The sequence below is a fragment of the Lytechinus variegatus genome, chromosome 7 (assembly GCF_018143015.1).
Source record: "Lytechinus variegatus isolate NC3 chromosome 7, Lvar_3.0, whole genome shotgun sequence".
Taxonomy (NCBI): Eukaryota; Metazoa; Echinodermata; class Echinoidea; order Temnopleuroida; family Toxopneustidae; genus Lytechinus; species Lytechinus variegatus.
Genome location: NC_054746.1, coordinates 43690696 through 43762784, shown reverse-complemented (window position 1 = coordinate 43762784; position 72089 = coordinate 43690696). Strand labels below are relative to the sequence as shown.

At 34.1% G+C, this 72089-nt stretch overlaps 2 protein-coding genes across 2 annotated transcripts in view; both read left to right on the top strand.

The window, feature by feature from the left end:
- Positions 1-24297, top strand: part of LOC121419395 (protein unc-79 homolog) — a 52666-nt gene extending 28369 nt beyond the window's left edge. The window contains exons 26-52 of the mRNA XM_041613849.1: positions 132-289; positions 729-910; positions 1512-1713; positions 3096-3305; positions 3866-3955; positions 8116-8231; positions 8640-8693; positions 8934-9059; positions 9619-9801; positions 11103-11265; positions 11961-12352; positions 12981-13175; positions 13479-13882; positions 14352-14492; positions 14791-14829; positions 15276-15391; positions 15749-15834; positions 16234-16401; positions 17271-17450; positions 17871-18053; positions 18547-18636; positions 18914-19092; positions 19559-19808; positions 20677-20817; positions 21193-21270; positions 23372-23416; positions 23818-24297. Coding sequence (XP_041469783.1) covers positions 132-289; positions 729-910; positions 1512-1713; positions 3096-3305; positions 3866-3955; positions 8116-8231; positions 8640-8693; positions 8934-9059; positions 9619-9801; positions 11103-11265; positions 11961-12352; positions 12981-13175; positions 13479-13882; positions 14352-14492; positions 14791-14829; positions 15276-15391; positions 15749-15834; positions 16234-16401; positions 17271-17450; positions 17871-18053; positions 18547-18636; positions 18914-19092; positions 19559-19808; positions 20677-20817; positions 21193-21270; positions 23372-23416; positions 23818-24000 — 4354 coding nt within the window. The 3' untranslated portion in view covers positions 24001-24297. The remainder of the gene's footprint in view (positions 1-131; positions 290-728; positions 911-1511; positions 1714-3095; positions 3306-3865; positions 3956-8115; positions 8232-8639; positions 8694-8933; positions 9060-9618; positions 9802-11102; positions 11266-11960; positions 12353-12980; positions 13176-13478; positions 13883-14351; positions 14493-14790; positions 14830-15275; positions 15392-15748; positions 15835-16233; positions 16402-17270; positions 17451-17870; positions 18054-18546; positions 18637-18913; positions 19093-19558; positions 19809-20676; positions 20818-21192; positions 21271-23371; positions 23417-23817) is intronic.
- A 5381-nt stretch (positions 24298-29678) lies between these two features.
- Positions 29679-48167, top strand: LOC121419394 (DNA repair protein RAD51 homolog 2-like). Its single transcript, XM_041613848.1, has 8 exons — positions 29679-29782; positions 31463-31562; positions 32149-32262; positions 33257-33370; positions 33777-33913; positions 36270-36389; positions 37258-37441; positions 47217-48167. The coding sequence occupies exons 2-8, from the start codon at positions 31479-31481 to the stop codon at positions 47301-47303; spliced, it is 840 nt and encodes a 279-aa protein (XP_041469782.1). The 5' UTR covers positions 29679-29782; positions 31463-31478; the 3' UTR covers positions 47304-48167.
- The last annotated feature ends 23922 nt before the right edge of the window (positions 48168-72089 follow it).

Below are 72089 nucleotides of genomic sequence, written 5' to 3'. Positions count from 1 at the left end.
ATGCAGTGCCCCCCCCCCCCCCGATGCTTTGTCTCTGCCGGGTCACGGTCCGCTACTGATGATGATGATGATGATGAAAATGGTGATGATGATCGATGAGATGATTACATATCATATCAATTTGATTTCAGTTTCTGGAACCTGTTGGAAGGAGAGTTATCTCATGTTGTTGAGCTCTTAGTGCCTCTGATCCTCCATTGTTTTGCCCTTCCTTGTGGAGCTGATGTGATGTGGAGATTGGTTGATAATGAGGTGGAAAGTGAAAGCTGGCAGACTAGATTCAGAGCAGGTAAGTACCTCTATCATAACAAGGCAAGCATCTTTTCATCATTAATTTGTATGTTTCATTATTTTACAAATATTTCAAAGCCTCAATCAATCAATAAGATAAATTCGATGATATTTTATTTATGCTCACATATTGCCCTTGCTCTTTTCGAGTGCTTTCTTTTTAATGAATTAAAGGTTAGAAATGAACACTGGTTTGCCATTTAATATCACTTGTTTGTGTGTAGGTGTTATGACAGACATGAAGTTAACTAATTTTGTCTTGCTAATACCTTGAAATAACATAATGCTTTCCAAACGAAAGAAACTTGTAATTTGAATATTATTTGAGTGAAATCCTTCTGAAGAAAATCTTAGATTGTTTCATCCAAGCATGATTATTTGTCAGTTCTAATGTGTATGACATTGTTTTATTTATCTTCGCTCGTTTGTATTGACAGCTGAGAGAGTGACAGTGATGCTGAGATGTGTAGAGAAGAAATCTCTTGGAAACAACACTGTTATTATGGGATCTCTTGCACATGCCTTCAGTTCATTGGTGGTTGCTACAGAAGATATCTGTCCTGCTGTATCAGCTAGGGCTATACTGATGATTGAGAGTATTCCAATGAAAGTCATCAAGGTAACCATCATATAGGATTATATTCTGAACTCAGGTTTTATGTCATTTCTGGTCTGAAGTTGTGGATCGACTTTGAAATGCCAATTGTGACACAAATCTTTAACAGTAAAGGTTCAGTTAATCAGCTCATATGGCATCCATATCATTCATTACTGTCTGTGAATAAGAAGTAGAACAGTTTATGTTATCATTGAGGTATGGACAATAACACAGTAAGCATAAGAATGCATGCAATAGATTTGAAATTTTTGACTGTTTTAGTATCTCATAGTTTTAGTACTTTGGGATTTAACCAGCTGGTATTTAATGACTTTAAATTGTTTAAGCTGAGATGATAATTTACAAAGATATGCGAATGTGTTATCACAAATGCAGGAACTAGACCAATAGTTGTCGTTCATGGTAGACCTTTCCATAGAGGTGATTGATGGATGTGGTCATTGATAATAAATAAAGTGTGTAGTGGCAAAAGTGAATAGTTTGATAAGAGAAATTATGAAATCACTTTCCCTCACCAATCAATATTTCATTGTGAGATATATTTTTCCTTCATACACCACTTATTGATAAGCTCCTGTCTCTATATTCTAACTATGATCAGGTATTGGTAGGTTGTCTTGAGTTTCAATGGGACTCAGTCCTTGAGGATCGTGTCTTGATTCTATCCAAGCTACGTCTTCTACATCATTACATGCCAGTAGCTCCTGTACTCTCTTGGGAATTCTTTATGAATCGTCTCGATACTCTAGCTCTTGAAGCACAGGTGGACATGGAACAAAACAAGGAGTTTCCATTCCCTATGGGTAAGTTACTACTTAAGATTGCTACCTTTCAAACCCTTGACTACCTCTCTCATTTATTCACCCAGTCTTTTTCTACCCAATTCTCCTGTCATCTGCTTCTCCTGGGGAGCATTCCATCAATATTTTCATCCGACAAGTTGTCAGATCTGACATCTTTCCTTGATTCTGATTGGCTGAGAGGCTCTGTTCCTATGGTAACTGTCGGATAAACTGGTACTTGTCGGATAAAATGTCCGACAAGTCCTTTCATGAAACACCCCCTGCTTACTTACGCCTATCGCCCCTCCTGGGACATAGACCGTCAACCAAGTTCCTCCAGGCAGAGCAGTCCTGAGCCAGCGTCTCCAGTTCTTTCCATGTGCGGCCCATCCTCTTAACATCTGCCTCCATGTCTCTGCGCCATGAGTTACGAGGCCTTCCCCTCTTCCTTTTTCCTTGAGGATTCCAAGTCAATGCCTGTCTAGTAATATTAGGCATTGGTTTCCGTAGGGTGTGGCCAATCCACCGCCATCGTCTCTGCAAGAGCTCTGCCTCAATGGGTTGCTGGTGAGCAATCTCCCACAAGTCTTGATTACTAATTACCTCAGGCCAGAAAATTCTGAGGATACGCCTAAGACAAGTATTGATGAAGGTCTGTATTTTCCTAATAATGGCAACAGTAGTTCTCCATGTTTCTGCACCATATAGGAGGACCGGCTTGACAACTGTGTTGAAGATGCGTATTTTAATGTTCCTTGGTAGTTTTGTAGATCGCCATATGTTATTTAGCTGATGGAATGCACTCCTTGCTTTCCCTATCCTTATTCTTACATCTGCATCTGTCCCACCTTGTTTATCCACGTTACTTCCCAGATATGTAAAGCTTTCAACCTCTTCCAGTGATTTATCTTCCAACCTGATGGCAGATTGATTTGAGGAATTGATTCTTAAGATCTTGCTCTTTGTTTGGTTAACATTTAGTCCAAGGTGACCTGACTTATCTCTAATGATGTCAGTTTTATCTTTCATCTGCTTGTGAGTGTGTGAGAGCAAGGCGATGTCATCTGCAAAATCAAGATCATCCAGTTGCATTCCCCTGCAGTTTCCTCTTTTCTTTACTTATCTCTTAATACCCTTTATTGTTGTTGCCCTCTCTCTCACTTTCATTCCCTCCCCTCCCCTTTTTCTCTCCACTTTTCTTCTCCTCTTTCTGTTTTTCCTCTTTCTCTTTTTCCTCTAATTCATTTTTTCCTTCCTTTTTTGTGTTGTTTATATTGGTTTGCTTTTCACTCTCAAGTATACATTTTAATTTTGATCAGTTTCTTGTATTCAAACAAAATAATTTGTAGGACTAAAAAAAAAAAAATTAACTTACCTCATAATTTCTGACATCCATTTGCTAGACACGAGTCGTTCCAGTGCTGGCCTTGGTGACCGAACAGACATCTTCATGAACAAGCTGAACCGAGCTCGATTAGCTCGCTCCCAGTCTGAGCTTTCAGGAACCCTGAAGCCTCGACGTCTGTCTGCGGCCTTCAGTAAACAGGATAGCAAGGCTAGGAGCAAGTCTATGCCCACCGGTATCGGCTTTGCCCGCTTCAATTTCCCACCGTGTGAGTAAATAATGATAAAACACAATTGTGTATAATGCATCATACTTCACATCATTTAATGTCCCTCTGATTTATTTAATCAAAGAAAATAAATTGAAAATTTTTTACTATTTTATGTAGTAATGATCCGGTATGTATTCTTGATATAATTTGGCTAGAGAAGTGGCTGCGTTTGTCTACAAAAATGGAGTTATTCTTTCACATTTGAATATTTTGCATCCTTTAATAAGATAGAATGGGCATATACTAATGTTCCCAATGTAATGATGATTTGATACAAACATCTGTAGACCTAATTTAATTAAAAATAATAGTTTTATTTGTATAGTGCTTAATACACTTTATTTTGAAGTGTAGCTGTCATGTCCATGAAACCAACTCTTCCCTGCCCAACATTTTGCAATTCAAAACAAGGCACTACTTTTAATCCATATGTAGTCAGTCAGAAATAAAATAAAGGAATTTCCTTCAGGTAGATTTAAAAAAGAAAGGAATAAAAGGGACATAGTTCCATGACATTCTTACTAATTTTTTGCTTTCATCATTCTCTTTTCTCTTAGCTGATCGATCAACATACAGTAGGCCAGCTAACTGCAGAGGAGATAATTTTCTGATTGGAGATGGGTTGCTGGTTAATAGCTTATTCCATGGTGAGTTAGGTCTCATTCTAATATAGTGTAAACATTTTGTACATTATTATAAGATAATGAACTTGTTCAGGCTTTTTGATGAGAAGTACCATTAACTTTAGTTGAAGCAATCGTAATACAGCACTCAATTCTTCTAAGAATGAATCCTACCTGGTACACCTGCGTCTGGTGAAGTATGTGTGTAGCTGTGGTCGGACTTGAACCCCTGACTTTATGGTTCACACTTCAAGCCTTGTCCACAGATTCATAATGCCTATATACTTTTAAGCCATTGAGTCCTATGCCTAAGATGTATCAAACAGGGGTTTGTGGGAAATGTGTACCATACTGAAATCAAATCATGTTAAATAGGTTAGCCAAGGAGGAGATTAATTGTACACTTTTACACTTTGCCTGATATCATTAGTGTATATTACAAATATTTCATCGTACCAATATAAATCATATCATTACTTCATCCCCTTTAAAAGAAATCTAGAATACCCTTCTACTGTAGGCAAATTGATCTCTACTACTTATGTTTTGTAATGTAGTAGATGTCTTACAATATTATTAGGGGCACCCGGATGGCTCCTTCATTCGCCTGTCTCTTCATGACCAAGCTGGAACAGCAGATGTTAGATTCCGCCCCCTGTCGCCCATGGATTTGGTGGCGTTACATAGACGACATTTTCTTCATCTGGACCAGGGAGGAAGATAGCCTCCACACATTCATTGACCACATCAATTCCTTCCACAGGACCATCAAATTCACTTCTGATTTCACCACTACCCTGTACACTAAACCCACAGATACCCACCAGTACCTCCACTCATCCAGCTGCCACCCCCGTCACTGCAAGGCCAAGGCAGTCCAACTGGCAATCAACAAAGTTCGTTCTCTCCCTAGATCTGAAGTTCTCAAACCTAAAAGTAACAAGAAGACTACCGACAGAATACCGCTTGTGACCACCTTCCATCCCAATCTACCCCCTCTCCGCAAAATCCTGTGTGATAACCACCACATTTTACACACTTCTGATCGTCTCCAACAGGACGTTCCCGATACTCCCCTTCTAGCATACCGACGCCCACCGAATCTCAGGGACCTCATTGTTCGTGCTGAATTGCCCTCCCTCACTAACCATTCTCCCATACAGCATGGCACCTTCAAATGCACTGGCAACAGGTGTATTATATGTGAAATACACATTCACGAGGGCGACACTCTCACCAGCAACTCTACCAGCCTTTCTCACCGAACCAAGGGCAACATCACATGCACTACCACTAATGTTGTATATCTCATCACTTGCAGAGTTTGTAGGGTACAATACGTAGGGGAAACCAAGACCACACTCAAGAAACGATTCTACGGGCACAGATCAACCGTCAACACAGCAAAGCTGGACACTCCAGTTTGCCGCCATTTTAACCTTCCCAACCACTCTATCACTGACATGATGCTACAGGTCATCAAATCTTTAGGTACCCGCCCTGACTCAGTCCGTACTAGCAGAGAGAAGTTCTGGATGAGACGACTTCGCACCACAGTCGCGTAGCCAGGGGGGGCGGTGGGGGCGGTCGCCCCCCCCCCCAAAACGTCCCCAAAAAGAAAAAAAAAAGAAGGGAAAAAAGAGCGGAGAAAAGATAAAGGGAAGGGAGGAAAGGGGAGAAAGGTAGCTTTGTGTTTTTTTTTTTCTTAAAAGAGAAACTCCATCACTCTTGCTCTAAATTTATATATGAATTTTTTTCCGCGCTGCGCGCGGTTAAATGACAATATTGCAATTCTCCATTGTTTCCCCCACCCTTTCTCTAACCCTGTTTTTCCACCTCAGGTATATGTGTTTCTTACCGGTTAAAGTTCAAATGTATCCATTAGGGCATGGAATTAGAGTAAGGCTACGCCAAAGTATATGAAGTTATCTTTTTTTTTTTAATTGATCGTGCAACTTCTGGTCGGGTCGGCTCCGGGCGGGTAAAATTTTATATCAGTTTCCACCTCCATAAAGTCAACTTCTCCTGCTTTTCAGCTCATTACCAAACAACCATAATTCTGGGGCAAACAGGTTCCTAAAATTTGCGTCGTATTAAATAAAGAAGTACAATATATTTTTTTATCAAATTCTATTAAACTTCATGTCATTTCCCTTCACATTCATCTCCTGCCCTGTTTTGCGCCCTCAGTTTGAAATGTTGAATGACACTTAAGTTTCTTTATTATTCAAAATGAAGCACTTCAGGATAAGTCAAAGAAATTAGGAATCCTTCTTTTTTTAAATTAATTTCAATAAATCACAGAAGTTTCAACTTTCTGCGCACTATTTCCTCATAAAGAAGTTCAATAATCTTAGAAAATCATTTTAATTAGAGCCGATGGTGGTATTAGACGTATCTGCATTATTTTGATGAAACGTCCGCCCTTTGAAATTTCACAGTTTCATTGCTCTGCGCGGGGCTGAAAATCTTTCTCCCGGCATATATACACTTCTTCTCCTCTGTTTTGCGAGTTAAAGATATGCACTGTCGCTAAATTGTTTGTAATCAAATCTGATCTTTCCAAGGGAAGTATTCAATATATCTTTGAGAAGACCCTTTAGTCGGGACCCTTTTCATTGCAAAAAACTGATAAAACGCTTTAGCTTCCGCGCTTCGCGCGAGGGTATTATTATTTTAATTTCCTCCAATGTATTCCTTTTTTGTGCGTTCACAATCACTTTTTGAAAACAAATTAAGGTTCATGAAAACAATGTTCAAAATCACAATGAGTCAACTGAATTGGAGCTGAAATAGGCACTAGAGACAAGAGAGACGGCTCCTTTTCATTTTAATTTATGAAACACCAAAAGCTTCGCGCGGGAGGGGGAAACTCCCCCTCCCTGCACCCACCCCCTAGGGAGCGCGCTTCGCGCGCTCTTTAAGTGTTTGCACGCTTCGCGTGCATTTACCGCCCCCTCCAAAATGAAATCCTGGCTACGCGGTTGTCGCACCATCCAACCTCATGGCCTGAACATCCAAGAGGGGAACGACTGATCTATCCTTCTTATCCACTTTCCATTTGTACACACATATTTTTTCCCCCTAAGCTCTTTTAGATTAGTTACATCATAGTTTTGCCTCTACTTTCCTCCCATATCTCTTATAAGCTCAGCTCCAATTTTTCCTCTCTTATTCAGGTGATATAATTATTATAATATATATTTTTTTCTCTCCCTTCATCTCTTAGATTTACCACTTATTTATTTTGCTTATTTTCCTGTTTACTATGGTTTTTTTTCTTAATACACCCCTTTTCTCATACAGCATCAGTTTCTTTATTTGCTTTTACCCTTTTAGGCTATTTGCTTCCCTTCCATATATACAGGGTTTTTTGTTTTTTTTTCTGTATAGTCTTCTGTTTTTTCCCCTCACACCCAGCGGATTACAATATCAGTTACACCATTTGTATTTATATATTTTTCCTTTTTGGATATATTTATATAATTTTATACTTACAGATTTAATTTTACACTTACTTTCTTCTCTTAGTTTGTTTATTGCTCTATCATACATACTTATGTCTTTTGCACATTATCAGTTGTTCTCCATTCTTTCCCTTTTTCCCCCACTCTTATGCACCAGTTTATTATGCCTTTCTTTGTTACCTGTTTGACCCACCTCTCACTAATTCTCTTGTTATTCATCTCTTCCTCACACCCTCTATCACTGTTTTGTTCCAGATCCTGTTTGATGTTGCCTGCCTCATATCTTAATCCCTCTTGTCTTGAGGTCTTTCTTTGGCCTTACTTACACTAACTTCCCTTTGTGTCTGCATACTCCTTTTCTTTCATCCCATTCATTAACCTGATTGGTCATCTCTTCTCACTAATGCCTCTTTTGTCCCCTTGTTTCTAGAGTTGCTGTTGTATGTCTGTGGTCTATATTATGGTTGTTCCACTTTATATGTTTGTCATTTTGCCTCCGAAGAAGATTCTGCTAGGATCGAAAGCTTAGGTTCCTTTTGACTCTCTAATATTATTAGTCGTTAGAAATGAAAACTTTAGTAAAAAAAGTCTGTTTATTTTCACAATTTATATTAGAATAGAGTGATGTTTTCATTCCATGATTAATACAGGTAATAAATGATTTAAGTTTAACATCAAGCATGTTCATGATAATGTATTTGATTGTTTTTTATTTAGATGGTCACCTGAAAGGAATAAAAGAAGAGCTGAAAGAAGAGATACCAACCTTCAATATTGATCTGACTAATGCTGATAAACAGACTGTACATAAGCTCATTACACTCCTCATGATAGTGAGTATGAACATCATCTTGAAATAATAAAAAATCTACTAATGTATTATAGGAGTGTGAGAGTTCAGCTATTAAGCTGATTTCAGCTATTTGAGTTTTTAACTTTTAGTGTACTTTGTCTGTATAACAATATATGAGCTTGAACAATTTTAGCTTTTTTCATTTGCGCTTTTGTATGGTATTAACAGCTTATAAGTGTAGTCAATATAAGTGTAAGGAAAAAGAAAGATAATGATTTGGCCCTAAGGAGTAACTTTTGACATGAGTGCTTGGATTTAGAACTGAACTTCTCTTGAAAAAGCAATGGAAAACATCTGATAGTTTTCATTGCTATAGATTGGTGATATATAGAAGTAGATATAGTGGCTCATATTTTGATAAGACAATATTTGTATGTTATATCTTCAGTTCATGACAGGACCAACCAGTATGGATGACGATCAAGTTTCAGGAAGAGCTATGGTAAGTTGATGTCTAAATTAAAGCTTGATTTTGCTGTTCTCTGCTTTCCTTGGTCACCAGAAATAGATAAAACATTGTTTGCTTATGCATCTATAAAAAGTCAGAATATTATATGTGTACACTATCTTTCTATAGCTTTGCTTTGAAAGATATCTCCATATGTATGCAGTTTTGTTGTGAAGCTTAAGATTATCCCATTACCCTGATGACCAAAGTTAATTAATTTCTTTGACGTTGCAGAATACTGTATTACGTCACCTGACAGTGTTGCTAGGTTACAACCAAGTGAGTAAGACCTTCAACCTTCCACCCCATCAACTGAGAGAATCAGCAGTCTTCTATGCATTCATGGCAGGATTACCAAAGGTTAGTATTGACAAAAAAAAACAAGTGGAGAGGTGAATTGCCATTGATTGCAATTTCTCTCTCTCACCAAACTTTTTTTATGCTTAAATATCATATGATGCGATAAGTATGAAGGAAAAAAAACAGACAGAACAATATTTAAACAATGTCTCGCAAAACATACCAACATATCATAACAAATAGATGCATTTAAACTGGTAATTTATAAAGCTTACTTACAGTCACATGGCTACCATTTGTTCTATTCAGGAAAGAGCTAATGTAAGAAACAAACTAAATGCATCAGAAATTAAGCTTGACCAAGCTTGACCTACACAAATGTTCTCACCTTTTTTAATATTAGTACTGCGACAGATACTACCTCCAGTATTTGTACTGTCCTTGGTGTTTAGTGTTATAGATGGCTGTGTATGACACTTCCATACTTAATGTGCTTCTTCATTTAACCTTGATTGAAAATCAATTTTTTTATACCAAGGATAATTTCTGATGGAAAACAACTATCAAGTGCTGTCCAGGCTTCTTTCATCATTGATTATAATATTCTCTCAACTCTCAGATGTTGGATCACAATGTAAAGGTTGGAAACATGGTGTTACCTATGGTATTGAGTCTCCTACAGTACTGCCCTTCACCACAGAAATCATCTCAGGACTCACACCCTCCAGACTACACTCTATGGTTCCTAGAACCTCACTGCAGACACTCCTGGTTCATGTCTCTACTCATTGTACTCTATAAGGTAAGTCTTTAGAAGAACCCTTGAAACTCACACCCTATGATTCCTTGAACCTTACTACAGATACTCCTGGTTTATGTCTCTACTTATTGTACTCTACAAGGTAAGTCTTTTGAAGAAACCTTAAAACTCACACCCTATGGTTACTTGAACCTTACTGCAGACACACTTGCACACCAGTAGGGGAAGGCGGGGTAAGTTGTGACAGTTTTTGCTTTTTGCATGTTAGAATTGATATGATTAATAATCTTGTCAAAATAAGTACCTTGCCTTGAAATTTAATTCTTCTGAAATATTTTCCACCTATATATAAATTTCTATCCCCACACTGAAAGTCATCGTGACCTTTGAAAAAAAACGATGTCAAATGGCTCAACTTGCCCCATATATGGGGTAAGTTTGAGCCACCTTCTGGGGTAAGTTGAGCCACAAAAACTATGTACAAATGTATGAGGGGAGAACCAGCATGTCAATTTTTTGTTTAAAGTCTTTTCACTTGCTAATTCTCTATAAATACTAACATCCTTTAAAAGGAAAAGAGCAGTCATGTAAATTTGCTCCTTTCAGCCAGCATTTCAATCGATTTTTATGTTTTTTTTGTTTTTTTAAGATACATTACCATAGGAATTACCATGGCTCAACTTGCCCCATGCTGTTTGGCTCAACTTACCCCAGTCCGAACTTAGTGCGATAATTTTGTATCCACACATTTATTATGCATCCATCATATAAATGACTATGACAAGAATGAAGATCCATACCTGGACTAATAATGTTGTTATCATGTTTTTATTATATTCAAAGACGTGTGTGTTTATAAAGCACTTATCTATTTCACACTCTTTTTTACTTTTTTGGCTGAAATTCATGTTTTTCCCTCTAAAAAACTACTTTTTGTTTCAAAGTTGAAAACAATGTGGTGGGGTTAGGGGTTATGCTATGGGTCATCAATACATGACACCACCACAATGTCTTACTCATTCATTATTGGCCTGGGGCTGGTGGCTCAACTTGCCCCTATGCTCAACTTACCCCGCCTTCCCCTATATAATTTTGATTACAATAAAAGATTTCATTATTGTGATATCTTCAGATGATCTCTCTAGGCATGTTAAACTTATTTATTGGTATGGCATCAAAGTACTTAAGTAATCCTTGATCTGAAATGGCCATATAGCAAGTGTGAATTAACACCTCATTAAGTAATGAGGTGATCAAATAGTAGTATAACCTATTAATGATTCAAATCTTTAGAACTGGTATGAACTTATACCACCATTGGTTTTCCCTCCTTATTTTCCCAGTATTCCATAGACCAAGCTGAATTGAAGACCACACTGAAGGCTTTAGTGCGTATCACTATGAATGTATTAGAATCACAACGTCATATCTGTAAACCAAAGAGACCAGAGCCACCGCAACCAGAGGATATCTGGGGTGCTACCATGCCCAACAAAAACAAATCAGGTATCACATCACATGGAATGAAAGAATGAAGCATTGTCAGTGAAGTCACTCACCTTGGATTACCTGTGAACAAAATGTTGACGAATTCTTTGTGCAGCCACCAATAAAACTGTTAATACATTTCCCAATTTTTCTACACAGTTTGTAGTTCTCTGCATTACTAGGTGACTCTTTACATAAATCTGTAAAGAAAAATCTCAAAATTTTTAAAGAGAATTCATGTTAAGCAAAATATATATATTCGAACATACTTAGTAAACGTTTCTAGATTAAACTGATTTAGACTCATATGCTAGATTCATAAACTCCAGTGAAGACTTTGCACTGAGCATTATGAAATTTAAAGCTGATGGGTGATTTTGGGAAGATGTGGCCTCCCATGAAATCATGGTAATTTCATGAATTATTGAAAAACAATGAAACAACACCTGCATACATGTGTTTAAAATGTATTGTAAAGGAAAAGTGCATGAGTAAAACTGCATCTATCATGCTACATGCCAATCATCAATACAAAGTAAGTCAGTAGTGGTGACAGTGATTGAACAGGGAAATGACTAATGTAGGGACAACATTACTAAGTTTGTGTTTACATGACAGATTGCCTAAAAGATAGATCTGTGTAATGTTGTATGGATTCTTCCTGCATTTATATATGAGCAACTTTTGATATAAACTACCTTTCATATTTTTAGAGTCAAGCCTTCCTCGTGAGGATGATATCAGTGAGGAACTTGGTTCCATCTCATCAGTTGGTCCCAACACCCCTCTCCTTACCTCCACCACTACCACCACCACTGCTATCAAGACCACTGAACCAAGCAGCCCACCAGGTGACACGCCCTCCTCTCCTACCCCTAGGGTGGAGTTTATTACCCCTGGTCAAGTTATTACTACTATTAGTAGTGGAGGTGGAGGTGGTAGAGGAACAGGTGGTGGGGTGGCTGTTCCTAAGGAGGATCCACGTGTACCCCAGCATCAGGAACTGGAGCTAGAGCCTGAGATGCTCTTTGTGTCAGAAGATGAGGTTATTAATCTACCTGTCAACTCTTCAAGCAGGAACTTTGTTGCATCTACTATTCTTGAGGTAAGAACATCAAATTGTGTACTCAATCATGTTGAATACCTATTTCAATTTCAAACAACTGGGGTCTTGGAAGCCAAATGTATGTCTCAATATCAAGGTGAATTTGCAGATTTGATGAACATATCAACTGGTAGAACACATTTTTCAGGTCAAAGCATTTTTTGTTTTGCCTTTATTTGAATTTAAATAGTTATTGTTTCTTGTTATTTCAAGGAATATTTTTTTCCTCATTTTTGCTCTTCATATTGCTATGCTTATATGATAATATTTCTGTTTTATTTAATTTACAGGAGCAAGTAACAATGCATGATTAGTAATATTTTTTTTCAATGGAAATAAAACTTAAACAGCACCAAAATGTGACTGGAGATTACCAAAAAAAATGATTATTTTTGTTTGATTAAAGAGTATCCCTATTCCAGTCATTTGCCAGTAACATTCATATTCATATTCAATTCAACATTTATTTCCAAAGATATAAGCCTTAATACATGTATATAAGTTAAATACAATGGAGGTGGCAACTCAGTAAGCAGAGCTTGTGACAAATGTACCGTGACATATAGACAATAAAGATATCTTTATAGAACACTTCAGAAATATGTATTTATTTATTCATTTGATTTAGGTTGAAGAAGAAGAAGAGCCTGAACCAGAGCTTGAGGTAGTTGAAGACTTTGAAATGATTCAACCTCTTCAGACCTTAGATTCAGTGGTTGAACCTATCAAAGCTACTGCTACATTCGTAGCTGAGGAACCAATGAAAGCTACTCCTACCTTTGTAGCAGAGCAACCTGAGACTGTTACACATACAGCAGCTCAGGTATATACCTTCTAATAATCAATTGTTTCTGTTTTTTTGTTTCTGTTTTATGGTAACTCCCATAAGAACTGGGCAGGACAGCATTTTGCTGGTAAACACCAAGCTGGTATATAACCAATTACCTAGGAAACATTTTACGTCTAGTTAGCACTGTTATGCACAACATTTAAAACTATTCATACATGCAGAGATTTTCTGTGATTGGTACAAAGCTCTGACTAAATATGAATGTATAGAAATCTGAGAGTCCTTACAAGTTTTAAGATTTCAGTGTTTTTCTTATTCTTATATCTTAAATGACAGTTTGTGACTGAATTAGAGACAGCTACTGTGCAGAGCCTGACTGTTGAACCTCAGGTCATCCAAGCTGCTACTGTCCAGACAGCTACCGTAGCAGAGACCAAACCTAAGACAATCCAACCTAAGTTCCGTACCAAGAAACGTCGTAAGATGGGCGTGGCCACCATCATGTCATCATCCAATCAGAGCAGTGGAGAGAACTCACCAGCAGTAGGAGGGGGTGGGGATGGGGTACAATTTGATCTTCCAGTAGATTCCCCTGGTGGAAGAGGAAAAGGAGGAGATAAGAATAAGAAAAGATCTCAGAAACTTAAAGAACAAGCCCAGAAGTCACCAGAGAAGCGAAGCAGTGTCTACTCAGCTGTCAGACGATATCATGAAGATAAAAACTTTATGGCTCTTACCAAGTAAGTCTCAATCATCACTTTTTTATCCAATGTTTAATTGTAGACATCAATACATGAAACACGCACAAAGCAACCTTAATGTTAAACTGGAAATGAGTGTATGAAAAAATTCTGCTTATTGGAGTCGCTATTCTGATCAAATTAATTTTCCCCTGGTGTTTTTTTTTCTATTTTATGTTTATGTATGGGTTTGATTCTTAAATCTCTTCTGTTTCGAGTAGAGTTCATTACATACTCCGTATGCTTTGGTTAAATTGCTCTTCGATGTGTGATTATTCTTCGCATTACTCATATTTTTGGTAATCATTTAGACAGACACACAAAAGTATTCCTCTTTGTGCAATGGTAGGGTATCTTGCAATCTTTGTCTCCTTGTTTGATTAGAGCATATATTTCTTTTACCTCTTGAAATGTTGCCCAATCACACTCGTGGCTATTTTTCATTTGTATACTATTAAATTGTCTGCAGGTGTACTGATTGTGGTGCTTTACTGGAGGAGTATGATGATGATACAATCTCATTGGCTATAGTAGTCCTATCAACATTTGTACACCGTGATCCTGAATTAGCTGCACCTCTCCTACTTGAGATGCTACAAGTTGTAGGCCGGTGAGACTCTCCCCCTCCCCTCTCCCCCTCTTATCTGAAGGAGGAGGTTTTCACAAAGATATGGGTTTGGTGTGACTCCAGCTCACTTTTATAGCTGTAGAATTGAAGACATTTTCATAGAAGGAGAAGGGAATTGCAACTATCCTGTCAAAATGATCAATATATTGTTTTGGAATTCAAATCTGTAATTGATTGAACATCATAGTATAGAAACTTGTATCACTACATGAAAAATTCAAAGAATATTCCATGTATTTAAAAATGTATATTTCACTTTTCTTTAATATTTATCACACAGAGTTGCCTCAGCTACTTTCTATCCTTGGCAGAGTGAAAGGTAAGAATACGTCTACCATTCAATTATAAATAAAATGTAGTCTAAATGAGAAATCTATCATCAAACTAATGTTTTGGTTCCATACATGTATTTGCATGATACATTGTATTAAACTGAATGTAATCTTGTGTTTATTCAGTATTAGCTGCCAACCAAGAAATTTAATACATAGATGAACAGTTGTGCTCAGAGATTGTGAACCCGAACAAAATGCACTCCTTTTTGCAGAGCGTTGGATGTAGACAACAACACTGCAATGCTCAGCGAGCCCAGAGAAACTTTATTGAATGTAATAGTTTATCACCTGACTTTACAATTAAATATTAAAAACATAACAGAACTTCAACACTTTAAATATGCTCATTTTCTACTGGGGTTCATAACTTTTGAGCACCACTGTGTATAATACATGTGATTTAATAGAATGTATTCTTGTGTTTCTTCAGTATTGGTTGCCCACCTGGACACTGTTGTACTGTGGCTAAACAGTTCTTACGTTGTACCCTTCATCAACTAGCACCTAACGGGGTATTCCCTCAACTCTTCCTCAGCAAGATAGAAGGTTAGTTCATTATCCCACTTCTCAAGATGATTTCATCAGTTTGGGTCATTATCAACAGTGTTTGATTAATGCTTTTTTTAAATCATGTGGAAGACACAAGCGGACCCTTTATCTTTGCATTTACTGTTTTTCTTTTAAAAGCTAAATACTAAACTTTATGTCAGATCTTCCTTACTTGGTATTCAACCCTGATTTTGTCCCTGCAAATGCATGGCATTGTTCAGATGAAGATTTCTTTTCCTAAACAGATTCTTTAGATAAAATCCATTGATTTGAATAAATGTTTTCCTTTTTTCCTTTACATAGAATGGTATTCTTTTTCATTTTTTGTTCAATTTCATCATTTACATATCTTAGATCAAACCTTCTTACCTACGATGGCGTCATCTCTTCAAGATTTCAATGAACTCAACCCAACAGATGCTATCATTCATCTGCTTGAGGTTTGTCTTCACTCTTTACATTAACTTACATTCTCTTACAGTATCATAATTCAGTATGATTACACTTGTAATGTATTAAACCATATATGAGCTTTGCTCTGAGAAACAGTGTAGAGAAGAAGTTCAAAGTAAGTAGACATGACTCAAGAAAGATAATCTGAAAAAAAATAATAGATCTAACCAAAATCAACAAACTGAGAGTGGATACAAAAGGATTTTTTTCTTGGATATCAAAAGGGCATGTGTACTTGGATTACCAAAAATTAAAAAAAATATTGAAAAAATATGTTACGTCCTAAATTGCCTTTTTTCCTTCAAAGTTAATTCAGCAGACAAGGCTTCATTTTGTGTCAATCAATGACATTTAAATGTATTCCTTTCTCACTTGTATTTGTGCAGGGACTGAATGATAGACGTAACCTACCACCGCTACGTACCATGTTAGTATTAATGAACATGGCAAACTACATGGATTCATTACCCATTGAAGGTTCTACAGCTTGGGGTAATCTGGTACCCCTCTTTGATACCTTCTTCAGGAAACTACTTACATCAATGCCAGAAAATGTAAGTTATACATACCAATTGATAATTACTATCAAGATACTAGATGCATATGAACCTTTGTAGATCATTTCTTCATTTGCCCATAAACCACATGTTTATAAAACTGTATAGTCTATAGAAATGATGGGATTTATTCAGGAAATGAATTTAATTGTTAGACCTGAAAGTCCATTCTATTAATATTGTTTCGAAGTGAGCAAGAAAGTGCATTCATTAGATACTTCTGGGGGCCGTTTCATAAACCTGTTCATAAGATAAGAGCGACTTTAAGGACTGGTGATCCTTTCTTACACGCTAAACCATCGCCAATTAATATACCATTTACAGCGAGAAGGGATCACCAGTCGTTCTTAAAGTCACTCTTAACTTACAAACAGCTTTATGAAACACCCACCTGGCATGTTAGTCTAATTCTATATTGTATTATCAAAGGTGGTTATCCAGACAATTCCTTTTGGTTTTTTATGACCGCCCTATTCTATACTGATGTGTTCTTTTTATATTGTATATCATATTTTGATATTGTATTCTAAATTTTTCAATGCTCAAGTTTTCATGTAAGTGAGCAAGAAAATGCATTCATTAAATACTTTTGGCCAGTTTATCATGTACTCCAGAAAATTAGATATTGAACAAAAATTTTTTTGTTATTCATGCTAATGAAGAGATGAAGTTACCACAAGTAACAAACTTGGAAAATATATTTGGTATATGTTTGAAAAAATATGTATTTTTTTATATGTTTTTTATTTACTGTGAATTACGAAGAATAATATCAATTTACCCCTTTATAGATCTTAATGATAAATAATGTGATTCAAAAATTGTACTTACCTTTCTGTAATATATGTTTTCTCTCTTTGTCGCAGTGTGATGTTAATGATCTGTTCCGAATCTTTGAGGTCCTTCTGCGTAGTCCAGCCACAAAGAGTCTACCCACCTTGTTGGACCCTATGGGCAAACTGATTAGCTTTGCCATAGTGAGAGCTCGGTTTAAGCTCACTCATCTATTAGAGATCTGTACCCTCTGTAATCGGATCTTTGCAAAGGTAACGGGAGCTTTATTTTTGTTATTAGCCATTCATATTGAATCCATCAACTATTTTATTTCATATTTTCATTATTCATGCTCCTCCATTAATTGAACATTCATTAAAGATGTACTTTTTCATTGCTTTTTTTCTTCATGATTGCTTAAGCTCTGCATCCCTCTCTGAACTTATTTCTCATTATTCTTCTCTCTATCCGCTCTATCCTTCTCATTCAATTTTGTCACAACTTCTCCACGTCATATCTCTCTTTGTTTCTCTTATGTATGTGAAAGTGCATGTCAGTTATAATTGCAAGTTAGGTTGTGAATTACCCTGTTAGTTTGTAAAGATTCTTATGGTAGATAATGTTATACCAACCTCCTTTCCAGCATTCATAGAAAGTATGTTGTATCATGAACTATTTTTCCCTTTATATAGGAGAGGGAGAAGCAGTCATTTGCACGGGTAGTGACTCTAGAACTGGTCCAGGCTCTGAAGTTTAAGACCAATCTCCCTGATATCAACCTGATTCAATTAGTTCAATTTGTTGTGATGGATGCAGGAGGGAAGATGAGTGACTTTGGTCATATGGAGGCTGATATAGAGGTGGAGATGGCTATGGTAAGCACATAATTAAATCAATGCAGGTGATAATAAACCTCCTTGGAAACATTTGAAATGGTTATGGTAAGTTAAGTTTCTATTCAACCTAGTAAGGGTTGTGTAGATAAGTAGATGGGATGATAACCCTCGCTGAGAATCAGAAGGAAGGTGATTACAATATAATTCCATAGTAATAAGAGTAAAAGCTCATTTAATTTGGTCAACAAAAAAATCAAATTAATAAAAAAAAAGGTAAAAGCACTTGCCCATATGGCACACTGGATATGGTGTGATTTTATTGACTTTTATAAATTGACAATCATATTACAAAAACCAAAAATGTTTGACAGATCAAGTTATGCACATGGTGTGACTATTCAGTTAAGAATTACATAAGTACTTTTCTTTGTAATTTCTGTGTAATATATTCTCAGTGTGAATATGAAAGGCAGAGGCATTAATTTCAATTGTGTGTTGTTGAGAATCCAACTAGTTTTTATTTGATTTACAGAACTCAACTGGAGCCACAGACTGCATGAGACAATACATCAGTGATGCTACCGAATACATAGGAGATCTTCATACACTCACTAAAGTAAAGGTAGGAAATTATTCTACTTTAATTATCTCTACAATTATCATGTTAATAATTCATTAAGTTCTTAATAATGATGTTGTAGAAAATGTTACCAAACTTTCGATAGATAAATCACCATGATGTTGCATAAAATAGTCTACAGTAAAAATTGAAAACTTAAGTTGGAATAATTCTACTATTGACTTAAAAACTCTGGTAGAAAGTAACAGGACTTTTCTCTGTGAAATAGTATTCTGTGACATTACCCATATCATGAATATCTGTATGATTTCTTTTGTAGAATAATCTTCGAGGAGGATCACAGAATTTGAATGAGGATACATTGGGTAGTCAACTGAAAGCTGGAGTAGCTCAGATAGTTGCTTTAGAGTTCACCAAAGCTAACGGTCGGGAAGGACCAAAGGCTATACAAAGATATCTACCATGGCTCTATCATCCACCATCCGCTGTTCAACAAGGGTAAGGAGAGTGTAAAGTTATTGTTTGATATAATGTTGTCTGTAGATGGTGATCACCAGCTTTGCATTCTCATAAAGAGAGTTCTACCAGGTAGCATCTTTATCAATCCTTAACTCTCTTTCTTTCTCTAATTCACTTTTTCTGGTAAATCCCTCTGTGATCCATTTCTTGTTTCACATGAGAGATCTCTTTTTTTCCTGAATATTAGAATAATGTAAATGAATATTTTAGTATGCCTGCCATAGGGTCCCATCAAGCACGAAGATTCAATTGGCACATTATAGCTCATTATTTTTACTTCGTAGTAGAGTGATAGTAAGCAACATAAGGAAATATCACTATTTATGAATTTTATGATGATTATCAAATGAAGTTTGTATATACATCCCAGTTATGAATAATAAGTGCTTCTGCAAGACTCCAATTCCTAGAACTAATCTCATGATTATTCCATTTCTTTTTGCAGACCCAAGGAATTCATAGACTGCATTGCCCATGTCCGTCTGTTGTCTTGGTTATTACTTGGTTCTTTGACCCATGCAGCCCTCTGCCCACCATCCTTCACTAACAGTGGTTTGATCAGTCAGCCTATACCATTAGATGCTGGTAACCATATTGCTGATCATATACAGGTTATATTAGCAGGGTTTGCTGAGCAGTCTAAGGCTTCAGTTCTTCATATGTCATCTTTATTCCATGCATTCATCCTATGTCAGGTATGGAGGCTCTTCAACTATTGTTAACGTATTCACCTGTTATTGGTTCAAATCAATCTTAACTATAGAAAACCATTAATGACATCATCTTTCATATAACTTGCACTGTTGATAGGTAGTCTGTACCTGGGTAAGCACCTAATATTATTTGTTTGGCGTCACCTGTGCCTGGGAGGCGAAAAGCAAACTGAATCACTATGACCCGCAGGTCTCTCCTCCCGATACAACTGATTGGGGGAGTGCAGGTGGACCACTTCACCGGGATTTCCCCCTACTCTTAATGTATGGTGCAGTGGGTTCTTAACGTGCAAAGGTGGTGACTCTCCTCTACACAGGGCCTACATTGAACGATTAGAACAATCATTGCTGTAGTCTGCTCAATTTTTGAAAAGGAATCTCTTGTCAGTTTGTATCTATAAAAGTGTGTATCTGCTTGTTTGCTTGATAATCTTAACCGTATTTCATATTTCATACTTTTTCTGAATATTGCAATTTAAAAGTTTCCTGATAGTGATGATAATAATGAAAGGGATTTTTGCTTGAGGATACAAAGCACTGCTATTATTACCCTGGCTATAGCTGTGCTGCCATATAGGCGCAGGTAGCATTCAAGGAATTTCTTCCTACCGGGGACCCATTCACTTCACCTGGGTCAAGTGCAGCACAAAGTGGGCAAATTTCTTGCTGAAGGAAAACATGCCATCGCTGGGAATTGAACCCACGTTTCTCAGATTGAAAGATGAGGGTCATAACCACTAGACCACAATGCACACAAGTAGTTGGTACAATCAGTTTATAACATGCTTTACAGTACCTTTGCCCATGTTTGTATCATTGTTGATTACATAATTATTTTATCTATCAACAGCTTTGGACAATGTATTGTGAGCAGATGGCATGTATGAATACTCCAAACTCAGATGCTCATACATCAGCTACATTCAGTATCATGGATTTCTGGAGTAGAGTAACTCCTGGTGTACTACAGCTTCTATCACACTCTAAAGTGGTAAGAATACACCTCATCATATTCATCCATCTTATTACTTCATTTATCTTACTTAAAATTAAGATTATAAAAATCTGGCTCCTCATTTGATATCAGTCATTTATGTCTTATCAACATTATGTTTTTATCCAACCAAGTGGTCCAAGTACGATGTCTATTAGAATTAAATAATTGTTTATCTTGACAGGTTAAGCTTGACTGCTCCATTGCCCTAAATATGTCAGCTTGACATATATGTTCATGTTGGTCATTTGTCACATAACTAGGTTATAAGAGCTTTGAAAATTGTTAATTCTTAATTTGTTTTGTTTCAAATCCTATTTCTATTCTATTTTTTTCTTAACTATAATGTTATTGTGATTTTATTGATGATAGTTGGCTGATATGGTAAACCTTCACTTCTTAAGCTTGATGGAAGCTCTCCAAGAATGCAACTCTTCTGTTTTAGCCAAGGTAAACTTATCAAGTCTTGTTTTATTTCAAACATAACATGACTCTGAGACATAAAATATCTGTGGTCTTTATTTTTTCATCTTTTTAATAAAAATAGCAGAATTTAACAAACATGATACTTTAATCTATCTTTGTCATCAAACAAGGTAGATGTCTTTTTGACACATTGTATTAAAAACTTCAAGAGTATTATTGGAAAAGAGAGGTCAACAAAAAGCAAAACTTGTAATTGAGAGAAAGGAACAAATGAGGAGCGAAAGATCAAAAAAAAGAAAAAAGAGGGGGAAATATTATAGAGCTTAAGTATAACTGTAGTTTTAAGTACAGTTACAGGTTTAGACATAGACTGAGGACTCTGATATATGAAGGATTGATGTGTTGTGCTTTAGATACAAGGCAATGCTATGGTACAGAAGGGGAAAAAATGGATGATGATAATCAATCTGGGATTGAAGCAAGATGAGGTCATACCAAGCTAATGGATCACTCCTGAAATGCCAATGTGGAGGCTTTTGCCTGAATCAAGTTCATTCATATAGGATAGTTTTGCCTTTTTTTGTCTCTAATCTATTGATCATATATGATATTTCTAAAGTTGCCTAGGAATGCAATGATTGTGGTTCATCAGAATGAAACAAACTGACTTCACTTTAATGGATGCTGCCATTTTTTGCTGCTTAAGAATATTTCCCCTCAAAACAAGTTTGGAAATCTGAGTTTGACCATTAATTTTTCCCAGCTCCCAATTTTACACAATGCAAAATTGATATCATTCAAAAGATCATTTAATTTTCTTTAAAATGATACCATGATCATGCCATCACGAAAAGAGCAGGATTCAAAAGTGTTTGATGAAGTCTGAATTGAAAAGCTGTAAAATGAGCAGAAGTAGTCATGAAGGGTCAATACAGAACATGGTTCTTTTGTCTGTGTCAATAAAGATGAAAATCCTGCTTCTTCATGTTTGATGTTTTGTTGTGGTTTATGTATTGATGTTTCTGTGAGATAACATGATTTGAAATACCCATGCTTTTTTGTTTGTTTGTTATGTGTTTGCTTGTACAGAGGTGTGTTTGATTTCATGTTGATGGTGATGTTAAGGAGGGTGAAAACAAGAAACTGCTGAGACACTCGCTCATCCCCACAGAAAATAAAATTACAGTGATTTTCAGTCCCTTTAATATTGTGTCATTTTGCAACTTTTAAATGTTGACCTCGCTCCACATTTCAAGGCACTGCACCTCCATGTGAACCATAATCATATCATTTAGGGTATTATCTTATAGAGAATTATATGATCTATTAATTGGTATCAATCACACTTTGATATTCACTAAAACAGAGGAGGGATTATCAATCAAAGTGAGGAGTTTATATGAAAAATGAATGTTATTAACAATTGAAATTTTGCTCTTTTTATTGGTTAATACTGTTTCCCATTCCCTTTTATACATTTTTATCACTTTTCTCCAGTTAAATCATAATTCTACATCATGTCATGGCACTTTCATTACTCATTTGTATGTACATGTTTTATATAATAATCATTACTGTTAAAATTGTATTTCTAACACTACAAATGATTATGATTCTTTGAAGAAAAAAAAACATAAAAAAAGTTACCTGTCTGATTTTATGTTAATTGAAGTGATCTGATAGGCTCAAGTGGTTGCCGTACAGTATTATAAGGCCATGTGTTTTCATGCTTAACACACTCTCATCTTAGTTTCTGGAAGATAGATCATTTCTAAATATAGGCACGTAGACAAGGAATGAATGATTTAAACAGGAAGATATGTGATTTATACTCTCAGGATCTTTGCATGTATGCTGACTTCTCTTATATCAAACCATTCTCATGCTCTATTAGTAAAACTGATTATCATTCATCATTAATCATGTATTTGTGCTTTTATCATAAATTTGGGATATATGTACATATATATCTATTTTAGATACATTTACTTTGTTATCGATGAGCTTCAGACTTTAAGTTTGACCTGTTAACCTTGCGCATAGACAGTTAATGTATTGTAAATAATCAAGAGGGATGCAATGGCTCATATTATGTTTATTTTTTATTATGTTATCTTTTTTATAGCTTTTCCCTATGTGGGCTCCAATCTTGTTTAGCTATCCTTCCAAGGTAAGTTTGATATTTTCACTCATTTTCTGTTGAATTGACTTTATTAATTTGATGTCTTCAATATGCAAAGTTACGGTAGCCTGAAATCTTATATGATTAAAGGAAAAGTTCAACCATATTATAAATTGTAGCAAGTTAATTGAGTACTTAAAAATACTTTAAAAGCATATCAGTGAACTTTCACTCAGTAATTTTGCATGTACATGTAAAATTAAGTATTTTAATGAAATTTGTTTTCGGCATATGATTATTCATCTTGTTAAGGTTTGGTGAAACATGAAATAACAGCAATAAAGTTTGATCTGAACATCAACAGATGGTTGTATTTTAATTACTTTTATTTCTTATATTTGTAATGTTTATTACAATGATTGATTTCTACCCCATTTTTGTAATGGTAGCTCCCTGGAAGCCTACAGGTGAGACTGCAGAATTGTGAGAACTTTCCACCTCCAAGTCTGATGAAAGGGGAGGTAACATCGTACCATTCTACCACACTACTCAAATGGCTCAAGAGATTGCAATTCAAAATGGGACAGATTGAGATCCAATCTTCTGCAGCCACTCAATTTTATACAGTATAGGCAGCTTGTCAGAGAAATGTTACCAATTTTGGGGGCAGAGATTAAAGAAATTTACGGCCCAAATAAGACAGATTGTGATCTGATCTTCAGCTGCTGCTCAGTTCTACACTGTTTAGGTATCTAGATTGAGAAGATATTAAAGTCGGTTCAAAATATGCTTACTGATATTTTGTATATAGCACATTTTATTTGCAGATTAGATGATTTATATGCCATTTTCAACATGTCAGTGACTTTTACTTGGGCGTAATACAAATGGAACATATGAATTTATATGTCTAATGATGATCGCACTGTTTGATTGAAATTATACTTGAAATTATATATATATTGATCCCTAGTAATTATTGATTGTATGAACCATGATGATATACCTTACAGGCTGTCAAGATAATGTTTAATTATGGAAACATTACAGCTATATGTAGATTATTATTATCATGGAAAGTCAAATTTAATATATGTGACATGTAAATTCACACAGTGGAGTTATATTCCATTGAATAAGTTATTCATAGAAGATTCTGGTAAATGTTACTTAGAAATCATACTGCTGTGTCTGTAATGTGATAATGATTATAAATAGAAATATTTGATGGTGCATGATGTCATGGAATGTACAATAATTCATTTTAGGACAAAAAACATGTATTCTTCTTTATACTTTGACCACAGTATTATTAGATTATTTTAGTATTCTTATCAATGATATGACTAGTCAAATTGATTTTATCATTGGTATAAATTATATTGTAATACATAAAGCTCGACAGTATTGCAGAAATGTCTATTTATTGTATACATGTAATTATGTGATATATCTAGTTCAAAAATAATTGTATGTGAATTTATTGCATTGATGTTTTAAATGAGTAGAATTTACTAATATGTACATGAAAAGGGCAAAAAAGTTATTCACAAACATGATTATTTGTTAGATTTTGTATTTGATTGATGATTTATCTGGCATGGTTTGCTAAAATAGAAATATTTACATATTTCTTGCTCTGATATAATGTCATATTCTTTTTGCTAACCTAGGAGTTGTTTTACAAAGATATAAGTGCAACCCCCCCTCCCCCCTTCAAAAAAAAACAAACACACACTTCCCCATGAGATGGTATGGCAAGAAGCACATCACTGTATTGGTTGCATCACTCCCATGGGACCCACTTGCATTTGTCAATGAGATTATATCAAGCATAGCATGTGTTGTTACCTTAAACATGAATTTTAGTCCAACTTTATTCTGTGAACCCCCTCCCCAGATGATGTTAGATATGGTTGAATATGGACAATTAATTACATTGAACCATCACTAATACATGTATATAGATTTGTTGTACAGTCAATTAAAAATCGCATGATGAGGTCATAATTTTTATGTCAGTTACATCTTTGTAAATTGCATATTTATATCTTGAGGAAAATGCTCCATTGCCAGTATATGTGATGTTGAATATTGTAAATGTCATATGAGTATTGTAGCTTGTGGTTTGTGCACCAAGGCTAACCTCATCCCAGTCCTTGATACAGCTCATTACTCACTTAAATTAACTACGTTTTTGTAATTATGATGTGTGAGGACATTTGGTTTGTTTTTAATGAGGCATTTTAGCCAATTTATTGGTCTACTGCACTTTATGGCATTGGAAAAGAAGGAGAAAGTCTCTAAAGAATCAAAGTTATGATTGATGTAATCTCACACACAGGTCTTTATGAGGTGCTATTGCAATTCCTCTTTGGACTATTCTTAGTTCAAAAAAGAAGAAGAAGAAGAAATTGGAAAAATGTATATTAAGTTTAAACCATGTTTGGATTTGAAACTGTGTGAACCACTTTACTTTTACCTGTCAGAAAATGAATTTGACTTCCATTTGTACACCATTTTATTTCTTATTTGTATAGACATTATCTTTTGGTTTTTCTGTTACGAGTTCAAAATGAAGTAGAATATTATACTCATTTTGTTTTTAATAATATGTGATTACCCTTTTGCTTGGGGTGCACATAATTTGCATGTATTCACCATTTATGTTATTTATTTAGATGAGAAAATGGTAACACTGCCATTATAACTGTAGTCCTAAGTGTACTGTGCCAAAAGATTGCATTGTAATAATAGAATTTAAAATTAAAGACCATGTCCACCTCAGATACAAGTTAAGTTCAATAAATGAATAACAACCGAAACTAAAAATTCTATCAAATAGTTGCCCTTTGAGGTTTCACATGTCTTGTGCACAATACAGAATGTATACTGAGTTGATAATTCTAACGCACAATTTATCTTTTGTATTTTGGTGGGTAGACAGGCTTCCCACAGTCATGGAAAATCCGGGAAAAATTTGTGGTCATGGAAAGTAGGAATTTGAAAAATCTGTGAAAAAGTCATGAAAAAAGTCATGGAATTGCATTTACCTCTTGGCTATGGCAGCTTTCCAGTTTGTCATGTCTCACAACTATCTTGGTACCCTGGTCAGAAATGGCCCATATACTAATGATAATAGATGTACATGTCATGAGTAAGATAGTGGGTAGAATGGATGGCTGTGAGGGGAGGTGGAGGCCATCATAACATGTCTGATTTTGGAAACCATGCCAGAAAGGAAGACATGTAAAGCAGCAATTTATTCATGGAAAAGTCATGGAATTTAATTTTCAAATTTCTGTGGGAACCCTTTTAGAGAATTTACAAATATGCCGCTTTTCTGAATAACGAATATCGAATGGGATTTACAAACGTTAATGTGTAAAATTATTCAATCTATATTACATATTAGCAGTGGATATTGTAGCATATTGCTTATGACAATGATGAGACTGTATCAGATCATGAACGATATTGACCATACTATAGTGGTTATGATGTCATTAAGATGAGCAGATGAAAAATAAAATGTCACTGAACATGGAGAGCCTGCTTGGTCAGCCTTGCATAAAATTGCCTAATGTATCAGACTGGATAGCAAATTTTACACTTTTCCATAAACATTTTATCTGGTCAGTTGTCTTCAATAGGGTATTTTCTTGATTAAGATATCCTTCTATCTCAAAGTACATGGCCCTTTTACTATTGATACAATAGAAATTGTGATTTCCATCAATTCCTCACTCTTGTCCCATCCCCACTCTCCAATCTTTCTCTCTCTCTCTCTCTCTTTATCACCTGCCCTCTCAGTTCTTTTTTTCTTTTCTTTATCACTTTCTTTCTCTATCTTCACATGGTATCAGCATCCTTGTTTCTAATATAATATATTTCTTTTGTTTTGATAAAGACAATAGACACATCTCTTTATCAAGGGAAAGTGATTATTTATCAAAATGGAGCCCGTTTGAGGATTTAAGAAACATAGAACAATTATTTCACTGTGTTAAGAGGTAATATAGGCAACTTTTTTTCAAAATCTGACCTACATTTTATGAATTATTTTACCATTGATCTGAATGCTGTTCTTGTTAGTGTTGTCAAATTTCTTAATAACTTGTCTCGTGTCTGGCAATAATTGTTCCACTTGTGCAATCAAGTATTTCATGGTTTCACAGTCCAGTTAAACGAGATGTGCAATTAGGTATCTCTGAGTCATCACAAAGACTAAGCAGTGGATGTAAACGGTAACTCTCTACTTTGATTCTCAACTCTAACAGGGTTCATTTCCATCCATCAATATATTTGTTAAATAATCAGTGCACTGTAAAAATACAAACTGCAGTAAGCACCATTAAAACTTAATAAACTGTCAAATTATTCCTTGAATATGACACATCGTCTGAAATTTCACTCCTGATTTCAGGCAAACTTTAGTCTATTTCTTAAATAAATTTCTAAAGACCATTTTGGACTTGGCAAGGGTGGAATCCTTGCTAAGTTTAGATAATTATGGTGAGATTGGTAATTTATTTTACTTTCCTTCATTTTTTTTTATTATGATGAGCATCAAAGTCAACATGATTTTTTCTTTGGAGGGAGGGGGGGGGGGCTTTTCCTGCTTCTCATCAACTAAAATTAGAGAATATGCTTATTTTTTCTTTAATTTTAACCAAACTGAAATTGCTATTTAACCCTTCCAAATTATCTTTTATTAGATATTATTTGCTCAATTATTTAGATTTTCTGTATTCATTAACAACAATCCCAGAATAAAACCCTTTCAAAATATGATTTGTTATTTTAATATGATAAAACATTTCCTCTCAGTTCATATTCTATGTCTCTCTTTCTCATCACTTTTGTAATGTTAATATCATTTACCTAGTTGATGGATACATTTGTAAAAATGGGAATACAGTACAAATTTTATTATGACATTAAACAATTGCACCTTGTTAAAATGGTACCCTATGTAACCATAATATGTTTGATTATTAAGCCTACTTTATATCTATACCAAATTGTAGATTTTTTCTATTTATATCAGTCTTGTTTTCTAATGATCCTATATTCTACCCATTTTTCACCTTGTGTACAATTTGCTATTAGATGTGTCCACATTGATTTGTATAATAGTTATTGTCATTCCTTTTTAGCCATTTTGCTGAATAAATAGTGCTATATCTTCCCATAAATTATTGGCTTCATTTCTATTGCTTTTTGTCTCTATTGCTTAATGTAAAATTTGAGTTTAAATAATGCAGTATTCCATATAACAATTTTGATACTTTCAGTTCATCTGTAATAATACTCAATTCTAATACCACACCTCTCTAGTGATGCCATGTTCTTGATGGGGGTGGGGGGAGATAAAATGCTTCAAATTGTTGGCATGCTGTGCACACCAAATTATAATACAGAATTTTGTGCCAAACAAAATTATTACATTATAAGTATTAAAGTGTTTTGGTTTACTTTCTGATGATTTTTAAAACATTTATTTGCATTGCATATTAAAATTTGTTCAAGTTGTCCAAATTAGTGGTGGCAAATCAATGTCCCCTTCCCCTACTCAGTATTTTTTTAACATGGTTACCTGAAAATTGGTCTATTTTCCAGTACTTCTCCCCTTGTTTTATTCCTCTTCTTATTCTGTGCATTGCTCTTTGTTGTTGTTTTTTTTTTTGGGGGGGGGGGCTTGCTTCAGCCATAAAATTATTTGAATATTATGACGGCCATTACGGAAAGATCTTGATTGGCAACTGGAGACAAGCATGTTTCATGCTAACATAGGAAAAAGATATCTGTTTAGAGAGAAGGGTTTAGAGGGTCATAATCTATCACAGCTATGGGCACCTACGTATGTAAAACAATGAGTGGGTATTTCATCCACTATAAGAATCTTTCTGCTACAAGAGTGATGATGCATTTGCAGATTATGGAACTTACATTTTTTATAGTACGGGGTGCCTCATTCTATTTTCAAATTTTAAGGTGCACCTTCTGCCCCCCCCCCATCAGCCCCTGGATATGTACTTCAAAGAAGTTTTAATTAACAATTACAATATTTTTGTGATTTTTAACAAGAAAATGATTTATATATATTTATCAATATTATAGAGAGAGAGAAAGGGAGGGGGAGAGCTTATTTTATTATTATCATCATTTACAAAATTCAGATGAGCTAGCTCCTATTAAAGTTTTGGATGAGCCGAGCCCTTTTTGGGGCACAAAAAGAATGCAGAGGATATTCAAATGAGTATTATTTATATTAAGGCACTATCTATCAAGCTAGCTAGAAATCTATCAGTTTTGGGAGATCCTCAGCAGTACCGTCCAAAGTTTACAACGCCCTCATCGCTAAAAATCAACATCCAGCAACAGGTCCGAAATTGAAAAAATATATATTTGGTAAGTGATTTAAATAAGATAATCAAATTGTAAAATAAAGATATTATGTTATATGGAAAAAGCGTGGCTCAGGTGACCTTGAAGTAAAGTTGAATTGGCGAATTCGACTTCTATTTGTGAAAAAGTGTGAACGAGTTGTGTGATGTGTGCGCTTTGCAGACGACTCGCTTCTTCAGTTCTTGTTATCAATATTCACGAGAAGTTGCCCCCAGAGTTTCGGCGACCGCACAGAGTAGGATACCGTCTGAATCTCACACGTGTGTAAAGCCCGGACGGGGCCGGGGTGTAAAGCCAAAAAGTTAAAGGAAATAACAAGCTTGTCCCGATACCATTTCTGACCCTCTATGACATAACACAAATAATTAACAAATTTTACTTTCCTTGTTTTTAACTTTTATAGTTGATTCTTAGCCTTTAAAAATGAGCAACTGATCAGGACATAGACATAGTCAGGTACATAGTCTCATGGATCTAGGCCTACCCGATTTTCAAACTAACGTTACGGTATATGCAAATAATTTTTTAGTGATGGCTGAGTGCGCTCATTCAAGAAACAAGGGGCCTATTGCACGAAAGGGTCTTTGCAAGGATCGTCTTTCGTGTCGCCCATATTTTATGATGCGCCATGTGAAACGCATTTTAAATAAATCAACTGCAAACATATTTTATTTGTCCGTTAAAATAAACAAAATATTTGTTTATAAAATGATGTGATTTATCATGAAATTGTATAGAATTTCATTTAAAAGCGAGCTAACGAATCTTATTCTTTATCATAAATTTCAGAAACACCCCGCTTATAGCGTATCATAAAAGATGGGCGACACGAAAGACGGTCCTTGGAAAGACCCTTTCGTGCAATCGGCCCCAGGTTATGATATGTATGATGTGTATTCGCCTCTTGTTTGCAAATGACATTTTGCGAATTTCCTGTAGAAAAAAATTATGACATTGATGGATTTCAATGAGATTGATTGGATCAATCTAACTCTTTAAATGTAAGAGAGGGCACAGACAGGTATTGATTAAGCCCTGTGTGCCCTATAACATTTTTGTGACAATTACAATTATGAAGGAACTTTACAAAAGAAAACTGTCATTATTCCGCTGCAACTGTAATGTCAAGGGGAAAATGAACTCCATATCCAATGTCAATGATAATATAGACTTGGTTATCATTTTCAGCTTACATGCATAATGTTGCCATGAAATCTTAAAATTCAGGTAAAATTATTGATAATGTAAATGGAGCATTCATCAATGGGTTTGCATCAGGGATTTGTTTTGACAAACTTCAATTGAATGACATAATTTGTGTTTATTAGCTGACCAGAAATTATCTTTTTCAAAGATGGGAGTTGCTGCTACCCTGTTTGGCTTTCAACATAGAGCCATATAGCAATGTCAATCTGGTGCTCTTCAGTGGCTGCAGGCCCAGGATTAATTGGGCAAAATGAATTTTTGGATGATCTCTATTTGTGATTTCTGATTCAAATATTGAAAATCTGAATTCCCTTATATTTTAGAATCTCAATAATAAGATGATTTTAATTTTAATATTCAGCTTGCAGCCTGGAACCATGGATATGTCAAGTGAAAAATTACTTTTCTGTGATTCAAAACTTTCATATCATAAACACTGAATGATTTCTACTTTATCATATCACATTTCCCTATCAGATATTCAATTGGAAACATGGCCAACAGGAAAGTTCATCGTCTTGGTCTTGATGAAGATATCGTAACCCGGCTCACTCGGCATAAGATATTCACATGTCAGGTATGGTTTCTAAACTCTCTTGGTACTTTACTCTTTATTGACTAGATGGCACACGTAGGTTGTCATTACGTGCATCATCAAGGATGAGGAGGATGCAGTCTTAAAATCTTGTACCAATATCTCAAGGTTTGTTAGAAGAGCCAGATAACTGGTGTAGAAAGGTTTGAAACTTGATTACGAACCTAACTCATTATGGCTCAAATTTATTGTCTACTTTGCAGCATTGATTATTGCCTCAAAAAGCAGCATTTCCCCTTGCAGTTGAAATTCAATAGAAATCCATAGCTAAAAAATATCTAAGAAATTATTTACTCAATATTACATTAAAATTAGAAGTCTGATTACCTCACTTGCTACACATTCATTCAATTCTAAATGTTTAAAGGTTTCATAATGTTTTTTCATAAAAAAAAAAGTTACAAATGGTTTATTCGATATAGGGAAGTTTTATATTCACCAAGGATTACTGAATAATTTGAATTCCAGAATCAATTATGCATACAACTTTTAAATTGCCAAAACAAATACTGTTTCTTAATAGGCAAGTTAATAAAGTCAGTTAATTGTTTTATTGAATGTTGTAAAGGATCTGCTGACAAAAAACCGACTAGAACTGCTGAGGATATTTAATACCCCTGAACCAAGAATTAGAGAAGCAACAATGAAAGCAAGCAAAGTCTGTGCTCCTACTAGTAAAAAGGTAAGGATGGTTGTTGGTATTCACAAATCAAATTATAAGGATTACTAAAAAAATAAGGAAGGAAAACTGAAGGAAAGTTAATATGAATTGAAGAAAAAAAATTGAAAAATATACAAGTGAAATTGACAACTTTATCAATTGAATTATTTACAATTATCTGTGATTATGAATTTTAACCAGCTTATATGATTTACTAGTGATATGAATTAATAATAATAAAATGAAAGATATACAAATGAAGAATGAGTTGATATCTTGCTGCCTTTAATCATAGTGAAGATATATTCATCTGTTAAAGATACATTGTCAGATATTTTTGTTTTATTGTGGGGCAACGAGATCATTCTCATCATATCGTAGTAGAGTGCAATCATGTAGATGATGGGCATTCAAATCATAAGTTCTGTAATTATGTGAGACATGGAGTGTTTATTACTGATATTTGTCATGGGTTCATTTTTGCCCCCTTTTGATTATGGATAATAATAATAATGATAATAATATTAATAATAATAATAATATTGATAATAATGATAATAATAATAATAATGATAATAGTAATAATGATGATAATAATAACAATAATAATAAGAAGAATGATGATAATGATAACGATAATGATAATAATAATAGGCATTTATATAGCGCCATCTATCTAGAAATAATCTATTCCAAGGTGCATTGTTTATTATTATTACCCCGGCTTTAGCTTGAGCTGCCTTTCAGTGCTTAGTACATTCAAGGAAATCATCTTGCCGTGCACCCATTCACCTCACCTGGGTTGAGTGCAGCACAATGTGGATAAATTTCTTGCTGAAGGAAATAACCCCATGGCTGGGATTCGAACCCAAGACCTAAAGTCAGAAGACTCATCCACTGGGCCACAATGCTCCACAGGATTCTATTTAGTTGTAATTAACCATTTTATAGGAAGCCATTCTTAGGCATTTATTATTTATATCGTGTATATTTTATGAATTATTTATTCATTTAGGCGCTGCAGCTATGTGAGAGAGGTCCGGATTCTTGTCCTGGTATTCTCCCAACATCTCTTAGAATACTTGACCAACTATTACATGGAGGATTACTATCAGGCACTATTACAGAGGTGAGACATCATTACTGAAATGTTCATTTTATCTACCTCCATGTCTGTCTGTCTATTTCAACCCCTTCCAGTTTTTAAATTGTAGATTGTCTTTTAGGGTCATTTTTGTCTCTTTGGGGATTCAAGATTTTTAAATATATGCATTTTTGCTTGCTGATTGAATATAATAGAAGACTATTGTACTTAAAAGACATTTGCTTTAATGAATGATTTAATATGATGAGAATAGATGCATTTTCCTTTGGTATGGAATTTCCCAAACCATGCATTGTATGGTCAAGAGGGATTTGGCAATATAAGCAAAGAAATGTTGCTCTTTTCTTAAATCAAACATTGAAAGAAACATGAAGATCTGCATACATCCTTACCTGAATATATACATGTATGATTTGATTGTGTACACCAGATAGCTGGACCTCCTGGGTGCGGGAAGACTCAATTGTGTATGATGCTGAGCGTCTTGGCTACTCTACCAGTCGGTATGGGAGGATTGAATGGAAGTGTTATGTATATTGATACTGAATCGGCATTCAGTGCAGAAAGGTGGGTCATTTTAAGATTGAAGTATTAACATAGTAATAATTGTAAAATGTCATTTTTAATAACACTATTATTTCTCTATCATTAGTAAAAGCTGAGGTAGGTGTTACCAACATCATCATCATCATCACCATTGTCATGACTGTTATCATTATCCCCACTACCACCAGTATCACCAACTCCACCATTACTATTGACTCCATATCACCACCCCACCCCCATCACAGCCACCACTAACACTATCTCCATCACTGATGCTTTAAATACCACCAACTTCATCATTATCATTATCATCATTCATCATCATCATACCACCACCACTTTCACCATCACCACCACCACTCTGACCCCCTAAAGCAGCAGCACCAGCACTTTCACCATCATCTCCTATATTTTTAGTAAAAGCTGAGGCGAGTGTTACCAATGTCATCATCATCAACATGTTTTTGTAGTTTTATTACCCTGTGGATTAGTATTCTGACTTTGAAACAGAGGGTTGTGGGTTTGAATCCCAGCCATGGCGTAATTTTCTTCGGCCAGAAATTTATCCACATTATGCTGCACTCAACCCAGGAGAGGTAAATGGGTACCTGGCAGGAATTTATTCCTTGAAATGCCACCACTATGAAAGGCTGCGGGGCTAAAGCCAAGGTAATAATATAAAATTGAGCACATAGGGATGCATTTGGCAGTGATTTGCTCTATATAAGCATGTTGGTATTATTATCTAGTGAACTATCTTTGAATATCTTTTCTATGCTAAAGAACAACTCATTATATGAGGAAGATCGAAGATTATAGTAGAAAAGGGGTTAACCCTTACCAGACCGGGCTTTTTTGGGTGTTATATGACTACCCCCCCCCTCTTTAGATCTTGGGCGCTGATTGCGCGACTGCCATGAAAATTGGCATGATAATAGTGTGAGATGCAATCTACAAGGCTGAATGGTTGATTTTTTCTGAAATCAGATTTTTTAAAGTATGAATTAATTATGCTAATTTATGGGTAAATCATAATTTTTGCACTAATTCACTATTAAAAGCTCAGAGTGCTAATTTTTGGTGTAACTATTCTTTATATCATTGCTCATAATTACAAATGAAAAACATCCTGGTTTGAAAATATTTTTTTAAATGTATTTTATTGTTTTATGAAATTCTTTTGTATTTCTTGTTTTTCTGACCTTTTGCTTTTCTTTGTTTTTCACCAAATTTATAGCAGAACTTTTTTGAAGCATAATCATGCAAAAATCATTTAATTTCAGCTGATGAAATTAAAAATAATCATATCCTTTTGAATAAGGTGAGAAAATTCAATTTACATTGACTTTGTACCCAAAATCATGTTTTAGAAAAATATTGGGTCTGACATGCATTTATGTAATGTTTAGTAATTTTCGAACTACATACCCAGGTATTGTGAGTTTGGTCACAAAAGATCTGCAAGTGAATAGTTCGTTTTTGGTGCGGTCCAAAAAATTTGCACATTGGAATGGTCAGGAAAATGTCGAAGGAGGGGGTTAGGGTTAAAGAAAATGTTTTAGTATTAACCCAGAATGATTCATCAGTCAGATTAATCTACTGGCTATCATAAAGTATTCATGTAGCTCTCTACCCAGTCCCAATCTGTCCAAGGGTAAAGAGGTTAATAAATGTCTAAGCAGAAGAGGATGAGGGGGAGAAAGTGAATCTTTGAGATTCCTGAGATTGCCATCCCACTGTGATATATATCCCAGATACACATCCATATCTTAACCCTGTATTACATGGAATATATGATTGATCTGATTAATTGCAACTATGGAAAGCCAGCAATGCCAACGTTTAGAATGCATGTTGGTTCAAAGTAATTTCTGAATATAATGTATTCTCATGCATGCGTCATAGTTATAAACAATCAGTGTCCTCTTGGTTTCTAAAGGGACATTATGTTCATTTGCTATAATTATCAAGAATTATGATGATTGATTTCCATAGTGATCAATCACATCTCTTTGTTAGACAGTACCTTTATCCCCCAACTTCATTGATGTGTACATGTGCAAGTCATTATTTATTCATTATTTGATCAAAATTAAGTGTAATAAAGTTGGTTTTGTTTCAATTCTAGTATTTATACTTTTCTTGTAGTAAATACATGAATTTCCAAAGTAAGGTTAAGCTCAATGGGATATTTATAATTCATATAAAGATATCATTGTTATAATCATTGATTTTCCATAACACTTAACCATAATCTTTTGTATTTTTTCTTTATGATTATTTTAGATATTGAAAACAGTAATTAAATACTTAAGGATTGATCTTGCTCTTACCTTTTTTAAGGATGTTTATTTTGTTTCAATAATTTTCTTTGAAGGCTTGTTGAGATTGCTCAGTGTCGTTTTCCAGACTATTTCTCATCTGAAGAGACCTTGATGAACCTAGTGGAGAAGGTCCATATATCTATGGAATCTACATGCTCTGACTTATTACACAGGTGATCAGCTCATTCCATCTCATATTTATTTATTTGACATAATAATCTGAAATCATGAAGGCTTCACAAATTAAATTCATTTTTATTCTCTTCATAATGATAAGTATAAAAGAAGTGAAACAGCAGAACGTTACACATTACAAAATTCATAGAATAAAAACCACAACATAAAACAGCAAAGCAAAAATTTCTACATTGTAAAGAAGATTGAGTCAGGCCAGGAAGATTTTGTCCAAATCACCGACTGACCTAGAAAATCATAATAGATAAAGAATATGAATTACAAACACATGAAATATTAACAGATTGGAAATGGACAAAAAAAACACAAGGAATTAGTGTCTCAAATTTGTGATTTAATACCAAGAATTTTTTTTTCAATTTCAAGTTGTCCAACATAATTTTTGTGGTACTTAGGAAATTATTGAACTAGTCATGTCAGAGCAAAGAAATCTCAGGAAATCATAATAACTTTTATCATATATAATGGTTAGACTGACTTGACTCTTGGTACCTGATGCATGCAAGTATTTACTTATTTTGTTTTGCTGTTCATTGTTTACCTTCTATTCAATCACTATCATAATTGTTGAGTATAGAAATGAACATAACACATAGTTAATAAACTTTCAATAATAAAGGCAGACTTCTGCATGTGTAAATGCCATCAGAATACTCACTTACTTTGGGGGGAGGGGGGTAGAATAAAAGGATTAAAAAAGGTTAACTTTTGTCTATATGAAATTTAATAGAACTATGTTGAAAATATGTATTTCGTAGTTATATCGGGAGGTACAAGAACTGAAAATCATATAGAGTGTTTCAACTTAGTTTGAAGTTTTCCCAATGTTTTATATTGTCTTTGAAGGTTAGAAATATTAGAAGAAGATCTTATAGAGAAAGGGATACGTCTTGTGATTTTAGACTCGGTTGCCTCATTGGTCAGGAAAGAATTTGATGGAAGAGTCGGCCGAAACATGGTGGAGAGAACAAATTTATTATCCAAACAGGCAGCCATCTTGAAGTACCTGGCTGAGGAGTTTTCAATACCAGTAAGTCAATTTTTTTATTTTCTCAGATTAAAGAAAAAATATATTTATTGATCTGCCACATGATAATAATTAGTAAGGTGGTGGTAGTTATTTTATTCAACTGAGCACTGACAGCTTAACATTCTCTCTGAGGGACTTGTTTATGAGAATGAATTCTTTACAAAATTGTACTAGTAGACTACCTTACCTGTGATATAAGGTACTGGGATGACGAGATCACCACCTTGTCAACTGAGCTTCTATGCCTCTATCATTTTTATTTTCCACATGTAGACAGTCATGGTAAATAGACTATTTTGAACTGAAGTGGTCATTAACATTAATATATGCGAGATCCAAGCAATATTTTTTATTTCTACTATGCACTAGTGTACCTGTATCATGATTAAGACTTAAAAAGGGGAGTGTTTACTATTCATAAATGAAATATGGAATGAAAAAAATGATAATGCCCACTGATGTGGAATGAAGATTGTTATTCATATTTCTCCAGGAGGGTCATTATTCATGAAAACTACCATTCATAAACCAAATTTTGGGTTGTTATTCATATTAATCAATAATGGTCACTTAACATAGGTTCCACTGTTCATAATGCATAGCAAGAGTTGCTAATCATTACGGGAAAAGAGAGTTGTTATTCCTCACCAAATAAGAGGTCCCTAGTCATAATCATTGTTAAGGCTAAATTCCTATGCTACATTACCAAGTGCATCTCTAACTCAGTGCTGCATATTACCTTATCTTGTTCTAATGAAAGAATACAGGTATTTAAATCAACTGAATGCATGAAATTTCATGCATCATTTTTTAAAAATGATTTTTTAGGGTTAACTTTTTGAGATTTTTTTAGAGAAGAGTGATGGTGATTGTATGAGGGGATTAGAGTATTATGGTGTTGACTATTATGATAATTGATAATGATGATTTTATCATTCATACCTTGATACAGAAGAACAATTACTGACTTCATTTGATTTGATGTAAAAAGAGTATATTTGGCAGTGAAAACAAATTTTCTTGTTTTTACCCCATATTGCATTAATACAAATCTGGTAACTGAATGTCTGTGTACCAAAGGATATACCAGGTGTCTGATAATTCCTTTATCTCTGCAGTTGTTAAATAAAATAAAAAAATATAACATTCATGCGGGATGATGTTCTTCTAAGAAATTTTTATTGATTCCTTCATGCAACATGCCTGCAAATCGTTGAAGAGCAATCAGACTGCCAGAAAGAGATATTGTAAGTAAACCATCACATTGCATGACCAAACTCTTTGTCCCAATATGTTTACCAGATGTGGAATGCTGTGTATGTTGCTTTCTATGTGGTTCAATAAGATTGCAAATGCATAGTTTTGAAGTGGATCAACACTGCATTAGGATCCTAATATGAGTTTCATCCATATGTTCATTTGGGATTTTCTAACACAGTATTGAACTATGAACCTTCAAGTAATTCCTGATATTGTTTTTGTGTTGGGATGGTTATAGTAATTTGATTGAAGCAAATAAAGCCCTTATTATAAAAAAAATATTGAAATATATGGATAAATAGAAAAGTAAATTGTATGATAGATAGGTAGATGAATATGGGTAATAGAAGATAGAAAGGATCATCAATGAGCTAGAAGGGCAGAAATTTAAAAAAAAGGAAAAGACTTGCAAAATGAGAGAGAGAGAAATAAAATAGGATGGGAAACAGTGATATAAGTACAGAGAGAGGAGGGAGAGATAAGAGAGTGAAAAAGAATGGAAAAATAGAGAGATAAAAGAGACAGATTGATAGGATTGAGCTAGATAGAGGTAGGAAGAAAGACAGAGGGAGAGAGAGAGATCAAGAGAGACAGACAGGTAGAGAAAGGAAGATAAAGAGATGAGTAGCCTTAGGATAACTAACCTCAACATCCCATCACTATACACCTGCATGTCGTCTATGACACACCATATCAGGCCATGTAAAGCTTTTCTTTCTAACTTTGACATTTTCAAATGCTGCCGTGATGTGAAGCAAAGAAAATATAAAAATAGAATCATGTACTTTCACCATTCTCCCTAATGCTCTTAATGATATGTTCACACGTGTTGTTGAATTATAAAAAAATCACCCTTTTAAATTATGGAAAACACTTAGATTGGCTTTTTTTTACATCGGATAATGAATCGGAAATACAACTGCCCATTCCAAAATAGTTTTATGAAAATATTGATATTAAAGTTAATATCTTATGGTACCTTGCTTTTCTTGAACAGGATTTATCAAATCTTGGCTTACTCATATACGAGTAAAAATGCTTTTCTATTTCTGGTTTTGCTTGTCATTGTACTCTTATACTACAAAATTTTGTACTATAGGCGTCTCTTTTCTGACGGCGTTCCACTTGTTTATATTTATGTATGTATATCAGTCATGTGTCTAGTTGATATTGTTATTGTCTTATAACTATAGTTACTATTGAAATATTTATCTTATTTCTATAGTTATTGCTATGTTAGTGTCAGCTATCATTCAATGAATTTGAAAGAATTGATGTCTTAAATTTTTTTGTAATTTATTATTTTTCTTGTGGGGACAGTGCATCTTGATGAATGAAATCCATCAAACTCTTAGCTAATTTTTATAGAGATTTATGCCAGCCATGACGTAATTTCCTTTGGCAAGAAATTTATCCACCTTGTGCTGCGCTCAACCCAGGTGAGGTGAATGTGTACTAGGTAGGAATATATTTCTAATAATAATAGCAGGACCTTTTGAGAGAAAAGTTTTCAGAACTAAAGTGGCTTCCCTGGGTAAAAGTGTTATTATTATCAATGGATGAGTAAAACATTTAGATGTACAGGAAAAACAAAGTTCGTTATTGATTTTTTTTAATTGATCATATGTTTGTACATTTCAAGATATGAATATGGTGCTCATGAAAAATTCTGCATTTTTATTGAAGTAATGTTTGTCGTGTTGAATGCATATGTTTTCCTTGTAAATGATTAATGAATATAACTAGAAAGGAAGGTGAATAATAAATAGGATTGGGAAATATCAATAATGAGTGGGGTAGGATGAATGCTAAAATTCAAAAGAAACTTATTTCAACTGTGTTATCTCAAAATGCTGTAAAAGCAGTGCTAACCACAATCCAAACTGTTGCAGAGTAGACATTGTAATCTGTATTGAGTAGATCAGCGACGTGCATTAACCTACCAGAGGAGAAGAGACAAACTTGTTCTAGTAAACCTAGACACTGGGCTGAAAAGGTCATTTCTTTAAAATTATTTGCATTTAAGATGCTTGGTTTGCAGAGAAGCGATATGTATGAAAAGCGCAGGCTAGATCAATCATATCTATGGTGTCTTGCTGCAAAGAAATAAAGTTGACGTCATCTTCTTGACATTCTCTCTCATGCTCTCTCTCACTGTTCTCATTCTGTCATTACTCTTTATGCTCTATTATCTTTTTCCTTGTCTCATTCCTTCTTTTATCTTTTTATATATATTTTTTTAATTCTACCTCCTTTCTATGAGTCTTACCCCCCCCCCTTTGTGCTTTTACTTTCCCTATTTCTTGCTTTTCTCATTGGCTGTTCTCTTTTGTTTTTCTAATTTTCCTTCTTCATTTTTTCTATTATTTCTACCTTATTGACTCTCTTTCCCTTTCTCCTCCTGCTGCCCTCTCTCCATTATCTCTTTCCTCTTTATTATCAACATTTATTATTTTCTCTCTAAGTATCTTGTCATACCCTTAGAATATTTTTTTCAGCCATTTGGGAAACCCATTATGATGTAACATACTTCTACCAAAATATAACAAACATGAAATTGAGAGAAACTTATCCATCAGGGTTTGACTAAATTCAAACAAATGATAAAGAAGTAGATGAAATTTAAAGTTTGTGTTTAATTTTCCAGGTATTCTCATGTGGCCTCTTGTGTATGGTATGAACTATAGTCTTAAAGAATGAACTCTCTTCTTCATGAAGTTACTTTTTTAAAAGTAAATTAATTTCACTTGTTTATAAGATATTGTTTTTAATCATCAACTATTGAAATATGACAATTAATTAATCATAAAAATTATAATAGAATAAATGAAGTCATAAATCATCAGACTTCCACTGATATGTTTTTCATATTTTTATACTTCTATTCAAAGCAGCTTAAAATCTGCACAGGGTGGACTTCAATCTTTTATAAGAAATAAATTGATGTTTTCTTAGCAGTCAGGAACATCTAACTCAAACCATAAATGTATACTATCCGATAGCCAATTATCTTTCTTTCATGTTCCTTTCATTTCTTTGTCAGTTCTTATGATATAGCTTGTTAGAATTATTCAGGGCCTCAGGCTATCAGCCATGTCACATTAAAGATTTAAGTACCTAGGACAAGAAGTGAAGACAAGGTGGGGGTGGGGTGAGGTTTAGATTTGGGCTGTGGATCTGGGGAAGGGGTAGAATTTAGAATATGGAGAAGTGGTGTTGATTGATATTGAGGCTTGGGAAGGAGGGAGGGGGGATAGAGAAGAAAGGTGATATAGATTAGAATTGACAAGCCTAAAATCATTATTTCAATTGAAAAAAAAAGATGTCAAAGTTTTCAATGATTAATGTAATAGAGATATAGACGTCACTATATACAAGCCATTGGAATAGTGACATCAAAAGTTCATCTTGCCCTTTGCATGTTATTTTTTAATCATTATTTTATTCTATTAAAGATATAATGAGAATATCTTTCAAATCACAAGGAAATTTGAACAATGATTTCCTTCATGAACTTATCATTTCATCACCACCACCACCACTATCAGCATCATCATCATTAATTTCATCATCATATCACCATTCCCATCATTGTCATCATCACCATCATCATCATTATCACAATCATCATCATTACCATCATCATCACCATCATCATCATCATCATCATCACAATCATGACCATCATCATCACCACCACTGTCCTCATATATTTGAGCTTATCATGTTTGAGTATTATTCATATTACAAATGGAAGGTGTAAGTCCACATGTTGTTAAAGTGTAATCTCCTAGAACCATGAATCATTTTGATGAGTCATTTCATGTTCAGCCCCTGGACCTGTCTCCTGTTCCCCCTATTTTTAGCTATTTCTTTCTTTCCTCAATGTGGGTAAATTCAACTCTGACATTCAGGTGTTTCTATTGCAACACACAAATAGAAGAACCATATGACCAAGTCATATGATATCATGAATGGGTCTAGAGTGTCCGGGTCGAGATAAAGAACTTGGCCTGAATGACTCATAATTAACATAGTGGTTATTCCACCAATGTATTTGTCTTGCATCGATTGAACTGATCTTGATTCACATAAGACATCAAATGCAGAATTTATTTAAGAAATCAAGGTAGAGATATTCCAGAAATTACCATTTTATTAACATAGCTTATGAGAGTACTCATGCTCAACTTTGAAGATATTTTGTGGTTAAATATTTTCACCTTGTTCTAAATATATATTATAAAAAAAATGAATATCTATTTGAATGTATTCCATATTCGTTGATAGAAATCAATATTGAGAAGTAGATTTTATGTACATTGAAATATTACAACCATTTTAACAATTTCTACCATTTCATATTATATTTGATTCTATTCTCACAAGTATTTTATTTCATAACACGTTTTGCAACTTTTAATGTTCTGAATACCCCAAATCATTTGTTTATTGTATTTTAGCTGAAAAGTAGGTGTGCATGCAATAATGTATTTCATTTTTTGCATGTGCAAGCTTGTAATAAGTCCATTTTTGTGTTTTTTGTTTAAAATGTATAACTAGTTGCCAACTGCAAACCATCCTGTCTTCATTAGAATCTATGCATTCATTGGGTAGCATAGGGGTTAATGATACTTGTGGTATTTAGGTCAATATCCTTTCCACTTCAAACTAAGTGGTGCGAATCAACATAGGAATTTAACATTGACTATTGAGGGCATGCCATATACTAGTAAGACATGATGGAGATGGCTGGGTCTATTCTGGTTTAGATTGGGTCACACAGAGAGAAGAGACAAATAGAGAAGAGAAGGAAAGAGAAAGGAAGAGAAGACAAGAGAAGATAAGAGAAGAGAGGAGAAGAAAATAGAAGACAAGAGAAAGAGAATATTAAGAAGATAGAAGACAAGAGTGGAAAGGGAAAGAGAAGAAAGGCAAGAGAGGTGAAGAAAAGAGAGGGGAGAGGAAGGTAAGAGAAGAAAATAGAAGAGAAGAAAATAGAAGACAAGAGAGGAAAGGGAAAGAGAAGAGAGAAAGAGAATAGAGAAGGGAAAGAGAAGAGAGGAAAGGGAAGGAGAGGAAAGGGAAAGAGAGGGGAAGAAAAGGAAGGAGAGAATAGGGGAATAGAAGAGAATGTAAGAGAGAAGATAAGATGAAAAAAAGAGTAGAGAAGGAAAGGAATTGCCATACAAGGGGGGTGGGAGAAAATATGTAAATTTTTTTTTGCTTCTCAAATTTTTCTTGGGAAATGTGCCCCCCCCCTTTTGAAAATCCTGGATCCTCCCCCTGTATACAGTGCTAACACACACCCCTTTCAGACGATGAATATACCTGTCCAGTTTGAGGATGAATTCTAGTTATATTGTGTATGAGTATCATTAACATATACTGGGTTCACATCTAACCAAGATGTGACTCATGTACTTGCAACAACAAAAAATCATTTTCTTTTGATTATTATTATTTCCAATTTTGAATTCTATGTGAAATTCTTTGGTGAATATTTGTTCTCGTCTCCAATTGACAGAAATTTGGACTTCAATAAAGGTAGTAATTCACATTTTTTATTTTTATAATGATTGAAAATTATGCATTTGTATGCATTGGTCTTTCCTTGTTCATCTATTCTTTTCATTTATTATGTTTAAATATTTCATTGTAAATACTTCCTCTATGTGTAATATGCTATGTACCTTTTTAAGAAAGGCCCTATAAAAAATTATTATTGCTATTGTTATTAATATTATTATCATAAATATCATTATACAGATAAATAAGTATTATTGTGCTGATATTGGTTTTGATAGATTTTATAATGAATGATAAATGGTCCTTGTCATTAGCAAATAATTGATTTGTTTATTTTAGATTTGTGACCTTAATGTAAAGACTTCATGAAGTAATTTTTGTCTCATCTGAAAAGCAGAGTGAGAGTCAACATGAAGTCTTAATGGAAGAATAAGTTTTTGAAATGACAGCATAACTTATGAAGTATATGGACCTACATGTAGTTCATGAAACTTGGACATAAGGTTAATCAAGTATTTCTGAACAACATTACCAAGGTTAAAGGTTATTAATGTCAATGAACTTTGGCCATGCTGGAGGTAATTATTAAATTGCTGTTATAACTTTTAAAGTTTATGGATATAATTTATGAATTGTGGACATCTATGGTAATCAAGTATCACTGACAAGTCTTAGGTCACATGATCAAGGTCAAATGTCATTTAGGGACAATGAATGTGGTATTGTATTATATGAATAGTGTTTTTTGTGAATAATTATTTTATCGTAGTTTTCAAAGTCAGCACTGCTGCTATTGAATCGCGTAATGCAGGTGAGACTGCCAGAGGCGCTCCACTCATTATTTATAAGCATCACAATTAAAACAAAATTATGAGTGCAACAACTACATGATATGATATTGAATTTGGCTCTTTTAGATTCTTACTTGGTTTTAATCAATACTATGTGGTACATAGTGTGATTTCACCATTCACCGCATTAAATTGTTAAGACATGCAAGATGTTTTTTAAAGGAATGAAGCCATCGCTATAAATAAAAAAGAGAAAAGAAGAAGTTAAGCAAGGGACTCTCAATATAAATCATTTCTGATGCATACTTTGGCATTCTAAAGAGGTTTCAGGAGTTTGAAGTCTGAGGCATAGGTGCGAATGGAAAGGCATGCATGCTCCTCGGAGTGATATTACATTGACGGCAGATATGACAAATGACTGTGTGAAACCTGTTAGGATACGCAGATAAACAGGACATAAATATGAGTGTGTGGGACATGCATGATAGCGTACCTCTAGATTGTATGCTGTTACTGCAGATGGGTGATTGTCATTATGGGTTGGGAGTTAAACATCATTAAAGGTATTGTAGAATATTGGTAGATGCATCCCATCCTAAGAAAGATTTTTATAATTTGCTAAAATATGAAATTAAGATGTTCATATTTACTAGTACCTCATTTTTAAATTTTGGGGTGTCATAAATTCATTTCTTTTCAAAATATTCACATTTCATTAATATAAAGATTAAAGAGAAATACAGTTACTTGTTTGAAGCGAAAATATGATATATTACTCTTGCATGTATTTTTTTTACATTTGTATACTTCAAACATCTTGAGGATTTGTAATTTATGTTTAAAATCGTCCACTTTGTCATGGACAGAGTAACATCAATGTCTCATTTTAATTGTTTTACATTGTTGTAGTTAAAATGAACGTAATCCAAGACATATTTTTTTTTTGCTTTTTGCAATAGGAGTGAAAATTGACAAGATGTTTATTATGCTCCCATTGATGAATATGTGATAGATATGACCAGTGTATTGTAACTTTAATCCCAATCACAACTGGGAATTTAAGTGATTTTTAGTCAGACGTAAATCCCCTATTTTATTTAAGTTTGTTTTAAATCTTTGTGAAACACCCCCAGACTTAGACCTTTGAGTGTGATATGGAGTTGAATCTCCTATCAACATTTGTCTTGAGAACTCTAATTTAATATGAGTCTGGGGGCTATTCTGTACCCTCCTCCAACCCATTGCACAGGCCCTAAACCTTCCATAATATACAGAGAAGTGGCTCACAAATCATATTCTCTCCTCTCATGCATATCTTCATGTACCTTATTCAGTTTTGTCTTGTTGTACTCTGTGTCTTATCGTCTGAGTTCTTAATATCCTTGCCTTCGTTTGTCCTATCGTATAGTTTCTTTTAATTTTCCTTTTTTGTATTGTATTTCTTTTATATTTTCTGTTTTCATTTTTAACACCAAGGTGATGTAGGTTTGAAATCTTATCGATTTTAGCATTTTGATGTGTAATCTCTCAATAATAATGTTTCATTCTGAATAGTCATAGCAATATTCAAACAATTCTTGTATCTGCAAGTTTATATTTGTTAGCTTGTTTGTACAGATATATGCATGTAAATGCCCAGAGGGTGTGCTTTTTCAGCATCATCTGATTTAAAATTATGATTTTCTGGTTAAATTGTAGGACATGTGCTTATACTGATCCTGTACATGCATTGACATACCCTTTGAATTAAGTTTTTGTCAACTTTCTTGTTACAGTTGGTCACTGCACCAAGTTTTGTGTCAAAGCAATGCAGAGCATTTATTCTGAGAAGTTTTCCTATTTTGTAGTAAATAATATCTTAGCATTAAATTTGGGAATTTTCAAATTCTCTTTTTTTTGCAGTGTGAATGGAGCTAAGAGAGCATTCCCTGCAATTTGTTTTCATATGGTTCTGATTAAATTCCTTTCTCTAATAAATGGAGTCAAAGAGAAACGGGACATTTCTCTCTTTCTCTTTCCTGCGATTGTCTTACAAAAGGTAAACTAATATTGCATGTCTGCGATAAATATGAGTTAAGAAATGAAATGAATTGGGGAAGAAAGACATGATCAAAGACAGTCATAATGGTAACTATAGCAGTGATAATATTGAATGCATCCTAAGCTAAACTTGTTAGAGCGTCTTTTGATTTCAGCTTCCCACCCACCCACACACATTTTTCTCTGTCACTTTGCCACGACACCATCTCTCCCTCTTATATTGGTCTGATGAGGCTGCTTGATCACAGACAAGAACCCTGGTAATGCAAGAGAGAAACTCCCAATTTTTCATGCAATTATGAGTTTGTCATCGTCGGGATCAGCTGGCCGTCGCGGCCCCTCGCCGCTCAAACCACCTGTTTTATTTCGCCAACACAAGAAGAGGGTGCTGCCAGCTAGGGCTGGGGAGCTGGGCAATGCGTCTACCACATACACGGAGGGGGAATGACGTTTTTCGGCACAATCTAATTGGATCGAGTTTCTTTAATATGATCGGAGCGATGATGGAGATCACGAATGGGACTGTAGGAGAGGATTGGGATCTTGACAGTCAAGCGAGGGAGGCATTTAATGTAATCAAGGAACGCTTCCAATTCAAGGGGCTTTTCCTCTCAACGCCTTAGCAAGAGAGGTTCTTGGTATCTAGGGAGGGAGCGTTCACGCTTTCTTCTCAATCATCATCTAAGTTGATTTACATAATCAAATGTAAAAGCACCCTTTCATGACAGAATATTCATTATGGTGAAAAACAATATTTAGTTTCATGAGATATCAAGTAATCCAAACTGATATAGGTCGTATTCCTACTTTACACATGTATATCTTCATATAAGATTTTATTTCACTTTTTATCCTGGCAGTGATTCGCTATATAGTTCTTTAGATTTATTAAGCATTTATGTTTTAGGTCTATCAGCTGATGATAATTAATCTATGTGAGATGCTTATATTGTTGTGAATAGTTCATGTCCAGTTTGATTTGGTTTTGATATTATTTCTGACAAAAAATCTTGATATTAAGCTACCTCTTTAATAATCCTGAGATATTGAAACAGTTTGTGATTTGTAGACTGTTTGGTGTCAAGGGCAAGTTTGACATATTAGATATTATAATTCACACAAGAAGTTTCACTAATTTTTTATCAATCAAATGAAATTATTTGACAAAGCAAGTTAAAAAAAAACAATGTACAGTTTGATGATCAAATCAACAATTTTGAAATATCACTTTACATGTTGTAGATCAAATCAGTAGATGCTACTGTTTTGTGAATAACACATGAATATTATAGTTGTTTGAGAATGAGCATGAGTTAATGTGAACAGATGATAAAACCTTGTACTCTACAGACATCTTTATGCACTAAACTGGCTAGCCCCGACCTTAAACAAGCTCGTTCTCTTGATCCAATTGTCTTGCCCTTATCCCCTCTTCTCTCTCAATTCCAATCTTAACTTTCATTTTAAAGGACTTATTAAAGAATCCCTTTCCTGGAGCTTTCTGATCAACAGGACAGTCTCTCCTACAACATACTCATTTGCTGGGTGCCATTTGGTGTAATTCCATTATTTTTATGTAACATTACTAAGGCTAAACACCCTTATTGTTTTTTTATTTTTTACATTGCTGAATTTCATTGCATAAATGATGATTTAAAAAATAAATAATAATATTGTTATAAAAAGTTAACAATCATGTGTTTTCATTTTCTTAAATAAAAATGAGTGTATTGGACTATTGGTCTTTGTGATAGTGTACATAATTCTTTAAAGAAGCTTTATAGAATTAGTTTTAGTGTTACAGCAATTTACAGAGTACTGTAATGTTTATCATTTACTTACCACCATCCAACATATAAATATAATTTAATGCAAATTTTTACAACTTTGTAAGAACAGTGATATCATTCAGTAACATTTTTTAATTATGTTGTTTAGGAAAAGACAAGATTGTATTAAAGATGTATTAGTGGTATATTAGTCTATTCTACAGGGTCTAATTATTTACACTCATTATTTCCATTTTTGATAAGCCCTCATACAGACTTAGGACCCAAATGTAAATTTTGTATAACTTGTACATGCTCATTGTAGTGGATACTTCCAAGGAGGGTGTCCAGTCTTTCTTTGCATATGGAGATTTGTAGTAGGGCCATTTACAAGGATGTACCCATATGGAGTTATTGGAAGTAAATGCATAATGATTAGACCCGATTATCAAAGCTCATGTGAAGCTTTGGTAAGCAGTCATTAACATGAATTAGATTTCAGCATTCCTGAACATGACCTGCGAACATCCCCATCTACAAAATTTTACTGGCCATCAAATATTTTATTTAGCTGTTCTTTATGAAATCAGAATTTTTAATATCCAAATATCTAATACAGCGCCCATCCCCACTAGAGCTGTATTTTAAAGAAAAACGGCCTATTGATCACTTATCTTACAAATTTAGTGATTGTATATGATCAGAAAGCTAGAAATAGGTAATTTCATTCCGATTAGTTTATGAGAAAAAGTTTTGTATCAACAAGAATAAGCAATACCCAGGTACATGAGCAAAATACATTTTCATGTAAAACACATTTGTCCCCTGTGTCCCACTCCCTATCTGCTAGGTACAGTTGTATATGAGAAATCGCTTGTGAATTGACAAATATTTTGTAAGGTTTATTGAAATGTTAGTATTTTGCTGGGTGCTCCATACCATATTGCTTCATGGATAAATACAATCTACCATAAACCGGATAACAAAACTACACTTTATTTTGTAAAAAAAGAGAAATCAGGTGATAAAACTAGGCACAATTTATTCCAACTCAACCTTTTGGAGGGGAGGTATTAAGAAAAGACTCATCAATATACAGCTCGGGCTTCATGGAATGCAATAAGGTTTGTTGTCATTAATCATTCATTTCCCTGGAATGAATTAGTGATTTAGCTCTACATGCATGCTATGTCCTACTTCTCACGAATGATCATGTATGTCTCTTTCATTTGTAAAGGAGGTGAAATGTTTTACTTCTGACCTATCAAGTACTCCTGTAACAAGTTCATTGTACTTTGGGATGTCTTTGTGTTTAATGTTCACTTAATAACATCAATGTATGTTGCTTTGGAATTCTGTTCTAAATTTTATTCCTAAAAATTATTAAGTCAGCAGCATACAAGTTTATCAAGGATGTTTGATTCAAAGAAATATTTTGGGACGGACGAATTCTGAAAGATGACTAGCATGTCAATGAAGGGTAATGATATAATTTATGAGACATTTTATGTGAGACAGTGTTCTTGTGCTTTAAAGATATTCACCATGCCCAGTGGGTGTGCCTCACCCACCTATGTTATAGTCTGTAGGAAAGCATGCTTTGGAGTCAGAGGGCCTACAGTCCTGTAATTTGGTCGTGCATGTAGCACCTTATTGCTTTGTAGCCAGGGGTTCTCTGCATGTAACAATTGCTACAGTGATCTCGCAGTGTCCCGGAAAATATCATGTGACAGCAAGAACCAGCAAAATAATTTGCTCGAATCAAATTCATACTTTAGAGTAGAAAGAAAGAGGGAGGAGAACTATACCGAGGTCCAGGGAAGGAGAAAATATGATAGATGGAGAGTGAGGGAGAGAGAGGGGTGGGGAATGAGGGGGGGGGGTAATAATAGAAAGAAAGAGGGAGAACTATACCAAGGTCCAGGGAAGGAGAAAATATGATAGGTGGAGAGTGAGGGAGAGAGAGGGGTGGGGAATGAGGGGGGGGGGTAATAATAGAAAGAAAGATGGAGGAGAACTATACCGAGGTCCAGGGAAGGAGAAAATATGATAGATGGAGAGTGAGGGAGAGAGAAGCCTGGGGGAATGAGGGGGGGGGGTAATAATAGAAAGAAAGAGGGAGGAGAACTATAATAAGGTCCAGGCAAGGAGAAAATATGATAGATCGAGAGGGGGAATGGGGGGGGGGGTAATATAAAGGTGAAAGGTTTGATTTGGTTATTTGTGTATGTCAGAGAAAGAGAGAGAGTTGTCAAAAGAATAAGGTAATAATCAATGAATAAAGAATGATCGAAAGAAAGAAATAAAGAAGAGCAGGATGAAAATTAGTAAATAGCAGGAGAATGCAGGATATGAAAAAAATGTGATGCATGGAAATATGTTCTACACATGAAAAGAAATGGAAAGCTTGCAATCATGCAGATTTGTTGAATGAGTAGTTATATAAAAAAAATTGTGATAGATCACTTCATGTTTCTAAAATTAATTTATAGAAACATTTGCTTCCCTTTTCCATGTATTTAATAAAAACAGACACTTTGAGAATTTGATGATTAAATAGATATGGAGTAAAACATAGTTTGGTGTGTAATACTAAAGTGTGCTCTAGATATGATTAATGTTATTATGCTTCGCAAGCTTTCTGAGGGAACTGATGGCAGACGTTGACGGCTGAGTGCTGCTTTTCTTTTTTCTTTTGCATCTCCATCACTTGTCTACCCTTGTCTTTTTTTTATAAAGTAGTTTTTTGTGTGTGCGGGGTGCAGAGGCATGCAAAATGCCTTGAACCCGGTATGGTATCACACCAGGCGTACAAATGTATGACGTCAATGGGACACAGCCTGTCAGGCATCGTGCCACACGGGCAAGGGAAGAGAGAATGAAAGATAGGCGAAAGAGGGGGAGAGATAAAGAGAGTAAGAGATGGAGAGGGGGAGGAGGGGAGGAAGAGAGAAAAAGAAGATGCCTCTGGGTCTGATAGACCTTCTATGCTGACATTTAAAGGGGCTCAGACTGTGTGTTTAGCAATGGCTGTCAGAGTCATCATGTAAATGCCTGGTTTGCTTCAAGCCTGAAACAATTTCATTCCTTTTGGCTCACTCCCCCCTCCCAGCATCCATCCCTCCCTGTCTGAATCCCTGATCTATCTTTATCTCAACAAACCACATTTTTTCACTATTTACTGATATTTTTTGTTAGTTCAATAAATTTCTCCCATCTTATAGATGTAATATGTTTAAAAAGAATAATTGAGATTTATTGTTTATGCAGTTTTACGTGGTTCATTTTTTTAGATGGAACCTCAGTCTTCTGCATTGGTGTACATGCTTTCCAATTTTCTTTTTTTATCCCTCTCTCTCACCCTTGATGCATTCTCTTTTCTTTTTCTATCTCTCCTTCCAACACATCATTTTATCCATCTTTCCCTTATCCAATTTTACTTTCAACCCCCCCCCCCCTCTTTTTCTTGCTTGCTTTCTCTCTATCCTGTATATCTTCCTCTCTAATTCCTTTCCTTCATATATCAGCATTCCTCTTCCTTTCTCTCTTTCTCTCCTTTCCTTTTTTTATCTCTCATTCTCATACACTTATTATCTATCACTTTTTTTTTCAAACAAAATAAGTAATAACACAATTTCAAAGTGATTTTACATGAAATATAGATTCACACAATATTTTTATAAAATTGTCTGTATTTTATGCATTTTCACTTGAAATGATGAAAATCTAAGTATATTAGAGTAGATAGAATGATGATTCAAATTCCTTTTTTATTTTTTGTATAGTAATAAAGAATCAGAATGACTAAAGTGTCATGATGATAACACGCTCCCATTAGACTGTTTTATATCATGAAAATTTGGTTTACAAACTTTTTGAAAATATGTTTATTTCAGAATCTCATAACACTTTCACATAACTTGAATTAAATTTAAAGTAGAGATGTTTTTTCCCCTATTATCCCAAATGTTTGAACTCATTTGAATTAAAATCCATGCTATGATTCCAGAATGGTTACGGCAGTTTCTTGATATTTTGATTGCACAACCCTTAACCAAATGTAAACTTGCTCTTGGTAGTTGTTTTTAGTCAGTTTTGGGTTGTGCTTTTATGGTTGCATATTTTGACATTCTTGTTTTAGGAGAGAAATTCTGGGATTTAGTGGAGGTGTGCTTTGGAGAGTGTAAACCAATCATGATCAAGTATGATGAAAGATTTTCATCTTTGATCTTGCGCAAGCATTGAAGCGGGCCAAATAGCGATATCATCCCAAGGGGGTTTAAGACCGATGTCTGTGGGCTGAAGGAGGACTAAAAGCTTTCTCATCTGTGTAACTTGGACATCATTATTTTAGAAAGCACTGTCTGTGTCTTACATTGCTCGGGGATGACGCATATTCTAAACATAAAGCCAAAACAGAAAATTCATGTCATTGCTCTTCCATTTATTCATTAGTTTCAGTATTAGCCTTTTCAAATAAGGTCATACACAACATTAATGATTGTATAGCTTATTCGATTTACTATATGTAACATGTGATGTACAACAAATTGTGAAATTGATTCTAACTAAGTCCATTGCTAAAATTAAAAAAGATTACAAGCGATTATAACTGTTAATTATATATCTTTATTTCACAGGCCCCATTCATACAAAACCATTTAATTCATTGTTCATGGCAAAATGAATTACAGTATGTGGCTTCACAGGAATGCTGTTATCATTGTAGCCATTTCACAAAGACACAATTTAATACAAATTATACAAAGTAATACTAAGTAATAAATAGATAAAATTTTATTCAAACTTACAAGAACACAGTCACAAAATCATTTTCCGTAATAGTGAAAATTGAAGTTCATTGTTCCTTCAAATAATTTACAGACCTGAAAATAATCATCAGGCTTCTGATCTGATTTCAAACTCTTGTAATAAAAAATGTTCACATTTTCCTTCACATTTGGAATGTAGATTGACAATACTGACAACAAGCACATTCTCTGTGACAAATTTATGCTTTCATTGTATTTTTACATTATACTAGCTAATTTTAAATAGATTATATCTGCATAGACCATAGTTACAAACCATTTTTTGTTAATTCTTGCTGTTATTAGAGTGTGCTTTAGTTAAGCAGCTATCCTAATATCGTCAGTGATTTTTTGAAGTGGCTCAAACCTCAGCTGGTCTCCAAAACATGATTTCGAGATAATCGCATTCAAAGTTTGGATATTTTTCAGACACTCGTAACTTCGTGCTTTGAAAGAAACCAGATCAATTATTCATACCAATTTATTTATATAAAGCATACATTACATTCTATTTTTTTGTATTATACAAAATTTTTCTGCATTTCGTATTAATTATTTTGAATATTTTAAATGAAGTGCTTGTATGCATTTCAGAAGCTGCTAATTTTTACCCAAAACGGGGTTTGAGCCAGTTCGTAAAATCATGCGCACCATGTGGCATGTTTTCTAAGCGGCACAAACCAGGGTTGAGAAAGTTCGTAAAATCATTCATGCCATGCACATGTTTTTTTAATGTACAAACCCTGCGCAAGAAATAAATTCAGAATATTTGACAAAAATTTAGGTATGAGCCGGTTCGTAAAATTACTAACGATATACATGTATCTGGCTGCTTTCTGCTCAGGACTGTGAAATTCAAGTCAGTACAAGGCAGTTGTGTTGAGAGAGAGATAGAGAATGAACTACATTGGTTTTTCCATTACTGGAAATATTGTCACGCCATCTCTCTTAAAGAGATTGACCTGGAGAACAGTTTCACAAAGCTTTTTGCCAGTGATTTGTCATTCACAGCAGATATCCTTGCCTTCTGATTGGCTAAGAGAATATTTATCAGTGAAAGCTACTGACAAGATACTGGATGAAACACTCCCTGATGCTTGTTTCATTGAATAATAACTCTGATTTGTACACTTTCCAAGAAACACTTAGATTTTTAAAAACATGATTTAAGGTGACATTTTGAAAACACCCTAACTACTCATACAAATTCTTACGTTCATTTATAAAGAATAGGCTTCTATTTTATTTTTTATCAACATGTGGATAATCTTAAAAAGAACTCTTGTCTGCACATATCACAAAACAGTGAAATCAAAGATGTTTTTACCCTGGTGAGAGAATTCAATGAAACCATTCTTTACTCCTATCATGGTTATACGGCTCAAATACATTCTTCTGTTATCTTTTACAAGTTTATTTTGTTTGTTAAATGGGCCAGAAGTAAAGTTATCGCTGAATTGCTAAATACTATGACTTTCCAATATTTACTTTAAAAAACTCTTTTTTTGACTATTTGACTATTATAATGACTATTTTCCAAAACGAAAACAAAAATGATTTGTAAAATGTGCATGTCTACCAATAAGCAATGAAAGTAAATGCAATCATAATTGTGAAATATAAAAATATTATTATCAATATTTGAAAATCGATATTTGTAGAATCTTATATGAATTGTGGAATTATATATATTTTCCTTTTGTTATATTTTATGTTGAAAAGACCTTTAAGAAGCACCAGCTGACCTTTTATCAGAAATTTAAATTGAAAGGAAGGGGCTTGTATGAGAGGAGTAAAACAAGGCATGACATACACCATTGGTTATGTATAGGACTGCATGGTGCATATTACACAAGGCGCATGTGGCTTGAGTTATACATGCAATGAATAATAGATATGTGCCATTAACAAGACACACGCATCATTAATGGGTGGTAGGGGAGATGGCTTGACAAACGCTCTGCATACGCTAACAGCTAAACTCAATAAGGTATTATCAAAGTTATTTCAGATGCTCTTACATATCTTGTCTTTCAATATCAAAATGACTTACTGATTTTTTTATTGGACCTCCTTTGTTCAGTTAATGAAATTTAAGAATTTGTATAAAACCATCTAAGAAAATAAACTTTTTCACATTAATGCAATATTTTACTACTTCATACCAAAAGAATGGCATGTCAATAACTCAAAGAACAAACAGAATAAACTGCGGAGGATTTAAATAAGGGAATGTATTTATTGTTTAAATTGAATCATTTTCTTGGGCTACCAGTGGGGAATATACATGTATATCCCTTATCAGTGGTGGATTCAGGATTTTGTAATAGAGGGAAGTAGATAACTTTATTAGATGTAGCTGTGTAATAATTTTTATGTTAAATGGAGGTATTCAAAAAACATATAAGGGGGGGGGGTTGCATTCCCGCCTGTATCCGCCAATTTCGAATATGTGAAGAGCAATGTGAAATTTCAATAATTGATAACACACACACTAAAAAAAAAAGAAGAAAAAACTCATTGGCTACTCAGAAACAAATTATAAACTGTTAAGTTTCCATTGGTAAACTAATGCTCCTGTTTAACTCTTGATATGTATTCTGCCTAGAATATGAAGTAACTTCCAACCAAAGGTGCTTTCACATCCACTCAATCACAAAAAAACCTATGAATTATGAAAACTTATTCAGGCTTAGAAATACATGATAATTTAAAAATGAAATGAAAATCCATATTTTTTGTGTGAACTATACAAGAAATGAAATACTCCAAAAATTTGCTTTGCCCAACTGACCGTGGTCCCAGCAGCCGCTGTGCAGCGTCAGATCGACGAGGCTCTATCCCTGTACTCATTGAACACCAGACAGGGTAGCATCAACTCTCATCTTTTAATGTCTTTGGTCTGAAGTGGCTGGGGTTTGAACTCCCGGCCTACCGGTTGTGAGACGGACGCTCTACCAACTGACGTTTGTTAATTTATATTGTGTGTCCACTTCCACCTGAGCGAGATAAAATTTCATACTGGTAAAATACCAAACATTTTCTTTGTTTGAGAGTAGGTATATAGCAATATTCAAGTCTATTATCACATGCTTTTTTTTGTGTTGTTGTAACATTAGCCATACTTCATTTTGCTATTTTTAAAAATCAACCTGCTAAATACAAAAATTGTTTTGTGTTGTTGAGGTCTTACCAATCTGGTTTAACATTTTAGCAAAAAGAGAAAAAAAGCAACACTGACACATCATTCTTGAAGATAAAAGAATCATGTATGGTGACAGATGTTAGAATTTGATTTTAAAATATTTCATTAGGCAGTACATATTTTTTTTGTTTCTAGGAGATATGTTTTTTTCTTTGATATGACTCAGTGGGATACAGTTATAAGAAGGAACCTTTCCTCCAGCATGATCTAATTATGAGGTAATGTGATCTGTTTTTCCAGTCATTTTAATCAATTATCAGCAATGATTTATCAGATTGAGGCATTCATATTTAGAAAATCACAGAATTTAATTATCATTGGCATGAATGTTGTCAGTAAAAAGAAAATGGAATAAGAAACGAGTTCCCACTCATAGAAATTAAAGCAGGCCATTTTCAACCGGGCTAGTCAGGTAATGGTCCCTAAAGTGTAAAGAGATATACTTTTTTTCCTTCTAAACCACGGCCCTCTGAACTATTTTAGATTCTTTATATAGTGCCCCCAAAAGTGTTCCTCTTAGTTATTGGCTTCTTATTCTTGTATGGAAAGCATTTCACACCTATTAGCTTGCAACCCATAGAGAGTTCCGTTTCCCTCTTGGATATCAGTGTCTTCTGCATGGCAATCTCAATATGTTAGGCTCACATTCACCTTATTTCATACTATATGACCCCTTTGTGTTCCCCTAAACTTGGTGATATCACTGGCATGAACTGGTTTCCCTGCCTATTATGTTTTATGAATTTATATCTTATTTGATTGCTGTTTGTTATAAGATCTATAGGCGGATATGAAACTAGTTAAAAGAAATTCGCCGACACAAAATTTGTATTGTCATTGTATCTGTTTCTTTTCACTTTTCTCTAAATGAATGTATGAATGAATAAATAAATAAATGAATAAATAGATAAATTAATTAATAAATTAATTAATAAATAAATGGTGTGTTGGCTCAGTTGGTAGAGCATTCGTCTCACAACCGGGAGGTTGGGGGTTCAAACCCGGCCGTGTCAGACCAACAGAGATTAAAAAATGTGAGTTGCTGCCACCCTGTTTGCCGTTCAGGGATTTAAGGAATAGAGCAATGTTGATCTGGTGCTGCACAGTGGCTGTAGGGCCCACGATCAATCGGCAAAACAAATTTTGGGAGTATTCATTTCTGATGTCTATTTCAAACAATATGGATTAAAAAAACAAATAAATAAATGATTGCAAATAAGCTGAATTAATTCTGAGAGCTTTCATTACCTTTAGTTTCTAAACGTGAAAGGATTTGTGCCGTATTAAACTATTATCTAAACAAACAAAGTTAGGATAAAAATGTTTCAAACACGAGTGTATCGTAAGGTTGGTTTATTAAGTTCTTCATGATAAGAAAACATTGATACTACTTACGAGCTCTGACATTTAAACTCTTTTCTAAGAAGCGAAAGGATTAAGCCAATTTCTCGTGAAATTAACTTTAAAGTCTAGAGTTCTTAAGAGTTACTTTATTCCATTGCCTATTGGTATAGGATGATCATTGTACAAAGCTTATTAGAATCACAGAATTCAGCAATGGATGGGTTAAGGAGTAAATGTCAAGAGATACACTTAATACAGTTGTAAAGATGAAGAAATAGAACTTGGACAAAGAATACTAAATTCTGGCATCAGACTCTAAATGTCATTCCTTTCTGCTATTTGTATTCAAGCGAGGGTTTTGTTGGATGGGCAAATATCATTTGTATGGGATTCTAATCTAGTCACAGGTGCTGATTAATAACTAATTTCAAAGCTAAACATGTTAGTCACATCCTGACTATTCACTACTCACTACACCTTCTACGTATGACCTTTTTACAATACTACATTTTAGATTCTTTGAAGAAATGAGATCTTGGAATGCTGGTCTTGCTTTATCTTTCATCCTTGTTCTGTCATTCTAGAAATAATGATTTAGAAGATTATTTTTAGGTTATCTTCTAACCTTAACCAAAAACAAATTATCTTTAAATCAGAATGGTGTAACCTTTTTAACTAAATGGTTTTTAACACAATAGCTTTCATAGAAATGTGCCAACACTTATTGACTTGGGGGTACAGGCAATTAGATTAAAAACAAGAAATCCTTTAATAATTTCTTCTCTGAAATTTGACATTGACAATTTTCCAATTCCAATTTGAATTCAAATCTTTTTGAGATTTAAAATTAATCTTTAATATCTAAAAAGAAATCTAGTACTCAGCTGGTCATGATTCACAGACAATCTGGATTTAATTTAAATCTTTGAAATTTAGAATGTACATTCTATTTTATTTCTGTTTGCTTGACTTGTCTATTGGGGAATGTCAACTCAAAATTGCAGAGATTTGCTAATCTTTTAACCTTAACAAAAAACAAATTATCTTTAAATCAGAATGGTGTAACCTTTTTAACTAAATGGTTTTTAACACAATAGCTTTCATAGAAATGTGCCAACACTTATTGACTTGGGGGTACAGGCAGTTAGATTAAAGACAAGAAATCCTCTAATAATTTCTTCTCTGAAATTTGACATTGAAAATTTTCCAATTCCAATTTGAATTCAAATCTTTTTGAGATTTAAAAGTAATCTTTGATTCCAGTGGGTTTTTTTTAGTATAGCATTTATAAATCTGCCAATTCTTTATTTAGTATATATTCATGATGTGCAGATAGGCTTAGCTATTACTTTTTCACACTGTACACTGTAAAAATTGTGGTGTTAAAACTGACACCAATTGATGTTAATGGAGGACCACACCCTGAGGTGTTAAAGTTACACACTAGAGATTGAATACAACACCAAAGAGTGTACATGTAACATCCAAAGGTGTTGTAATAACACCTATATGTGTTAAACTAACATTGTAAATCTATCACCGGTGTAAAATAATTGGTGTGGTCCTCTATGTACATCGGTTAACACCACAGTTTTTGCTGTGTACCTGTGTTTGTGTAAACAAGCCTATATATTTATCATATCACAATTACTCAAACAGTACTTGTGATGACATATAGCAAGGTCTCCTCAAGTGTTTCTTATCTGGCATATATCTGAATCCAGACCCGTCTACCTTAGAGAATACTTGGCATTTAAAAAAGGGAGCTTAGGTGAAAAGAATCATCTTGAGTTCATCTTGAAGTTCTTTTCGTGTTATTTAGGAAGAATACTATCGTGAAAAGTTTCAGAGTGAAGGATTGCTAATCTGATGCCCTTACATGTCATTATATATGAAAAGACAGCCAAGTGTTTTGCATGTAGTCCTGTATCTTAATTTCTTTGTGCAGTACATATGACAAACAACAAATTCTAATTTAAATTATGATCATTTTGATTATTCCACTATATTGCAACAATACCATAAATCTTTGAAGCAATATAACAAACTTTTCTCCATCTTTTTGGGCAGATCCATTTACAATTCAATCTCCTGAATAAAAAATATTTTCTTCTTTAAAAGTGCTTCAGATTTTCCATGCAAGATTGCATATTTTGGTTGAATATGTGCACAATACATTTAATAGGAAAATTTATGTTCACAAAAATGTCTTATCTGACTGCTTTGATAAAAGTGTGGTTTGATAGTTTGTACATAATATATATTGAAAGTGGGGTCAGAATTATTAGCCTGCATAGACTGAATATACTCAGCATTTTATAACCCTTGAATTTTTTTCTTTCACTTCTTAAGTTTGAGTAAAATAAAGATACAAAATTCCTGACATGTACTTAAGGAATTCCTCTGACAATGTTACAAAAAGTAGCTGTATATGGTAAAGTTTAGAATTGATTTTCGTATTTGCATTTGCACTTTATCCTGATATGACAATTCTGATGACATAGGTTTCACTGCTTGATGTAAACACAAACTTTCCCTCTAATGAGCTTAGAATTAGTTAGCCCTTTTTTTACAACGCAATTAGGTTGAAAACTATACTTAAATATAGACTTCTATTTTTGCAAAATACTATTTTATATTTAAAAAAAATACTTTTCAATGGTATTGCTCATAATTAGGGAAGGGCTTGTTGATGTTAAATCTTTTGCTATTTTTACCGAAACAAACATCCTTTACTGCAGTATGCATTATAAACATGGTGAGCGTAGTTCAGCAAGCAAATAAGCACAGGTGTTGTAAATGAGGTTACGCCACATGTGACCAAAGGATACGGAAAGGACATGCTCATTAGGGACATGCTAGTAATCACCATTGTTTAATAAACACATGCACTCTGTTGTTTTGACATTCTAAGCAGCAATTTCCATCATTTGCATAATATAAGTTAATGGATATATAGAAATAACAAATACTTTATGCTTTACTTTTTTCATATTATATTTAGCCATTTGGATAGTCCATAAATAGAAGGAAAACAAAGTTATTGTATAATACATTCAATATTTTATCTCCATCTAGGGGGGTCAGATATTATTTTCTTGTCTACTTTTACAAAAAATATAATTATTATGTTATATCTTTTTCCAATCCAGGTCCTCCGAAAAATAGAAGGAAAACAAAAAGAAATTGATTGTGAAATTCATTCAATATTTTTATCTCCATCCAGTGGGATCAGATGTTAGTTTCTCATCAATGTTGCCCCCCCCCAAAAAAAAAAATAGATTAAAATATATTATGTTATATCTTTTCCCAATTTAGCCATTTGAGTACTGCATAGATATAACATAAATAGAAGGGAAACCAAATAATAGATTGTAGAATTCATTCAATATTTCAATCTCCATCTAGTAGGATCAGATGTTATTTGTTTGTCTACTTAAAAATAAAATTATCTATATAGAGTGTTTTATTGATGCACCAAAAACGCATATTTTGGTCTACATATTTGCCCATTCCTTAAAGGACTGAAATCCAACGAAATATCCCATTCCCACAGGCTCGTGAACAAAACTTACAGTTCAATATTATACAAATACCATTATTAGTAAATAATGCACGTGCATGCAGGGCCAAATAATGAACGATGAGCGAGAAGAGCCAATGGATATACTGCACTAAGGTCTGCAGGACCGAGTGCAGTACAGGGGCCGCGGAACGGTTTTTAAAGTGGGGGGGGGGCTGAGCCAAAAGTGGGGGGCTGACCATGCAAAAAAAATCAAAATCATATGGTTATTTTTACGGTTTTGTAAAATAGTGAGAGAGCATGATAGTGCATTTGGTATGATGTCAGAGTCCAGGATAGTGCATTTTGGTTGCCATCGTGCAATTTGCTGAATATGATGTGATCCTATTGGACCAATCAGATTACAGAACATTCTTGGGAAAGATGTCATATTCAACTGTCTAGTGCGCATGCTTGGATGCATGAAATGTACATCGCGTTTAATACTGAATGCAATGCGATGCGCAGCATAGAGCACAATGATATTTAGTGACATCACAATGAATCACATGTAAGTCGCATTTCTATGATCAAATTTGATCTCGTGAAATGAGGCCATATTAACTGATTGCGTTAAGCGACATGACTTGTTCAATCATATTTTTTTTTTTTCTTTTTTTTCTGGGGGGGGTGTGATAGACAGTGATAATTATATTGCACAGATTTATTTCATAGAATGCAAGAATTTGATGTACTCTTGGAATAGTCTGGAATTCCAGTCTGAGTTATCCAATTTAATATAAATATTTCACCTTGATGATATGTAATAATTAGAAATAATGATGAAGTATTAAAATGATTATTTCAAGAATCATCTTCATCAGTGTTTGGAGGGTCAGGTTTCACAAGGACGCATATTCTCTGGTAATAATTATCCAACGTTCTTATGAGTTGTGATAATTTTTTTTCAATTGTAAAACACAATAAGAGAGGTACATACCTTTTGATGATGTGAGATGTAGAATTACCAATGATGTCGTCTGCTCTCTCTGACTTGCTTCTTAGTGACTGTATTTTGTCATGTCAGCTGACCAGTCTCTGCATCTCAGCCTCCAATGTATAATATTCAATTCAATTACGTTTGCATTTATTTTACTCTCGATTGTAAAAAGTATTTAACACAAAACAAATTCACATTGTAAGGAACATTGAAAATGAACTGGAAAGTGGTAGCTACATAAATCAAGTCACAAGTAGATTTAATGCTGTCATGTATTCATCCAGCTCATAATCTAGGGATTGGATTGAAATAAGGATCATTATGATTGTTTAGTCACTATAGAATGTGTGGAGCGTTGTGGCCCAGTGGATAAGTCTTCTGACTTTGAAACAGAGGGTCGTGAGTTCGAATCCCAGCCATGGCGTAATTTCCTTCAGCAAGAAATTTATCCACATTGTGCTGCACTCGACCCGGGTGAGGTGATTGGGTATCCGGCAGGATTATTTCCTTGAATGCATGAGCGCTGAAAGGCAGCTCGAACTAAAGCCAGGGTAATAATAATAGGAACGTGCCTCGGAATAGAATATTTCTAGATAGATGGCACTATATATGCCTATTATTATTATTATTAGAGGGTCCATCTAGCTCCTATTTCTATGTCACTGCAATAGTTTCATATCTAACCCTGTAAGCAAGTATTGGAACTTTTGAACAGTATATCATTTCCATAAGGCAATCCATCCAAAATAGAATAATAAACAGACGTGAAATAGTTTGTCTTTTAATATGCATTTAATTGATCAATATTCTTCAGCAGGATATTCTGATATCAATACCACTCTTACTGGAACCAAAGTGTGATAATAAAATTCCAACTTTCTTTTGTTAATAAACAATGTTGACATACTGAACATATGTTCAGGCAGGGGAGGATTTTATGTGATGGCATGTTTAGATTGCTTATTTTCTCAAACATATATTGTCAATAAGTAGGTGACAAGAATTTGACTATGTCATATTACTGCTGTAAAGGGGAATGTTTAAGCATTGCTTTTTACATATAAATAATTACATTGAAAAATGGAGAGAGAGGGGGGGGGGGGGAGATTTGATAAAGGGAGAGGTAGACAGAGTCAAAACTCAAAACAAAGTCTAAACATAATTACCCTTTTTCTTAATCATCCTTCATAGTAATAGCTTGTCCATTCAAAAGATGTTTCTTATGTGGGTAGTTTTTTTTTAATACATGTGCAAATTCTATTTATTTATCTTAGAAAGACCCAGATACTTCCATGAATTGTGCAAAAGATAGAATGAGGTGATATTTTAAGACGCTTGCTCAAGCAAGGTGCTTCCTCAGACAAACAAACCCCAACCCCCCCCCCAAAAAAAAAAAAACACACACACACAAAAAGTAATATTTGACAACTTAAAACACACACAACAATGCACAAATCTTTACAACACACAACATCAATATGATTGTTCTATGAAACTTTCATAGAACATTCAGACCATTTATAAGATCATACAAGATATTTCACTATATTTCAAACTGAAGATATTTTAAGATAAATGATATTTCCTATTTATTGACCCTATTTCTATTAAAATGAAAATATTTTTTTTACTTTTGCATAATTGAATCTAATTCATATTTCATTTAATTTGTTCTGTTATCAATATTTCTATTATTTGTTTATTCATTTTTAGTCATTATGTTTTAAGTGGGGTTGTTATCAATTTCAAAACTAATCTGTATAACCTGCCCCAAAAATACAAAAGAGCACCTTCCCCCACCCCTTGCAAAATCAAACAAACAATAATATCATATAATAAAATGATGAATGTCCATCTGGCATGCAATACCATATTTGACATTGACTTATCTTACCTTTTCTTGAATGAGGAAGGTTCATCATGATGGAATAGAACAATGGCTGATTTGAAACAAACATTCCATTAAATAATGCAAGATGCTTGATGAAAACCCTTCATTCAATCCTCCTGGTGGTGATGATAAGAGTCCTTACATAACTTGTATTATCATTTCATCACAAGACACTCAATTGAGGTCTATGGTTCCAGTTGAAATTGAAGATCATATTAGGCTGGGGATCAAAATCAAGTTACACTCTAAAAACTGACATGTTAAATCAGCAATCGAAATGTTAGAGGGGTGAAATAAATGTTGCATTTATTACTGCAAATTGTTTGGCACAACACTTAAATTGTTGGATTTTGCTATATGCAAGTTTGGATGTAACATGATTGTTTTGAAAAAAGGTTTCAGTCACTCCTCCTCACTTTCTGTTGCTGATGTAACATTCCACTGTATGTTAGGTTTAGACTTTTAGATGATATTGAATTGTACGCTGTGTTAAGGGTTAGGGATGATGGTGGATGTCACGTTGGCTTCAGAATTAGGATAAAATGGGTTTCATATTAGGTTTTATATTTTAGGGTGACACTGGATTCCATGTTCCGTTAAAATCTGTAGAGGTAAAGGGATTTCATGTCATGTGTGGATTAGGTTACACATTTTGTCCAAAGATACCAACCACAGAACATTATAGCCCCAATCTCCAATACTTATCCTCATCATGTTCCATGTGCTTGCTTTCCTCTTGTCTCTCATCAATTTATTTTGTCCATCTATCATTACATAGACTTGTCTACCATGCCCCCAACTCATTCCACTCTCACATCCTTCTCATTCCAGTCTATGGTTAAATAACATCTACTTAAAGGGAACAATCATATTTTGAAGTAATAAAAAACTAACTTTATACCATGAAGACAATAAAAACATATTCTTGTTATATGTATGTGGTTAGTATGGACATTAATTAAAGTTTGCTTAGAAAATCATTGATTTATTTAACCTTCTGTGGAAAAGAGTAGTTTGACTCAAAAATATTAAAAGGCAAATAAAATATTCAATTTAATTATATTTGATAATATAAAAATATATGTAATGAATAATATATAAAGTAATATAAAATGATACACAAAATATACTTAACTATTTGATATTGCTTATATTGGGGGTTCTTTCAGTTGTCTGCATACAATCAAACGTTTATTATTCTGATCATTAAATTCTTATGTGAAGATAAATACATTTTCCTTTAAATTTAAATAGATATCTTTCTTGACCGAACTTTATACCCATTATACTTACTGGACTCACCTTGCGTAAAATCATAAAACCTCTATCCTGACCTCCTACTGTGAATAAGATTGAAGTTGGGGAGAAGAAAATACTTGCTTGGGAAGAAAAAAAGTCTATTAGTTGGAAAAAAATATAAACTTAGAGTACAGAGTTAGTTAAAGTTAGAGTACATTTCCATTCAAGAGACTTCTTCATACATTCAGATGGATATATTTTCCTCAGATCGTTAGTACAGTTCAATCTTAACAAATTCAAATTCCTGTTGGTGGTTGTTGAATCTCTTGTGCTTCAAGTTGATCCATCTTGTGGGTCACTTGACATATATGTGCAGGGGCCTGTTGCAGAAAGAGTTGCGTTTAAACGCAAGTCAAAAAATCAAACGAAAGTCCCAAATGCGCGCTGTTGATTGGTTGAAAATCAAGTTGCGCATGATTTTTAGAGTTGCGATCGATTGCAACTCTTTCTGCAACGGGCCCCAGACTTGCGTTTGATTTTTAGAGTTGCGATTGATTGCAACTCTTTCTGCAACGGGCCCCAGATCACAAAGACTGTATCATAAAGCTCAGCGATTGATTGTAGGACATGTTTCTATGATTGATCATGCATAATAATCTATACAATCAACCATAGAACTCTGCCTTGCAATCAGTTGCTAAGCTTTTTACTTGCTGGACTCTGGTGGGTGTTTGAAAAAGCTGTTTGTAATACCATGGTCACATTTGTTCTACGGCGGCCGTACGGCAAGTCAAAAACAGCTGTTTTAACATTTTTGTACCAGCTAAATACAATATGTATAGGTGGTTTGAATAAAAATGAATAAAACGGCTGATTTCGACTTGCCGTATGGCCGCCGTAGAGCAAATGTGACCATGGTATAAGTCATTAATGATTTCATGCACGACTGGTTAACCTTTTTTGTCCTATTTGACATATACACTATGTCTGTGTAGCTGCTTCACAATCAAAGAACGTGTCCCAGTCAAGCATAAAGTCATCTTTAACTTCAAGAACAGCTTTATGAAACAAAAAACTGGTAGGAATAAAGAAATTTGAAATGGGATTTCTCATGGGGTATATCTTGCATCTGCACCACTAAAATAAATTTGATTTTGATGTCTTGCTGTAGAGATATATGGTGTTTGGTGCTAAATAACAAAATGTTATATTTCACTTTGGGGTTTGGTGTTCTGGATGATATCTGTTCTGCTCCTGGTCATTCCATTTCATTTGTTTTCTCTGCTTTCATACACCCGTCTTTGGAAAAGTCATGTATAAGTTAGTATAAAATGTTTTGTGAAAAAAAAATCATATTTCATTATTCGAAATAGAAATCTGACATAGAAATACTCCAGTTGGATGAAGCTCTATCCATTTAATTGTTGAATGCCAAACAGGGTAGCAGCAATTCCCATCTTTTAACGTCTTTGGTCTGATGCGGTTGGGGTTTGAATCTCTGACCTCCCAAATGACCTCTAACTTCTACTGAGCCAACACACCAAAGATGTGGTATGTCCTGTGAAATTCAATTCAATACATTCTATTCCACGTAATCAACACAATAATATTAATATGTTAAGTAATACTTCAATTAGATGAATCATAAAAGAGTGATCAGGTAATAAACAAAAATGATAATACCAGCAGTTTAGTGGTAGCTCCCATGCACATGACTCCCCATGTCATGTCAATTCCATAAGTTATATTTCCTAGAAAGTTGAATATAACGAAGTAATCAATTCTGAAGTATTTAGACATAATCATCCGTGAAGTCATTATGAACATTAAACAAATGACAGTTCATGGAATGTATATAATATGACATATTTGGAGCTGCATGCATGTGGCAAAACAAAAAATCAAACAAAAATAAATAAACAAAGCACTCATGACTGTAATTCTTGTATATCTTTGTTAATAATCCATTAATATATTCCTCCCATTCTGTGTCTTTATAAAAGCAAAGTTGACATCGGGATGGACATACCCTTTAACTGAGCTATCCTATAAAAGAGTTAATAGAATGAAGTATATGGGGGCTTTGGCATTTTGGCATTTCTATTTGTTTTGTTTGGCTCTTGTGACCTATCTAGCCACCCACCTTTAACCACCCACAATCAGCCTCAAATGGAATGCAGAAAAAGAATAAGGTGAGAGACAGACAGAGAAAACAGACAATCAAACAGTCTGATAGACAGAGAGTATGTGGAAAGATAGAAAGAGAGATAGGAAAAAGAGAGAGAGAGAATGGTGAATACTGTATAAGCTCAATATTGTGATAGTTTTTATTCCATATTTGAAATAACAACAAAAAAATGAATTGAAAGAATCTTCATAATAAATTTGTATTTACACATAAGTATATCTATATATAAGCTATCAATTCATTTTCATTACTTATAAATGAATAACAACTAGAATTTCACTTTGTTATATGGCCATTGTTACAAATGAAAACAAACCAAATTATGAATATAAACATTTACAGTGTACTTTCTAAATATTATTAATTCACTTATAAATACAGATAATGAAATGACTTATCATCAAAAGAGGGTGACCATTAAGAATATAAAGAAAACAAATTGGGAAAATGCCTCCCACTGAAAAAAAACATATAGAAAAGGGACGAGAGTCACAAAAATAGATGAAGAAATGTGTGGGGAATAAAGTATGATGACATGAAAGAGAGTGACTGGAATGAAAGATAATGATAAGACATCTTTAAGTGTTTGTGATCAATGTTAATTCATGATAACCTTTAAAGATTAAACACTTCAATTTATGATATCTGCCATGAGGCAAGGGGCCGAGTGGTAGGGTAGATCATAATATCTTACTCATACTGGGATGGGGGGAGGAGGAACTATAAAATGCATGCGTGGGTACTTGTTGCTACTTGATTGTCAGACCAAGCCAGGATGATAACGTAATCTTGCGCCTGCCTCGCTTCTATTCTGTGATGAAAGGAGAGGAGAAGCCAAGCTATCATCGCCCACAATTTGTTTACCTTACTTCAATTGAATTATACTACAATGAGATGAGAATGGATGGGAGTCTGGTATAACCAGCCCTCCACATTTTTTACTTGTATTGCTCTTATTGAATGTAAAGATCAATCAAATACTTTTCTCTTGCATTCTTGAGCTTCGGATTAAAGATTTTTGCATAAAATGTATTTTTATAAATAGTCATGATGAAACAATATTTAGGTTTTAGCTCATTAAAAAAATAATTATGTAGGCAGGCCTATGTTCAGTTGCAGGTAGTTCTTGTTTTGTAACTTAAGACTAGTAGTTAAATATTGAGGTATGCATGCCTTCATGAAGTGCAAAGAACTTTTTTTAATGTAAAAAGGCCTATACAACAAACAGAACATTATGATAAAAGTAAGGCAAGATATGAATATTTATATGTGAATGAAACAAAACTGTTTATATTATATTGAAAATGTAAAAGACTACTCGTTTACTGTGTCCAAAATTTGTATTTCTCTTAGTTCATTTTTAGTTTTAAGTAAATACAGAAAGAGGTTTTAGACATTTATAGTTTATGCCTGTGCAATAGCTATTGTCTGCTTTGCCCTTTGAATTTGGTCACCATTAACTTAAAACAATAAAAATGTCATCCAATATTACTTCAGGACATTACATACCCTACTAATACCCTTATACGTATAAAAATGATTCACCTTTATTGAAGTGAATAATGATAGTACTATTACTCATCAGCTTGGTGACTAAGTGTTCTATTGTATACACTTCCCAACTTATTAAACGTTGTCGAGCAACAATAATACTCCTTTTTTAAATATGATTGTATGTATGATCAGTGCGTATGACTCACTAATGCAGTTTGTGCCAGCCACCTGTGAATGTATCTATAATTTAAAATAAAATATTTCTTTACAATGTATATAGCTCAAGGGGAAGTCAGGGATGTGTTATTATATTTGAAGTATGCAGATTGTAATCAAAATAAGAATGGGGTTATGTCATGTTATATTTGAACTATGTTAGGTTGTAGTCATTGAATGGTTTGCTAATAGGGTTAATCCTAAACTACTTCCTTTATCAGTGATGTTCTAAACATTCGTAGAATATAATGTTATCATTATCCTGAATTACAGGTGTGGATTTGGTGGAGGGGTGGAGTGCTTGTTCTCGTATATTTGAAGACCATTTCTTGTGTAAGGAAATTTGTTAACAGGATGTAGCATTGAGAGGTACCCCCTTTTTTCTTTGCTCGTCGGAATTTTTTTTGCTTCCCCCTTCCAGTAAATCTTGGATCTACCCTTGTGTATGTCCACTGTCGTCCATTATACTACATGTCTGTATCAGTCCATTATACTACATGTCTGTATCGAAGGATTGATTGCACTGTAAGAAATGTAATATGTGAGTGATCATTGTTTGATATAAATTATGACGTCACCCATTCCCACCTGCTTGTCTAAAGTTCATCTGACATATGGCTCAGTGAGCTCACATAGGGTGTATCTAATTAGTTGCTTTTACATGAATTGCTCTTTTCTCTCAATATGGGGATTTAGGTTTTTTCCAAACGTGTTGTCTGGTTTATAGGCAATTATGCATGAATTAATCAGAATAACGAGCATATGAAAAGTTGAAAATAAACCACCGATTATTTCTTTTAAGGGCATTGTGTAATGAAAGGGAACAAAAAATTATTGTTCATTATAATGTAGAATTAACATTTTTTAGTCTTTTATGGTTATTTTTTTATCAAATTTTGTTCATGTTACATGCATTGTTTGTGATGTCCATCAGAATATTTAAGTGCCCTACAATTAAATGTAAACCATTCTTTTTTCAATCTTCAGAATGAACCAACTAGAAGTCTATTCAATATTTCCAATAATTTACTGTATAAGAAGTAATACAATTTCACATAATTTTATATCAAAGAGTCACAAATTCAAATAAAGTGTATTTTGATATTGAAAACAACCCCCAAATATTGTCCTTTGTGTAGAAGTTAAAGAAATCATTGGTAGATATGAAGCTGTATTACATGTCCCATAAACCATTGTAATAATTAATGAGAGAAGGGAAACTGGTATGAATTAAGATAGACATCAACGCAGGCTATGGTCTAGTCTCCAATCTTAGAAATACAATGCGATCATTTCCCTTCTCCTATCTAACCTGAGGTGTAGGTAAATGGAGACTGGAATTATATCCCTAGCAATCATCACTTTCCGGTATTACATTACACACCGGCTACCAATAGATAAGCTTAGTCATATGGGCAAAGGGTTAGGGCTGGGATTAGCATCCAAAATATACACAAGATTGCAATTTCCAGCCAGAGTCAGCACAGACTTAATGATGGTTAAAACACTCATCTTTCTTTTCAAATTTGTGCAATCTACTGCCAAAGATATTTGGTTATTTATATATATGCTTTTGCTTAAATATCATTTATTTGATTTAGATTGAATGTAATTCTGCTAAACAAACATAGAACGTGTTTTTGTATGAGATTTACATGTAAAGATGAAGTTGTATTATGTCACTCTAAATCAATAAAGTTACAACCCAACACCCTGTAATTAACACTCTTTAATCAATAGTGTGTAATTACTATTTTAGAGGTGACAGAACTTCATTGTTAGAGATTTAGAAAAAATCAATACTAACGATTGTTATTTGTCTGATCTATTTCAGAGTTGGTTAGTAGTCATGAATAAACATGATGTAATTAATGACCATGAATATGCATGGAATTACAATGTGATGTAAGGATGGACACCTTAATGAATGTGCTTCTATAGAATGGGTAAGGGAACAAAGTCAATTGATTTATCAGATTATTTTTCTTTTTGGTTTATTTAAACAAATGTCACTATTAAAATAGTTATGAATTGAAAACAGCAATATGACTTTAAATATTACAACTTTAAGATATAAAGAGTTTGATTTGAGCGCCTCCAAGCGGCTTCTGAGTTGATGTTGCCGAACCAATTTAGCCTTGGCACCGGCAAGAGTTTGCCTTTAGTCTTTTACAGTGTTTATAATTGTAACAAAGCTTATGTGTGCTTGCGAGCACTCTTCTATCCAATTAATGGCTTTATGCTTCTCAAATCTTAATATATAAGGCATTATCTACTGAGTATTATAAAATAAAAACATTTTTTGATATGATAAAATAATTTTGATTGGCACATATATTCTTTTTTGAATGAGAGTCCCGTTAAGAAAA

Bases quoted from the DNA above. Each gene is read 5' to 3' on its own strand.
- LOC121419394 (XM_041613848.1), top strand. From the start codon at position 31,479: ATGGCCAACAGGAAAGTTCATCGTCTTGGTCTTGATGAAGATATCGTA. The intron at 32,263-33,256 runs GTAAGGATGGTT...TTATTCATTTAG, and splicing joins GTGCTCCTACTAGTAAAAAG to GCGCTGCAGCTATGTGAGAG. The intron at 33,371-33,776 runs GTGAGACATCAT...TGTGTACACCAG, and splicing joins TATCAGGCACTATTACAGAG to ATAGCTGGACCTCCTGGGTG.